Raw genomic sequence first — 72,089 nt, 5'->3', positions numbered from 1 at the left:
CTGGAGGTTCTTGTGATCTGTCAAAATTAAGGTAGGTACAGAGGCTCCCTCCAGCAGGTGACACCACTCCTCCAAAGCAAGGATGACAGCCAATAACTCCTTATTCCCGATGTCATAGTTCCTCTCAGCCGCAGAAAAGTGCAGAGAGAAGTACCCACAAGGGTGCAGCGGTCCGCTGTATGGAACGAACCACCGAAATGTCTCTCTCCCACAGAGGTGAAGCCCATGCCAGGGCCTTGTCGGTCAGGAGCGAAATTACGTATCCCACCTTAGCGCGGTCAGAAGCAAAGGCATAAGGAGAAAGTTCGAAATGAATTTCGCATTGGTTAAGGAAACCACGACAAGTAGTAGGATCTCCTCCATAACGTTGTGGCGGCGGAAGGTTCGTAGGAGCATGAACCATGGAGACTGGAGCCGGGAGGGAGGCTGGCGGAGGTGCTACTGCTGGAGACTGTGCCGGTAATCCGGGATCAGTGCGCTGAAGGAGGATCTGGAATGCCTGGGTAAACTGCTCCAGACGATGATCCATCTCATCCAGCCGAGCCTCACACGGATCTTGAAGTCCCACCGAAGCGGGTCTCATGATGGCCTTCTGATTCTGTCACGTACAAGTAAATAGGAGACACCGTAGTCAGGTAGGACTCCAAGACAGAACAAGTTCAGACAAGCCGAGGTCAGGATTCCGGAGAGCAGGATAGCCGATAAACGTAGCCGAAGTCAGGATTCAGGAGATCAGGATAAACGATAAACAAGCCGAGGTCAGGATACAGGAAAACAACGTAGTCAGGCGAGCCGAGGTCAAACACAGGAATCAGGCAGGTAAACGCTATCTGGGTGCTAGCACAAGGCATAGACGACCATCAGAAGGCAAAGGTGAAACTGCTCTGAGGGGTTTAAATGGAGAACCGCGGAGGAAGTCTGAATCTCCCATCAGCCCCTCATGACATCACTTCCGGTGTCTGTGACTCGCGGCCATCTTGTGGATGGCGTAATCTCCCTTCATAAATTCCTCCAGTATGTGAGTTCGCCACTAGAGGTCGCGCATGCGCAGCAGCAGGACGCCGTGTACCAGGAGGTCTGCCTCTCCTGCGCGGCACTTCAGAGGAAGGCAGCGGAAGCGGCCTTGCGGTGGAGGGAGGTCTCCCTCTCCCACGTGGTGGCTGCTGCGGAGGTGGCCGTGCGGTGGGGGGTCTCCCTCTCCTCCGTGGGGGCTGCTGCGGAGGTGGCCGTGCATTGGAGGGGGGTCTCCCTCTCTTCCGTGGTGGCTGCTGCGGAGGTGGCCGTGCATTGGAGGGGGGTCTCCCTCTCCTTCGTGGCGGCTGCTGTGGAGGTAATCGTGCGTTGGAGGGGGGTCTCCCTCTCCTCCGCGGCGGCTGTTGCGGCAACGTGGGAACCGAGGACAGGTGAGTAACAGGGGTTTCTCATTTAGATAGTATAGCCCTTTCTGGTCGATATGGAATTATTTCAGGTCTATAGGAACTGATTGGACTTTGGTAAATACTTTTTTTCATTGTTACAACAGTAATTAGCCATTTTATTTTGTATATGATGAAAACAAACCGGTCAATTATTGTGGAAGGACAAATGTGGACCCTCATCATGTCAACCATGTCTTTATTGACCTTGCTTTTTGCACAGTCATGCTGGGCATTAGATTGGAAATTGTGTTTCCTTGAATAATCATATTATTCTGAAAATGAGGAATGTTCCAAACAGTCCTAAGGCAAAACTGCAGGTTGGGGTAAAGTTAGAAAGGAGTATAATAAATTTTTGTACTATAACTGTATGTAAAAGTCATCCAATTAGTTTCTCTAAAACTCGCAGGTTTGAAACAACATCTCTACTGGATTCCTTCTGGAGCTGTATAGGAAAACAACATATGACCTAAAGTAAATTTAGCTGTTAGAAAAGAATAGTGGGTTTATCATATATATTTATGTTGCTTCTATTTTATTTCACCCTTGGTATTGAGCAGACTAGGTGTTTTCTAATAAATAAGGAAAGAGTTTGTATGGCTTCAGTTCACCACCATATGTGTTGATGGATGGTGGCAATTATACCATAGGAAGGTAAACCTCCTTATACATAACTCATTTAGTCTGGGGCCAAAGTAGGCAACATATGTCTAGGAGAAGGCAACATGTAGAGTTGGGCCTTGAGCTTTCCATGTCTCTTCAGATGACAAGAATTAACAATTACAGATAATCAAAATCAGACATTTTGTTTATTACATTTGACTTTTATTCAATTCTGGCCTACTGGAGCTCACAATATTTCCTAAATTAGAAATAAGTTATGGAAGGTACTAAAATGACACAAGACACACATTTTCCGTGTTTCAACCACAGTAATAAACACACTTTGTGTTTCACTTAAATAAGCAAAAATATAAGACTCTGGTATATTCTTTTTCTGTAAACTGACCCAGCAAAAACAGCCTTTTGATTTTGAGATCTGTGTGTTGTCTGATTAAAGCTCACATCTGTCCTTAGGTTTACTGTTTGAGGTTTGAATGAGAAAAACAATGTGAATGTTTGTGGTGCTTCTTTCCTCAATAGGCATAATTAATGAGACAATTTCCATCACACTCTACTCATTATCCCAAAAGCAGCATCCTCCGTTTTGCTTTGGACATGGATATGCTTCCAAGATTTCCTTTCCAGGATGTTCTTTTGAGAAACAAATTATGTGCATTTAATGTTTATCAACCCCCAGCTGTTCTGGGTTTGTCCATTAGAATAACGAATGCACTTCTTTAAAATGGCATTTCCTTCAAAATCTATAATTAATACCTTAAAAGTAAGCAGGAGTAAGCACTTGAGTTTCATCACATCACAAACAGTCTTTTAAACTAGTTTAAACTGCGTTAAAATGGAAAGTTAAAAGGTCAGTATGGGTGCAATAAAACTTTTAAGACCTACCTCACATCAAACCACAAGAATAGGCACTTATGGGGCAACATCATCTGTGAACAGCTTGATTTCATCCATGGTCCAGGTAGCTTTTTAAGGAGTGATTCTAGATGATGAGAAATGAAGTGCAAAGTACAATTCTGCTAAGATAGAAGAAGAGTGTAACATTTGTTCATCACTGACATGTACATTTTTATTCACTAAAAAGTCAGTTGTAGGTTAAATGAAGGGCCGAACCTGGCCATGTTATCATGCAAGAAGGCCTATGCTGGCACTTATTATTATTGTTATTAATATTAATATTATGATCATCTTTTTTAGCGCCAACAATTTATGCGGCGCTTAATGCAATACATACAAAGGGTCTGACAAGACGAGAATTGACAGACTAAGACAGACTGATACGTTAGGTGGAGAGAGCCCTGCTCGCAAGCTTACAATCTTGAGGGAATGGGGTGACAAACATAAGGCACAGAGAAAGGGTGAGAGGTAGTGTGGTGGTTGTATCAGTGAAAGGGAAGTTCTAGCAGCTAAGATGGTGCGGCTTCTCTGAAGAAGTGGGTTTTTAGATGTTTCTTGAATGCTGGGAGGGTGAATGCCGAAGGTTCCTTGGGAGTAGATTCCAGAGATATGGGGCAACCCAGTGAAATCTTGTAGACGGGAAAAGGAAGAAGTGATAAGAGAAGAGGAGAGCCTTAGCCCATGGGAAGAACGTAAGGATCGAGTAGGAGAGTATTTGCTAATGCTGTCAGAGATGTATGGAGGAACAGTATTATGGATGGCCTCACATGTCTGTACCAGGATTTTAAATTTAATTCTAAAGGTAATTGGGAGCCAGTGGAGGGGGGAAGCAGAAGAGGAGCGACGTGCAAGGAAGATAAGCCTAGCAGCAGCATTTAGGACAGACTGCAGAGGAGACAGTGGAGTGCCAACCAGAAGAGTGTTGCAGTAGTCAAGACAGGAAATAATAAGTGAATGAACCAGAGTTTTTGTGGATTCTTGGGTGAGGAATTTTATTTGTTTTTTAGGTGCAAATGGCAGGATCTGGCGAGGGACTGAATGTGAGGGATGAAAGAGAGGCTTAAGTCAAGGATGACCCCAAGGCATTTGGGCCTGGTTAGTAGGAGAGATAGTCGTGTTGTTAATGGTGATAGAGAATTCAGGTAGTGGAGTGGAGATGGAGGGAGGGAAGATAATGAGTTCAGTTTTAGAAAGATTAAGTTTTAGGTAGTGTTGTGACATCCATGAAGAAATAGCAGACAAGCAATTGGCAATACGGGACATGAGAGATGGTGAGAGATCAGGAGAAGACAGGTAGATTTATAAAATTGGTGAGAATAACTTGAAATAACTCTGCCATTGGTTGCCCTTTCCAATGGAAGGTGTATCTGGTGAGGTGAAACATTGAATTTCATCTCAATACACCTACAAGTTTATTCATAGTGCCAACTATGTATCATCATGCTGCATATAGTAGCATAATTGCAAAAGACACAGAGGTGTAAAAAACAATACGAAGTGGAAATGTTTATCTATAGATGTCTGTGCCACTGAAGGAACCATAGTCTGGAATAAAAACATTAAGTAACATCATAATAGACTTTTTTCTGAGGATTTGTAAAAATTGTTACATAGTTATACAAGGACCTGAATGTTTTTTTATACGATATATATATATATATATATATATATATATATATATATATATAATATTGTAATATAATTTGTGTTGCCAAGGAAAAACAACTAGAACATTATTAATTTCAGACCATGTGCAGTAAAGCTTTAACCATTACCTGCAGACTATATCCACACTTAGACTGCTCTGGTTTACCAGATCACACAGACTTATTTGAGCCTTTTGTGCAGTGACACCTCCTGGTAAGATGAGAGTATGGTGCCTACGTTTTTCACTTCCAGTTTGCCATAAACAAGACATAACAAGTAGTATGTAACATAAGAATTTGACTTACAGAAACAACAAGTGAGGAGGGCCCGGCTCAAACGAGCTTACAATCTAAAAGATGTAGTATCAGACATTGGCATAAAGTCTTCAAATCAAAGCAGTCCAACTCCGACTGGCTTCCCTTGATTCTCAAGAAGTATGGAGAAAAAAACCCAAAAAACATTGTTTTCTTTGAAGGGGAGTTGGGGTTATGGTGTTGTCTCAACACACAACTTCTTAAGTCAGTTTTAGATTTTTACTAATGACTCCTGATCCTGAGCAAACATTTTTCTTGTTATGTCACAAATGTTTCCTGTCATTTATCACCAATGATATTTGTGTTTGAGATGAAAGTGACAGATTTTTTTTTCCTTTACTGAATTTCTCTCCCTTCCGCTGGGTGGATATAGCTTAATGAGAAGCTTTTTGCCCCTGGGACGAATTCTTCAAACAAACGTGACTCCACAGTAATGGTGCAACCACTCAGACCCCTCACAATGTGAGGGTATAAAGTGTGATAGAGTGAGTATATTTTAGTGTGAGTCTGTATGTGTGTGCTAGTTTATGTAAATGTGTGTTAGAGTGAGTGTGTGTGCTAGCGTGCATGTTACCGGGCAAGAGGCCAGGGAGCCACTCAGCTTTACCTATCCCCCAGACCAGAGGCTGGCAGCTGTTTCCTGAAGGGTAGACTGGCTGCCTTCATGCTGTCTCTTGGCAGTGAAGAGCCAACTATGCCAACTTCTGCTCTTATAATACAGTTTTCTTCCAAAAAATGAGAGAGGTAGTCAGGGCATCCAGCAGCCAGCTGGCTTAACATTTTAAAAAAAAATGGTCAAGCCAGTCAAACATAGCCACATGGAAAACCTTAAACATATATTGACCTCATTTTGATTTTTAAACACCATTTCTAGGCTTGATCTATTGTACTCAACTTTAAAATGTGTTTGCAGCCTTGTTTTAGGTGGAGATGATGCGGGTGTATATACACCATAAAATAAGTAAACTACTGTACCTCTTCATTATCTGCTTTGTCTAAATATCATGGACAGTCAATATGCCAAATATTGCAACAAGTATAGGATCTAACATTTAAAGCATGTCAGTCAACAAATGAGATAATGAAATTCTGTTTGCAATTAAAGAAAATACCCCAAGGACCTACCAGGCATCTGCCCTATGCGGCCTACGATCAGTCCAAACCTGCAATTCATTGGCTCTAGGGAATGGATTGGCTTTAGGCACTGGGCAAAAGGCAACCATGAATCATATACTACACTCACATTTTCATATAATACTACCATATCTACTTAATGAATGAAAAACAAACTGCTACAAATATTTGGCATGTATTATCCCCTATACATTTCCTTTACCCTTTACTCCAAAAAACAATGGCATCCATATTAACATGTTAATAACATACGTTGGTATAGAATTGTAGCTACGTTATAGTAGCACAAGATTTCCATCACTCAGGATGAAGACGGGATTTTCATTTTAACAATGTAATAGAAATCTGGTTGATCACAAATCCTATTAAGTTATGGTTACTGTCATTCATATTACAATTGTGCTTATTTTCATTTCTCGTTCTTTTGTTGTTTAGAATTTTTTTTTCCATTTTAGATATTTTCAGCTACGCACTCACATGGTTCCATAACGGAGCCTGGTTTGTAACCAAGAGCTTAGCTAAAGTGGTCTTGTGTTGTCGCCTTGCATTTACTAACACATGAGAATATTAAACTTTGGAGATGCTGGCACTGGTTTAAAAATGTGATATTTAATGTATAAGAAAAAAAATGTGCGATACAGTGCAAGCTAGCATCATCTGTGGAAGAAGAGACTGTAATCCTCAATGGAGGTGTAGACAGGCCTTATTTTGAGATTAGTGATTACTCTTGTTACTAGAAAATAGAAGCCCCAAGGGTTTCTGGTTCTTTCTAGTTCCAGTCCAAGAGAACCTGACAGCTATGCCTATATTCCCATGAATGCATGTTAATATATTGGATTATTAATAATATTTCTCAAAATGCATGGAACTCAAGTACAGCATTTGTAATTGTCAAAGCTGTATTGATCTGAATGAGGCAACACTTTGAAGCTTTTCTTTTTGACCACCATGGACTTATTTAGATGTGTTTCAATTGTACTAGCCAACTTTCTGTGTTATTGTTATCCACACAAAAAGGCTCCTTGCTTAGATGTGATGAGATCTTTAGATCCAGAAAGACTTTCATCTGAGCAGATAAATTGTAACAAAAAAGTGCGCAGACACAAACAGAAAATAAACAAGGTTAACTCTCAAAACACATAATATGAAGCTTATTGAATGCTGAACAAAGCATCTGTAATGTAGACAATGCAATGAAGCTCTGACATTGCCCACATCATTTTGTAGAATTGAATCCATCTGAGTGCTTTCAAGTGCATTTTTCTGATCTCCTGATTTTGCTTTTCATTCTATGCTGAGACATAAGTGTCCTTATTACTGAGGAAAGCAGACTTTATATATAGATTTCTGGAGAATGGTATTTTCAGCCACTTTCTATCTGCTTTACAACCAATTCTCCAAAAGGCCAAACTCTCTTTTAAAATACCAGCACTGATTAGTGTTATTCCAAATGATAGTGTTACTGTACCATGTTTTAATACACAGGTTCTGTTTTACCAATTGAGTGATATCAATCATGTAACATATATGAGAAAAAATTAGGTGATTTGAAATAAACCCTTTGTTTGTATTTTATTTCTTTAACTACTAATTGCTTGTAATAAGAACATCTGTCAATAAAAGCAAGCAATTCCATACAATCTTTGCTCACAGCGATATATATAGTGATTACTATATCTGCTTACAAAAGCGGTTGGGTGAGTACAATGTATATACCTGTAAGAAAAATGTAAAATTAATCTAAATTAATTTGACCTCAGAAACTAGCAATGCAGCCCATCTTGTCTGCCTCGTTTTCCTTCAGTAAAAACTCAAGCTTTAATCAGTGCTTGGGCTTGTCTTTCAGGATAGCCTTATGCTTATCCCATGCCTTTAAAGTCTAATGCCTTCAGATTTTTTTAACTTAGAAACAAGACGTGATTACTTTAGAAAAATGAAAAAAAAGAGTATGAATAAAGTTGGCAAACAAATAAATAAATTACATCTTTACCAATATGCAACATAAAGACAAAAAATGATGGTGCGTATTCAAGTGCCAGTACACTTGGAATCATGATCAGAATATTCAGGTTCATACACAACAGACTGAAATATTTTGAAAGTGCACCCAGGTCAGTAAAGAAATCTGACTCAATGTCACAACTTACAGAACATCTTGAGTGGAGAGGATGTGAGAATGTACACCGAGAAGGCATTGGATGGGTTAAAGAAGGTCAGGAGAAGATGTTGTAAAGAGCTGTCCAGCTCCTGGTGGTGAGTTCTTAAATTAAACTGTAGAAAATGTGCCCCCTGGTGGTAGAATTGAAAACATAACTTTTATTTGCATTAATGACCAAAATGGATGGTTCTTTTTTGTTGTCATTTCTTGAGTGTGTGCATTAAAATTATATCAGTCTTTTTTAACCATTGTTGATGCGTTGTCATAAGACCTACTGCCAATGATGAATGTCCTTAATTATAATCACCATCTGTGAACGCCAATCCTAAATGTATCCCCAAGTGCTGTGGAAGTCACAGTAAGCCATAGATCCTCCCAAAAATAAACCTCTAAATTCAACAAATCACTCAAGTGGATTGAGAGCACCAACTCATTTTGTGAAGTCTATGTTACTCTTATAAAGTTACTCTTTATGCTGTATTCTTTACCTGCTTCACGCTAAAGGAAATACAATTTAAAAAAAAAGTAGCCTGACGTGCGATTTGTTACTTCATGTGACTTCAACAGGGGTAAAAATAAGATCAACACTTGAAACAACACAAAAAATCAGGCTAGTGAAAATGCAAAAGTAATTTTGTTTTAAACGAAAATGGAAAAATCAAACCTAAAAAGGCTCTTCAAGGATATAAATAAAATATGAAAAATAGGAACTGTAGAATCCTTGATTCAATTGCACAATTCAGTTGAAGTACATACGCAGTAAGTCGTGATTATTCTGAACTAGATGAAGTATAAAAAATGACCAAAACAAAACTATTAAACATTTTTTGGTCTTCATTTCTGCTACGTTCATGTGAGATTTTTGTTTGACACTCCGTACAACACAAGAAGCGTTATCTGCAGAAATATACAGTGCACCAATCCTCTATATCCACTTATGGCTGCTTGAAGCAGTCAATCACTGGTAGGAATGCAATCCCATTAGAAGACATGGACGTGTTATACCCCTTGGAACTCTGGCGCAAGACGGTGCTATAGCCGGCTGGTGGTGAGTATTAGGGTCTACTCGGGGAGAACAATAGTGCACAGTGTACGTAAGAGGCACAACAGCAATAATTTAAAGAGGACACTCAGTTAAAGTGCATATAATGGCTGGAGCATTCCTGTAATTTAGGAACATTAGACTAATACACTTTAAGACTTTTGAGAAAAGCACAGTGGATATAATCACATAATGGCTGCATAATTAAGAGATTTGCTTTGTACATCTGAAACTAATTGGAAAGTTATAGCAAGTGTGGTTTAATTTAAAGAAAGCCTTGTGGATATATACTACTAAAGGAGTGTTAGATGTATTACTAATCACATAGGTCAGCGCTGTTTTTTTATCACCCCTAGGTACATCTCATGAGCTAGAAATGTTATGATGATGTCCATACTTGGCATGTATCATCCCATTACATTGGGATGATTTAAAGTCATACAATATAACAATCTGATTCAATTTCATTTACTTTGGTGGAGGAACCACATTATTATTCACTGGACCAGTCAGAAAGGGGACATGACTGCTGGAGTACACTTGAAGCACTTGTTAGCCCCCCACTTACTTAATAGATCAGCCTTGCAACATTTATGCAGGCTTCAAGGGGTTAAAAGGAAGGTCATGTCGTATCATGTGTATTATGGTATGCTAAGATCGGCTGAGGGGACCTTAATAAAGCTGTGGCCTAATATCCTAGCCTGGCAATTGTGTCTTCATTGTATTTCTCTATACTGTATGCCTAAACAGTCATGCGTTATTAAACAGGCATATGAAAAGTATGTGAAATGTATAATATAATTAAGATTATATATTTGGAAATAAATATCATTTTAATGTCACTTTAAAAACAGAGATAATATAAACATACCGGATCCCTTACAATTAAAAAAAGGGGGTTTTGTTAAAAGGTTCTGCAGATCTTAACACTTTTTACCATCATATATTTCTGTTAGGCCGCCAAAATCCTCTTGTATGTGTCAGGACACAGAATCTGATCTTTTCTGCATTCCTAAACTACACTTCCGTTATATAGTAATAGAACAAACAATAAACCTTTAGACAAGTATGTATTGTATGTGGATAGTTAGTAAAATAAAATAACATGGACAATGTTGTTACCCAGAACTGTTCATTTGATATTGGATCAAACAACACAGGTTTTTTGTAGAAAGACTCTTTACTTTTTGCCATTTGCAGCTTTATCGCTGGTCAATCTACTGTACTGAATTCTGGGTCAATTTCACCAAATTACCAAGGACATAAGAAACAGAAACGTTAAGTGATCCTGCTGAAATATAAGAGTCTGTGGGCCAGAGTCTGGCAAGCTGCAGGTATTTACCAGGCTTATCAGGAAGCTGAATTTCTTTGGAAATAGATACATAATTTACTTGTAAGGTGGTGTCACAAAAGTTTATTTACTATATTTTATTTTACAATATAATGTATCTTATCACTACTCACTGCAGGTTTTGGCAGAATTATTATCAATTCATTCTGATACTATTTAGTATGACGTTTTAACTTTTAATACATGTCTCCTTCATTTCTGAATGACTATTACACGACATGCAGCGGACTCCCTCGTTATTTTCCCTGATTAGTCTTTCATATGAAATATTTTCAGTTTAGTTATATTTACGTAACGTGCAGGAGCCAGTAAGCCCACAGCAACTTATAAAGTGACATGATACTTTTCTAAAGGTCTTTAACCTAATATTTGTTCATGCTCTGTTTTATGTTCTATATTTGTTGACATGGGTCAAATGATGGCTAATCTGGAATTGACTCTGGTGGCCACATTTATTTGCACGTCTCTGCAGTGATCAGTTGGGAGATGGCATCAACGAATTTATGTTTATTTTTCTTATGGGTGATCTCCATACTGAACATCTGTAAGCGCTGATTTTACTATTACCACACTGCCTATTCTATTTCTGTTTTTTATTATATATATAAATTTAGATTTTTTGGCATACAGTTATCTTGTGGTAATATTTGAGGCGATATTGAGTTCTTTTGTGTGTATCACCTGCTTTTCTGTTTACTATTTTGGCTACCTTTGGGGCACAGGTCTGGAGTGTCAGCACTCTTTTCAGTTATATAAAGCATTCTTAAATGTTTTTTTTCTAACTATATAACTGAAATATAATTTAGATGTTTCAAAGGGCTAAAGGAGAGTATTACACATACACATACACATACAATATTTTTGGTAACCCAACAGAAATATATGATCAAGAAAGTATTTCTAAAAAAAAATAACAATTAAGGTAAGGATTCTGTATGTTTATGTCAGCTCATTTCAAAATGATATTGTGACTTCTACCTTATGTGTAAATATATAATCATAAATATATAAAATGATACAGACCAATTCTAAAGTCATTACTCGGTATTGAACCCTAATGGGGTTGCTTGTAGACGTGTATACATTTGCTCTTTAACTATTTCAACTCATAAAGTTTTGAATGATTGTACTAATCCCTTTTCTTTATTTTTTAGCAATGTGTTTCATCACCCATGTCTGTGGAATTGAATTGCGATGATTTTACAGTGGTTATAGTAAAATTAAATCATTTGTGTGATTTAATGTGTAGCATCAAAAAAATCATTACAGGAGAGTCTGCGTACAATAATGAGTGCTGCCCTTGTGTGTTACAGGTTTATTAACCATTTCACTTTTCTACACACAGAATTTCATTTTGATTCAACCCTTTCTCTTCTTTCCTTGGCATTTTTCAGAAATTGACCAAGGAGAAGGTGCAGTGGGCCGCATGACCAGTGATAAAGCTGCAGAAAGACAAAGTACAAGGATCGGGTAAACAGTCTCTCCAAATAAAACCCTATATTAATATAAGATTCTACACTATTTCCACATGCCTATTTACTAGCAATAAAGTTGGTGATTCATCATTTAAATTGAATAAAATTGGCGGTGTGAAATAGACCAGGTGTGGACAACGTCATAACATCTCAAGGTCATTAGTAGAACAAAAATCCTGCGCTGAATTCACTAGTAATACATCTAACATTCATTTAGTAATACATTTTCACAAGGCTTTCTTTGCATTAAATCACACAACTCCCCAGTTAGCTTCAGGTGTAGCAAAAATCTTAATTACGCAGCCTTTATGTTATCACCTCCAGGGGCATAACTAGAAACCACAGGGCCCTGGTGCGATAATTGCCCCGGGGCCCTAAAGTTCACACACACTTACTCATACTCACAACACATACACATCCTTGCTCACACACATAATTACACATCCATGCTCACACACATAATTACACATCCATGCTCTCATACACATAATTACATATCCATGCTCTCACACACAATTACAAATCAATGCTCTCACACAATTACACATCCATGATGTCACGTGACCCTGATACACTCCTGTCTCGATGTGCCGGTTCCAAATAGTTTAGGAAGGGCCTTTTGCGACCAGGCGCTGTCACCTGTCCTGGTGTGTGTTTTGGGTGTCTGTGTACCAGAGCCTGTCCTAGTGTGTATGTTTGGGTGTCGGTGTGGTAGAGCCTGTCCTGATGTGTGTGTTTGGGTGTCGGTGTGGTAGAGCCTGTCCTGATGTGTGTGTTTGGGTGTCGGTGTGGCAGAGCCTGTCCTGGTGTGTGTGTCTTGTGGCAGTGTGGCAGAGCCTGTCCTGGTGTGTGTATTTGGGTGTCCGTGAGGCACAGCCCGTCCTGGTGTGTGTTTCTGTGTTTGTTTGGGTGTCCGTGAGGCAGAGCCCGTCCCGGTACTTTACTTACTGTAGGAATAAATTGAACTATTTTATTTTTACTTATCCAGAGATAAAACGCCCTCCTGTATTTGTAGTCACTTCAGAGGACAAAACATTCTAGGCCAGAAATCAGTGAGGGGAAAACTAAAGGTTTTGTGTTATTTACTCTATTTCAATCTGCATATGTTAATAAAAAGGATTAGTGGCACTGAATTGCTGCTTCAGGTGTAGCGTTTATGATTACTTTTTTTTAGTGCACAGATGTACTCCCAATCCCATCACATAATATTATATCCTATATTATCTGCCGAGCCCGGATGTCATCTTTCTCCAGTATGCATGGATGCAGGAGTTAAGATTCTGTCTATTCTGTCAATTTTATTTTTTTTCCATAAAAAGGCCCACCAAAATCCTCATCAAATCCTGATGCTCTTAATCCGGCCCTGTAGGGCACTAGCTAGTCCTTTTTTATTTGCTTCCTCAAACCGCAGCCTTCAGGTTCTGGTTGCGCTCTCAGGGTACAAATACTGGCTGCTTCCTAACTAGTGCAGCAGTTCACCAGGTTTGCCCCAAGATCCTGGTTATAGTAAATATAGTTATTTTCTGCCTTTGAATTTCCGGAGAAGAGCCAACCTGCTTTACATTTTTGGTGGTACCTGAAAGTTGCAGTTTGAAGAAGCGAATAAAAAAGGGCCAGCTAGTGTCCTATATACTGTAAAGGTCTCTCCTTTTACTTTTCACCATATATAAGCGTAAAAATTCCTTTTGAGCATTCTGGATCCTTAGGAATATGTACAATCTGTGAGGCCAGTGGCGTTGCTACAGGGGGGCAAGAGGGGGCAATTGCCCCCCCTAGGTTATTCCTTGCCCCCCCTGTTGCCCCCCCGCTGAATTTGTAACCACCCAGGACAGTCCTTGACTGCTAACGACGGCATGGTGCCGTCGCTAGCAGTCCCAGTCAGGTGCTAACGACGGCACCATGCCGTCACTAGCACTACCCCGGAGATCTGCCCCTCACACTGAAGGGCATCACCGGGGCCACCAGATCTGCCCGGTGACGTCTCGCGCAATGACGCGATGACGTCACCGCGCAACTTTATTAAGAGGTATGGGGGCATGCGTAATCGCCTCACCTTTCCAACGTTATATAGATTGTAAAAAAAGAATAAAAAATATTAAGTTAAAAAAAATAAAAATGTAAAAAAAATTATTTGGGGGTCTCTAAAGGCAGATAAAAAAATATCAAAATTGCCTAGACTACCCCCAAATTAAATTATTTAAACATAAAGTAGTTTAATTTAAAAAAAAAAAAAAGTTTAAGTATTCTAGCTAAATGATCACTGTAGTAGCCAATGTTACCACAGCGATCATATAGCTATAAAAAGTCACATTCCCTTTTTAAAAATGGCCGATACTAATTTTTAATCCTATGATCCCTTTGATCATGGGGCTAAATTTAGCCAATGGTAGAGGGAGGCAATTTTTGAAATCCTGATGAACTGCAAATATTATTAAAATCAGCCATTTAGCCTGTGCGGTACGTGAGTAACCATATCATCCCCGGAGCGCCTTGCATTTTTACTGCAAAACTTATTTTTGCTGTAAAAGTGTTTTTTTTTTCTCCCTTTACCATAATTTGGGATTGTAAGGGGAAAGAATGGTGTGTGCTTCTGTGAGTGAATGTATTTAAAGTATGGTGTGTGCTTCTGCGAGTGAATGGAGATATGAAAGGCGTGTGAATGGTCAGTAATTAGGGTTGAAGCCTTGACGTGGCATTACTGCTCACGTAGGAAGTTAAATTATGGAACAAAAAGTACCCATTTGCAAAAACGACATCCCTTGGCGCATCAAATGAGGGGCTGCGTGTGTTTCTAGTACAAACCTGGAGTGCGCAAGACACAAATGAACATGTCGTCATGGTTAGAAAAAACATATTTTCAAGCCAAAGCGACATATTCCATCATTTTTTGTGCACTCAACTTTTGTCCTAGAAATACATGTAGCCCCTCATTTGAAGCTCCAAGGGGTGTAGTTTCTTAAAATGGATGAATTGTCTGAATGAGGGAGAGCATGAGTTAATGTGTGGATGAATTGTCTGAATGAGGGAGAGCATGAGTTAATGTGTGGATGAATTGTCTGAATGAGGGAGAGCATGAGTTAATGTGTGGATGAATTGTCTGAATGAGGGAGAGCATGAGTTAATGTGATTGTGTGTATCATAGATGTATAATTGTGGAAGGGCAAAGATGGCACTAGCAGGATGTTTGAGCCTTGGGGAACAAGATGGCACAGGCAGGGTGTATATGGGACAAAGATGGCAAATCTTATGTGTGTTATCTGGGTGCTGGCCAGGTTCTATGTGGGCAGCGTGGTTGGGGTGTGCAACCTGTGATCTATCCCTGTAATTTAGGGGGTTTTAAATATACCTTTAATGCCGTGTTTTTATGTGAATTCCAATTGATCTGTACCTGCAAAGCTTGGTTTGTGTGTTCTTCTATAGATCCATATCTGCTATGCTATGTTTCCATACATTATTTATGTATACCTGCAAATACAGGGTTTGTATGTCTTGTTCAGTTGATTAATACCTGCAATGCTGTTTCCATGTATTGATTTGATCTATACCTGCAACGCTACATTTCATATATTATTATTGTATACCTGCAAATACAGGATTTGTATGTCTGATTCTGTTTATTTGATATATACCTTCGGTGCTGAGATCACAAGTGAATTTCAATTGATCTATACATGCAAAGCTGGGTTTGTGTGTTAATGTGTTGATCTATACCTGCTATCGGCAGCAGGGTCTAATATTTATATATATATTTATATATATATATATATATATATATATATATATATCGGCAGCAGGGGCTAATATTAGGCCCTGAAATCATTTAGTGGAAAAGTTAAGGTATTGTGTTGTTTAAAGGATTTCAAGGATTAGTCGTACTAAATTGTGGCTTCAGGCTTCCCATGTTGAATGATCAAGTATTGTATTGTCCAATAACAAAAGTATCATTCCATAGCACATTACTTTTGGCAATATATATATATATATATATATATATATATGTGTATGTGTGTGTGTGTGTTTTTTCAGTGGTATGATTTAATGGTGGAAATTATTAATGCCCCCCCCAGTTTGACTGTGGTATCTTGTGTGCCCCCCTATATATTGTTTCTAGAGTCGCCACTGTGTTAGGCAGTTGTTGGGGAAGTATATATAAACTTTTTTTTCTCACACTATTTTGTGCTCTGTCACATATTATTTATTGTTATTGTTATTTAACTGTGGAGTTTATCCCTAGTGATTTATCAGCACTTAATCACATTTTTAAACTGCTTGACCTATACTCACCTATTTACTAAATTCTTGTTTAAGTATCCTGAATATTTTGATTGTAGATTTATGCAGATTTTTAACAGTTCTTGTACTGTAGAAGATCCACAGGAACCTATGGCTCTATTTACAGAGACACTCAATTGTCAAATGAAAGGAACAAACTTACTCTCAGTCATCACTTACTGAGGCAGTCTAGTGTCCAATATGGCCCGGTAACAAAGAATACATATTAAACAATTTCAACACCAAAGAATCTGGACTAAATATAGACATATGATTTTGTCACATTACTCAAACCTTGCATAAAATTTCCTACATGTAATTATAATCCACTGGATTTACTGGACACATTTTTACATTCTTTGTCTTCTTTCTCAATGTTTATGTCCAATTCTCTTTTTTTAACTATTTCATTTATCTCTCACCCTCTCCTTGACACCCCCCACATTCTTCTCACATTGACCTAATGATTTTATGGTTACGTTAGATTACTGTGACCTGGACCTTATCAGTCTGTTTTTCCTGACCCATACACTGCCTGCCACACATGCCTGACTTTGAATTCTTGTGTTTAAAGGCAGAGTATAATGTTACTGACGGCCTCGCTAAAAAGAATGCATATAAAAGTTCTTTATGAGTATTTTAATATGCGTTCTTTAAAAAAAAAATAACCTTATGCAAAATATCACTCCATAAGTGATAGCGGGGGCTGGAAGGTTCAACTACACTACATGTTACTGAATACATCCCTTGGAATCTCAATGTGGCGCTAGGAATTTGAGAGATCAGGGCAAATGTATTGTCCAAAATGTACGATGTTGGCCCTTCATACTGTATAATTAAAATCAGAAACGTTTTCATTATGATGTAACTCTGTGTTTAGTAAATAATCACACTCTTGCATGAATGTGTTTGGTTTATTTGCATAATAAAGGGTCCCATGCTGCCTCATCTACAAAGAATGTGTACTAAAGTAAATTGTAAGTAATTGTTTTATATGAACGCTTCAACCTGTAAAAAACATTAAAGTGATCTTCTTTTAGGAGAAACTGCAGCTTCAGGGTTGCAGTGCAAACACCCTGCCATTCTGTTTTTGTGGTACTAAGCGCTGCGTAAATTGTTGGCGCTATATAAATAAAAGATAATAATAGTAATACTGATTCAAGCCGCCAATCACTGGCAGGAAGATGCTCCCATTGCTTTCTGTGCATCTCTCATGGGGTCCCCTCTAGAACTGATGTGGTATATCAAGTGGGTGAAAGCAGCAGGAGAGGGGGTGAACACATTTCCTGCAAGCCAAAAAGCTGAATGATTGGTCGGGAAAGTGGCAAACGCATAAGGAGAATTATACAATAATTTTAAGAAATTTAAAGGGCCCATTCTGCTATCATATGCATTGAAGTACACATGACTGGGCTGTCCCTTCAACAATTGTTACTTATAAAGTTGTTTATTCCTACAAATAACTCTGATTGTGTGTTAAAATTGTAAACTAACCTAAAATTACATTTTGGGCTACTATTCTTAACCTACAAAATACAAAAATAAACTACCTGTTTTTAATTCAGTACTGCATGCATTGGTGTTTAACTGCAGTGTAGTATTTTAAAGTGTCAGCTCTTTTTACCTGCATATTTGCGTTTGTCTACGAAATGGCTATGATATGTCTGCTGCTATGAGACCAGTGCTGCCCTTACAAATTCCAAGGCACTGCATAGGTATGGTTAAAAAAACCCCCACTAACATACAATAAAACCCTCTAACCCAGCTCCAGCCAGCGTTATAAGTCCGGCTATACACACAATGGCCACTAGATGGCAGTAGAAAGCCTAGTCCAGATTTCAGATTTCATTAAACAAAAGAAGGAAGGGGCTGGTTACAGTCCAAGGGGTGGGAAAGAAAGCAGAGCACTGTTTGGGATGGGATGGCAATAATCCTAGCAGCGAAGGGGAGACACGGTAAAAGGTAAGACATGGCTCAAACTTAAAAATGCAGGCACCTGTGTGCTTTTAGCTGTTGGCGATTACTCTTCTGGACTCTGGTTCTGGTAATTGCGTTCTTAAGTCGCTTTATCACAATGCAGTTGTCATTGTAGGTAACCTGCTGTTTGATCTCTGATCTTCCATAGGGACGTTTTTAGTATTTTATTGGCTTTTAAACTTGTTGCACTTTGATTGAGCTTCCACTGAAAGGTAAAACTAATAGACTGTTGACTGCCTTGTAATTAGCCACTGGATATTTTCAATACAGATGCATAGTCCTCATATCTCAAATGTTCTCGGCGGCTGATTTAAAGTTTTCAATGACCTTGGCTCAGTTTTCCCCTATTGACTTTCTGGGTGGAATGATAAGGGTCAATAGCCTGTTTTAACTTAATCAGTCTTTACTCATTGACAAAGTTCCTCTTTAAAGGATCCACTTACTGCTAATGGTAGGTTGAAGAAAGCAAATTGTTCTGTGATGCAGTGGGGATCATTCTTAAATCTGCAAATTAGTATTACAGCAGGTGTCTTGTCAGGTGGAAGATTCATCAAGTTCTATGCCTTTAGTACATATGCAATCTATATGGTTACCATAACCCTTTAAGTATATGAACATAGACATTACTGATGTTTTGTTATATAGATGAGATGTATATGCTATAGAATATTATTAAACAGACTTAACTATTTTTGGTTAGTTCAAGTGTATAAAAAATGCCATGAATTTTGATTTTAACGCTTCTTTTTCTAAGTAATAGCAATGCAGAGAATATTTACAACTAAACAAATTTAAAATAGTAATATGCTTTCAAATACTAGTGATCAACCATGTTTATAAGTTTGGTCTGGCTGAATGAGATAGGAATTGCAGTCCATAGCTGCTGGAGTTTATGAAAATGCTTCAGCTTCTGCAGACCCCATTTCTGTGTCTTTTTAAACACAACACCTAATAAAAATGTTTCCTATTTTGCCAGAGAGGAAACACATGGCAGATTGTGCCTTGTTACACAGCCTTCCTTCCCTTGCCTATTAGTTTTATATCATCATATTGTTAAGAAGGAAACAAACATTAGTCCAGAAACATAGCAGGCAGTACAGTTGGAACAGTCTTCTGCGTTGACAAATGTAGGCTATAATGACCCAAACAGGAGCTGTGTTCCAAAAATGTTTTTCAAGTCTGATGCTAACAATTAGAATGAATAGAATGCTTGTGTTTCTTTAGCGGGGAGGACGGGTTTCTGCTGTAGGCCCTATGAATGAGAAGACAAACAGGTTCGTCAAATCTCTTTGTAACATATGCTAGCATTCACTTGCAACTAGTTGCAGCCTCTGTAGATTTCATACCTGGCAGGTGAGGAATGACCTTAATCTAACCATTGCAGGAGTATGTATTCCTTGTACTATTGTATGGGCTCTACCTTGAAATAATTTCAGACGTGATACTTGCTTTATATACCATTTGTAAGAGATACTTTATTATCATTTGATTTATAAGGCGCCATCATATTTAGTATGGGTGAAGCATACTATAGGTTGGCTGTAGTCCACCGGGGACTCTCATTATGGGAAGTCAATGTGGAACCTTTAAAAATTCACTTAGGCTTACAATGTACCTTGATTATTAAATTCTGCTGTATTGTGACTTTAGGTAACATTTAGCTTTTAAGCCTCTACCAGCTGCACTGTGAATCTTTGTGTTTACATATAAATAAATAACCAAACATATAAATAAATAGAAATAACCAAAACATAGTGATTCATGTGCTTGTTCACTATTCCCTAAAGTAGACAAAAATATAGTAACCTTAAAAGTATAGTTATATACATATACAGTATATGTATTTTTTTTACGGTTCATTTTTTTGTGTGTTTTGGGGATACTCACGGAGCGCATGAATCACTATTTTCTGCTTATTTAGCAACACAAATGCCTCTTCTGTGCATCATAGTTAATAGGGGCATCTCCAGACAACACCCATTTCTACATAAGTGGGGATGGTACAGGGTTTCCCAGTGACATTCTTTGCATTCCTGAACTTTGGGCACCTCCTGAACACCCCCCCCAACTCATGAATCAGTTGGTTCCTAAGTCATGAAGCGGAAGAAGGCTCTGATCTCTTGAAATATGATACTTTATCTAATACAATGTAGACTGTATTGCAGCAATTAAATGCAATTACTGTACCTGAGAATGCTTTTTCAACCCTGTAGTCCTAATGATCAATTGAATGCAATAACTCATGCCCAGAAGGTAGATTTATTGAAGAGCTTAAGAGTGTCACTGTGTTATAAATCAGCTTACAACTACATTATATGGTGTCGTGGATGGAAGGGTATAATATAGGAAGCTGCAGGAACTTACATTTTCTGCATTTAGAACACAGGATAACATACAATATGTTCCCAAGTCCCAGATACCAGGTTGATTTTTAAATATAACAGTGTACCCTTTAAGCACTAGAGATGTGAGCGCTTTATTGAGGAAGATGGGCTTATGCCTAGATACCTTTAAATTATTTAATGTTCTAAACAGAGGTAGAGCTTTCTTATCCTTTTGTCTAAATATGTTATTTCTATTGTTTATTTGTGACATAACATGGAGGTGAAGGATTACCCTGCTTATGTAATTGTTTCACAGTAGAACTGACTTCATGTTGCAAATATCCAGATACAAACCCTTATTTTAAGAAGGAAAATAACTAATTGTTCTAAAACAATGGCTTTGAATAGATAGTGTTTGGAAGCTCCCGTGTGTTACTGCCAGCACTGTAAACATGTGTTACATTAGGTGCCAAACTGGCCTTGGCCAACCGGCTGGACTTGTTTTCAGCAGTAACTTTAATACCGTATATGCTCTATAGCAGTGGTTGTCATCCAAACGTGTATAGTCAAGCAAAGGTGTCCCAGCATTGTATGTATTCCTTTTGTTGACAACCCATTGGCTGGTCCTCTGTAACATGCAAATATATGTACATACAGGCAACATACTCTGGTGGGAATGGTTGCATGTCACGCTGTTTGGTTATGCATATGGGTTTGCTTTTGATGCACACAGAAAAATGTCAACAAACTAAAACCACGGAATCCAGCATGGAACACCAGGTCAAAGTCAGTGTCATTATTCACATGCCATGAATTAACATGGCGGGAGGTCAGCAACATTGAGTCTTGGACTTAAACTTTTTTTTGTGATGTATATTTAATTTAGTTAGATTGTATTCTGCATAAGTGATATTTTTTTTTATTAACATGCACCACTTTCTATCAGAAACCTGTAAAATGTGTTTGTGTATATATATATATATATATATATATATATATTTTATATGTTTTTATGTATTTATTTTTTGTCTTTCATCCTATGCTGATTTTCCTCCTGGTACTTACATAGTTAATTGACGGCTATGGTTTTGGTACGCAGAATTAATAGCAAGTCCTATTTGTGTTGCCAGACAGAAACAGGAAGCAGATTGCCAGTGTTCCTGCCTGCCTTCTGTATCCTGTACATCATATCTATGCAGCTTTAATTTAAGAATGGGATCAAGTCTTGCCAGGAGCTGACGAGTTGCATTTAACAGGAATATTATGGAGAATCAATGTTTGTTTGTTTTTTTACTCTAAAATAATCAGAGAGAGAAAGAGACACACACAAGCATTTTTTTCTGCACACAGATTTTGGTAAATTTCGCATTTATTAAACATTGCGTTACAAATTCATGCTAAGCCTTAAAGAGAGATTATAGTTGATGGCGGGTAGGAGCTTGATTATATTTAGTGATCTTAGTGTTTTCCTGGATGAAAAAAGAAGAAAAAACCCTTTTATCAATATCCTTGTGTTAAAAGCTCATTGAAGAGCCACAAACGCCTGGTAAAACTGAGACTGGTAGCTGTGTAGCCGGAGGCCACGAACAGGATAAGCGTTAAAACCACAGTAAACAGTTCTCAAACAAACCACAGGATACGTTTAATCAATTTGTGGTTGTTCAAGGGACAAATCCGAACACGTCTCTGAACAACAAAAAAAAAGTATATAATGAAGCAGTTAATGGGTGAGATAGAGAGGAGAAAGACTATGCCGGTTAATAAAGAAGGCAGCTTAAAAAAGTACTTGAAGGTGGGTTAATGACGTTAATGAGACATTTAAGGTCATGCGTTCCCATAACATGCTGCATATTCTCAGGCCTGTCCAGCAGTTCCAGATCCTCGGGGCATCTTTATGGATTACGCTGATTTAGAGGAACAGTCATGTCGAAACATTTTAATATAACCCACAATGAAATATTGAAGTCTCCTAGCTTTCCCTGCCTTCTCGAGTGTTTCAATGTAAAACGCTCTGCAGGACGCCTAAGCTCGTATACTTCGTATTTTAGGCTGTCTAGCAGAGCAGCGTGCCAGCGGCAGCAGAGTTCAGTCCAGATCTTGCTACTAGAAAGAATTGCGAGAGTGTGAATGTTTGCTTCTAATGCCCGCAGCATCCCTCCAATGGTGGAAGTTATATTTACGGGCATATTTATCTATTTTAAGGGAATACTTGCCTCAACTATTCTGTAAACCGATACGAATTTAAGAACTTTTGCATTCATATTTTCATAAGATTTGCTTAATTTAGCTGCAGTTAGCTTCACTGGTGTGTGACCAGCCGGGTTTGGCAACATATTCTTATGGAAGAACTGAGCTAATTAAAATTGGAAGTCGAAAGCTCTTACTCAAGAACACTGAAACATGAGCTTTTGGGTCCAACTTTTGCTAGACTTTTCTTAGCAGAGTAGTAGAAAGATGCGACTCCCGATGTACTGGAATGATTGATTTGGAAAAAAACATAACCGCAGAAACCATACAAGACTCAGGACTCTAGTTTCAAGAAAGCTAGAAGAGTTCCCCAAATCTGGCTGAGAATTAAGCCAAACAATAGTGTTAGGGGTCTTGAAGACCTATAGTTGTGGGAAAAACTTTGAGCACCCTTGGCCAAATTGCAGCGAGCAAACTTAAACATGGCATTATGTGTGTTGTAATGCTCCCCTATTTTTTTTCACACAAAATGTGCAGGTGCAAAAGTTCAGGAACCCTATCAGACCATATCTCCCATTTCAATAACTTCTATCATGTTGTGTTCTGCAGCCAACCAAGGTTTCCCTGGCGTAATATGCCCTGCTATGTCTGGCATAGTTTTATGTGCAATTTTAGTAGCAACACACCAAAAAAGTGACGTTTGTCTTTTATCTTATCATGATGATATCATTTTGATGTTGTGTGGGCCATTTCCTTTGGGATAGAATGCAAAACATGTTAAATCACAATGAGAGGAAAGTGCATGATGTTGATCTAGCAGATGGTTTGGCAAGAAACCAGTCATTGTACTGAGAGGTGCAGCTTATTCGCTAGTCATATTGGACAGCGTTCTATATTTAGAATAACATTTCATGTTCTTATTAACCCAGTTAAAAAGTAACGTTTATCGAGCTTAGGAGGTCCCAAGGTTTATTGAACTTTGTTTTTATTTCTCCGCTTTTAATTCAGTAATACTATATTCTGGGGTTAACTCAACTTGACCAAATATAAGATTCTGTTTTAAAAACCTCATGATAATTTGAGTGCTAAGTTTTTATATAAGCTGATCAGGGCCCTAAAGTTCAAATGTGTTCTAGACTGAACATTGCAAAGGAACTCTTCAAGATGAGCTTCTAGGCCAAGAGAGATGGAGAAAAAGATTTGGTGATTTGGAGAAAAGTCAGATCTACTCACCCGACAAAACGCTAAATCATCTGAAACGCATTCAATGTCTGTCCTATCTTCTTAGCTTTATACACAGTAGCTAATATTAAGGGCTCATTCATAAAATCCAAAAAAGCTTCCAGACTAAACACATTTGTAATCTTTCTCACCTCAAAAATGCATCCAAGAAGCCTGTCTTTGCCTTTCGTTAAATTCCCAGTATTGTATTGTTTTTCAGTAATTGCTCCAATGGCCTTGCATGCCAATATCAAGATAGTCCTGTCCACTTCCCTGTTTTTCCACCTCCTTGGTTTCTTGCTGACCCAGACTGCTTCTTCTAGTGTTTGATTTTGTGTGCATACAAATGAGTGACACAATGTCCTACGAAGGAGATGAAACATATTTTGACATGTTTTTTAAACCCATTTCTCTTGTTTATCACACTTCAGTTATTCTACTAAGTTGGTACGGCTCAGTTTTTTGTGTTCAAAAAATAAACTCCTGTAAAGTTCATTTGTGATGAGCTTTAATCCATCCAAACTAATGTTTAGAGTCTATTTTGAGGAACTTTCAACATGGTCCGAGAAAATTGAAAATTTGATCGATGGCCAAAAAAGTACAGGGGGACCTTTTCAGTCCCTTGGGAATCTAGAGTAGCTTTGAAATGTCCAGCAGGCTTGTCTGGCACAGAGTGACTGATGCATAAAATGAAGGCTAACTGGGTAATAACATGTAATTAATCACTTCAACAATCATACTTTTTTTTCTGCAACATGGTTACTTTAGAGCCAAATATTTATACAGAATAGAAACCAATTATGTATACCGCAACTATGGTGTCCTGATTTACAAGATTTATGTTCTTGCTAGCCATTTAAATCCTTTGAAGGAAAACAATGTGTGGATTTGTACAAGCCAAACAAATGTTTGATCTTATTTCTTTCTAAGAGCCCTCATTTGCTCTTCTCCACATTTCTTTGAGGCAAGGGGTTACAAGAATGGCTGTGTAAATGAAATTGCAGAACTATACTGATATTTCTTGGGTTTTCATACCAAATTTGATTTTCACTACCAAATATTCATGATATAATCTGTTCCATACCATATACTATCTAAAAAATTTTTTTTAAAAAATAAATATATATATCTATATATATCTATATCAGATGACCTTTCCAAATAGCCAGATGATTATGTGTACTCCATCTGAAGTATACCCTATTGCTAGCTGACTATTCATGGAAAATGGGTAACATTTAAATTTTTTTTTTTCATTGTAAAGGTTAAACATTTCAATTTCATCTACATGCTCACTTGCCTATATGCTGGTGCTGACATTTTGGTGATGTAAAAACATTTTATGCTAATTACACGCTGCACCAAAGCAAAAGCAGTTACCGTTCATTGTTTTATGGAGTAACAAATCTGATATTCCATAAGAATTAGTTAATTTTGTAAATATCTACCAGGCAGTGTTTCTTTGTTTTGAAGTATTCACAAGAAGACATTTGATTGACAAACAAGTGATCCAATTGTATATAGGACAAGTTTTAATTATCTATGTAGGACAAGATGGTTAGGTCTTTACAAATGAGAATAGGGTGTCAAAACATACGAGGTATATGGGAGATGGTTGATTTCTACCTTCAGTCTGTCTGTCTAGATATAAAATAAATGTATGTTTGTTTACATATTCAGATAGACATACATATTATTCATTAGGGGTTATTTATAAGTGTTGTGGCTGAATGTTATGTAAATTGAGTTAACAGCCTTTTATGCATACAATGTTGCACATGCTGCCACTTGGGATGCTGTGGTTAGTGTGTATGTGTGTGTGTTTTATTATTAATGTTTTTTTTGCCTTTAACACTTCTATATAATCTTCATTATATTTTACATTAACAGTAATGTAAGTGGTTTCAGTTTAAGATCCTCACCCCGGTTAGTATATGATTTTTATTAATAATCCGCTTCCTAGATTCCAGTGTACTGACACACCCATGCATTCCATCACAAATGTACGGCTTGAGGATTGTCCAGATTGTTTTCACACAGGGGTAGATTCTATTTTCATTAAAGTACTCTCACAGGGTTAATTTTCTGTTTATTAAACGTACGTATTAAATGAAAATCTACCTGATCGTGTTAAGTCAACACTTAGCAAGGCTCTTCCAGAAAATATAATCACGAGTTGAACACTACTCGGGAGGAGGCAAATATTTGAAGTTGTTTTTTTCATTCATTGCCAAGTATTAAAACCTTTATCTAATGTTTCTGTGTGACTTAATGCAGTTGACCCAATATACTGTCGTATAATTTGCACAGTTGGGTAAAACGTAAATAATGCATGCTCTTTATTGTAATTAATGGGAACGTTTTCAGGGCGTGAATACAAGGGTTTTAGCAGACCTCCTTTCCCTAAGCCAGCACTGGAGCTGACTGGTGGTAAGTATATCATGTGCATGGAGATATGTTGGGCTAAGAACATCTCCTGCATGGAAAATTAACTTGGGTGAACTTAGCTTCTCTCTGTAGCTGCGTCTACAAGCATTATAAGAAAGCAACAACTTTAGGCTTGTTAACCAACTGGTTGAAACGGAAATGTCAACGGGAATAATGTCTTAGATATAACCTAAGACTTTGTTGTGTTTTCCTCGCCTTCTTTCAGTTGTGAACAGCTCCGGAATAGCCTCTTCCTGTCATCACACGTCTCTGAAAAAACCTGTTGTGTTAGGAATGGAATCAAGAACACTCTATATGGTGTCTTAATCTCCAGAATGTATGTTTGCCAGTTTTACTTCCTTGCCATGGTGCCATCCTCCTTTCTGATTTTAATATTGGTTGAGAGAGACATTTGCTTAATTTAATATTAAAGGCATGGCTTAAGGTGAGGAAGTGGAACTGTTTAAAACCATAAACTGCTTGATATTGCGTAATATAATACTGTGTATATATATAACAATTTTAGGTGATGGATCCCTAGTGGACATGTTTCACTATAATTTCACCTAATTGTGTTTCTGCAGCAGAATTGTGAGATCATTTCGGTTATGAACTAAAATACAATATTGAATTTGAAGCAGCAGTGCTATTTTTGTAATCCACTTAAAAAAAATGCATGTTAAAGGGACACCCAGCAATCATATGCGCTTAAATGCATATGAAAGCTTTGTGATCTCTTTGTGGTGTTACTCATGCAAATGCATGGGTGGATTCAGCACAACCCCCCCCCAAATGCATCTGCCCCTTTGCGCCCCCACCCCCAGCTATTTTCCCTTGCAAGTGATATACTGACCCTGAACAATGCATAGGTTAGTTGGGAGAGTTTTCACCAATTTAACAGTGTGGTGCAGGAGAACCTCACTAGTATATAGTATGTGGGAAGGTACCTTAGCTTTTATTGTTAAAGGATATGCATAATTATTATAACTTCTTTCCCTGAGTTTAAGTTGGTTATTGTTGTTGATTGGTTCAGGCAGCATTTATTCGTTGGGATAAGGAGACGGGAGAAAGCTTTAGAACCGAGATATGCGTAGAAGAGAGATAATGCTGACCTTGCCAAAGGCTGCTGCTGACATTTGCTCCTAAACTATTATACCGGGTGACAAACAAAGAGCAGAAGCTGTAGGTGATTTCAATAAATCACCTTACTTAAGCTTCTGAAAATTTGCGCTTTACTAAATTTACTGATTTATAATTATAAATAATAATCCAAACAAATGCTTAAGTGGTATTCACTGACGCATACATCATTAGGGATAGTACAAAATGGAAGTTAAATGGAATGGATTTCAGTTAGTTAAACATCACCTTATGCGTGGCTTCAGTAGCAGAGTGTATTCTTCATTGTACATCACCCATTATTTGCTATATATATGATTATTTAAATGTTTTTTTTTCATTACATTAATCTGTTGTGTGTTTTCCCTCTTTAACAGCAGAAAAAAACCATAATGGATTCACGTCTTGATGGCCTAAGGTATGTTCAGCGAGAGTGTGATGGTCATCTTCATCTCAGTGAAGGCAGAACAGGAAAGATAAGAAATTCTCAGAATATTCAAGAAGGTTCTTATGGTGTTAGCATCAGAGTTCAAGGAATAGATGGACATCCATATATTGTTTTAAATAATAAAGAAGGACACTTAACACACAACGTTTCTGGTTCCGACCTGGATTCCCAGTCACTAAACAGATCATCATTACTTACTTCCAACAACCACCAAACGTCTGTGAGGAACATTAATGAAGAGTTATCTTTTCCCGAAAACCCATATGAGTCTTCATTTAAATCAACAAAAAAATTGCAGTATTCAGGCTCTGTGAGTAGTAAACCTGAACGCAAGGAAGAAAACTCAAATACAACAAGTTTGTTGAATTTTCAAAGGCACCCTGAACTCTTGAAACCATATAACCCAGGAGAAAGCAGCCAGTCATCTACAATCAATCAAAGCATACACTCTACGGATGAAGTACTTAAGAAAGACCCAAGTAATTTAGTTTCATTCTATAAATGGCAGTCCACTAAACATTCGAGCATAAACTCTACAGATTCACTAAAATTTCCAAGCAGAGGGGTATTTTTAAACTCCTCGACTAAGCAGGAGGACCAAAACAGGAGCCCAACTGACAATACAAATATTATAAGCAGTCCAAGTGAAAACATAACCTCGGAGTCTTTTTCATCCAGTAGTGGATCCCCATACAGCAACAGTTCAGCTGCCCCTGTTGAGCCTAGAAAGACAAAACCAGATGTCCTTCAGTTCAAAAGACAAGATTCTGCAGGACCCATACCTGAGGGGTTCAGATCACGTAGATCATCCTGTTCCTCAACAACTGCAACCTCTTCTCAGTCTTTGCAAAAGTTTTTCCTGGATGAGCAAGAGGATGCTCTCTATGCAGATAACGTGAACCGCCATGAAAACAGAAGATACATTCCTTTTGTACCTGGGACAGGTAGAGATATTGATACTGGCTGCATTCCGGCAGTGGATGAGCTGATAGAAAAATTTGATGCGAGTGTCCCCACGCAAAGAAGAGGCCGATCTGCCAGAAGGAATAGAATAAATCCTGAAGATCGTAAAAGAGCGAGAAGTGTTGACAGTGCGTTTCCTTTTGGTCTGCAAGAGAATTCCGATTACTTGGATGAGTTTAGTAGAAATTTAGGGAAATCGAATGAACATTTATTGCGACCATCTCAGATTTGCTTACAGAAATCACGTACACAAAATTATAAACTTCCTCTTAAGAGGCAGAATACCACAGGAAATCTTGGCACTGTGCAGTCTCCACCAGACTGTGTCCAGAAGAAGACCTATGGGTCTTTACAATATAAGAAAGAAAAAAACAATAGTAATAGTTCTCCACTGGATGAAACGGATAGTTCAGTGCTTTTATCCACATTGCCAAACAGAAGTAAAGGGAGTCTTGACACTAAGTCATCTAGCTCTTCCCTGATGCTACAAAACTGCAAATCAGAAGGAGAAACGAGGAAGGTTTCCCTCAAGATGCAATCTTCAACCCAAAGAGCACAGGTCAGTTATGTTAAGTATATATTTGTTTTAATAGAATCTTGATTACACTATTTTACAATGACTCACACGACTTAATAACAGTTGTGTATTTTTTATTACTTGGTGGTAGTTATCAAGCTTTAAAATGAGATCTTGCATTTCCTTCAGCCATCTAGGATATTTAGCTGTTGTTGATGGATCTAAGCAGCCTCAGTAAGGATAGGGTAAGGTGAAGATGGAAAACTTCAGGACAGAAAAAAATGTTTAGATGCGCAACTTTTGCCGCCTTCCATAAATTATTTTACGTTCAGAGGGATTATAAGCTTTTAAAATTAAATATCTAAAAGGTACTTGCACTGGAAAACAAAAAGTAGATGCTTTAAGTAGTGATGGGTAAGTGTTTTTGAAGAATATAGGAAAAACTCAGTTTGAATGATAAAGTAATACTGTTAGAATAACAAACAAAGTGTTCGCAGTATCTAATAAATGTGCTTTGCTTGTGTATGCCCCATCTAGTTTCTGGGACACGTTTAACTTGGATTTTTGAACAGCGTGAAAAGAGTAGACAAGATGGCTTTTCTCCAACAGTTACAGCTTGGCCATGGTACAGACAATAACCTCATACTATTTCAGTGCCCTTTTCACAATCCGCATTGATAAACTTGGCTGTTGTAGAGGTCCAGCCTTGCTGCAGTGACCCCAATCACTTTAATAAATGTCTTGTCAGTCTCATTAATCCATGAGTTGCATCCCCTCTATATGACCGCTACAGGGCATTTAGCCAGGCAGACAAGCCTTGCATACTGAAGCCCTTTTTAAAATGTCTTTTATTATTTATGTATGCCCTTGTGACAAGAAAATGGTAACTTTATCTATGACGCCATAGGGTCTCTCTTGAAGTACAGGGAAAAGACGCTAGCCGCGGTAGTAATTATGTGCAAATTGGCTTACCTTTAGCGGATAATTTTCCTCTGATTATGTCACTAATTTTCTTCTCACAGTCTCTTTATTCATTATTGTATTGAATCAATGGTTTACAATTGAACAGCTCTGGTCAGTTCAGCATTTGTGATTCTCCCTCTATCCAGTTATTACAAAAGATCCATTGTCAAACAAGGTGAGGTTCAGAAGTTGAAAAGACTTACTTTTTACTATGGAATGTTTGCAGAAGGTTTAAGAAAAGCAGCATATCAAAACAGGATTTATTACTCATGTTCTGATGCATACTGATGGTATGCAGATGTACAATTTAGGGGAAATTGCTTGGTTATTTTATATATCCGTTTAACCAGCTAGACCGAAACCTGCATGTCCGAGTAAACATTTTTCATTCAATCTGATGATTAAATTTTTTTTTTCTCAAAGTCATCATCATTCACCTTACGTATATATATCGAAGCTTCTTGGGAATTTTATTTAGCCATTGGGATATATCATGTGGGAGTTAAAAAAACAAAACGCCCGCATATTTGTGAAAATGTAGCCTCATCTACCGCCCTCGTTTTGTGATTTGTTGCTCCGTTTGGATCTTCATAACTTGTTGTACAATTGGTGCAGTATATAGGTAAAGAAATGTGTGTAATGAATTGCCCAGAAAATATGTTGCTTACTTTGGCAAAGAATCACGAGGAAATAGATATGAATATAACATTCAAGGTCAATACAAGCATAACAAGGACTGGCATTTAATTTACTTTGATGCAAGTCTTTGGAATGTATTCCAAATCCATATTAACTAGCATGAATTTGTGCCTAAATGGTGAACCTTATTGAATGTTCTGTTCTGTCCATCTACATTTATTTTTGCAGCCATGTTGCACAGGTCTTTTACTCTCAAATATTCAAGATTATATCCACTCCATATTATGTTTTTTTTTAATAGAATATGTTGAAGAATTATTTATGCAACTTAAGTTTTATCATCATTCATATATGATCTGCTGTTTGGGGCACTGTGATTACTGATACCCAACCTACATAACTAGAAAAGAGTTACAGAGGGATTTAGGTCCCAAAGAGGGACAGTTGGCATGCATGCTTTACATTTAAATAAGAGGCATTGAATTAGATATTGTATATGTAGGCCACCAAAATGCAGTACTGTACATTTTAAAAGGGCTAGTAGATTCTAAAGCGCTGGTGGTAAGATGGCACTATACATATGATTTGTACCTGGGAGCTCTCCAGGTTTGACTTGGAGTCTCTGGGTGAAGTGCTGCTTAGCCTGGTTTCAGAGTCACTTCCCCATTTGTCTGGAGCTAGCCCTGCCTCTACACAACTAGACCCACCCCCTCAGATGGCTAGCCCTGCCCCCTCCAAAGCCACTCCCCCAGAAGAGGGAGAGCTCCACATTGTCTACCCTGGGAAGTTTCCAGTTATGCAGATAATATATAGAACGTATACATGTATGTGTGGATATGGTTTGCAGGAGCCATCTTGTGTGATTTTAGGATTAACAAGGAGGTATGGGGAGAAGACGGACTCCTGGGAGGAGACTGCTAGGGCTGGGATGATCTGAATGCAAGTGAAGGTTGAAAGAAATGTCTTGGAGAAGTAGAAATGAAAGCAATGAGATTATTCCCATTATGTATGTTGTGGATTTTATTGGGAAAGCTACTTAGAACAGATTAGCTTTCACAAAAAAAATGTAAAGCTGTTTGGTCTAATGATGCATGCATTTATATAGTATAGGAACAGCATAGGGGAAGAAAGGAGCTTAAGGTAACCCATTTGAGAATGGTAGCAGAGAGGAGCTCGTACAAGAAAAGAGCTTTCATTTATAGAGCCCTCAAGTAGAAAATGGCCTTTACCTTTTAGCTGTGTGGACATCATGTTTTAGTTTGGTATAGGAATTGCTAATGGACTGCGGTGGATGAGTAGGCTTTGTGGTTGCTGGTAAATGTGTATGCGGTTTATTTAATAAAGGGAGAGTTTGCAGGAAAGTTGTGTTTCAGTACCTTAACTTCACTGAGGTTGGCCCTTTTATAATGTATAGTGAACTGCTTCTGCAGGATAAGCTTGGTCGATCCTGTATAATGTAGTCATTTAATCAACAAGGTTCTTCCATAGCCTCCTTATAGACTCTCTCGTGTGCAGATCTCACGTGTGTAACATTGCTTGTCTTGGAATTTCCATATCTGCAAGGCAACTCGTAATAACCACCCTGCCCTCTGGATCACTGATACATTTGTACATATGAAGCTGGAGGTCCAGCAAGAAATATGTATGCAGTTCCTGGAGTGTAGCTGAAGCTGAGACCCCTCCTTTACCACATTCTGAGTGATTTCATGCAGTACTGGATGTTCCAGTTACATGATTAATGAATTCCATGAATATCTCAGTTTCACCCTTCCATTGTATGTCTTCAAATCTAGACAAAACAGAAATGACGACCCAGTTGCAGTGTATAAGTCAAGGGAATCCTGATTACGAAAACTAAAATAATTGCTGACAGTCCACTGTGTTATATCTTTAAGTTAACGTTGTTGGGTAATGCCATTTACTTGTACATGCCACATGGTCGAAGACCCCAAATCTACTCTACTGAGTTACACATTTGTAACTAAATGCCACATCCTAGAGCAGCGCCCGCGGCGGGTCCTAGAGCAGCGCCCGCGGCGGGTCCTAGAGCAGCGCCCGCTGCGGGTCCTAGAGCAGCGCCCGCGGCGCTTCTGGTAGCATATTACGCATTCTAGGCTGAATTGTCTCTAAAGGTTGCGTCTGCACAGTGATATGCATAAAGCCCATAGCAGAAAAATATTGTGTGTTTAACTTTATTACATTAAAGCGCTTTGATTCTGCTGGAACAATGTATAGATTATTTTTTTTAATTGAAACTAATCCAATGCTGTAGCACAACCATGAGGGACATACCAACGCACCAAGATTTGCCTGTTTCTCTTTCTGCAGTGCAATAATATGCTTTTTTGTGTTTTTAGGCAACACCAGACCTCTTGAAAGGCCAACGACAACTTGCTCAGCAAACAAATGAGGAAACGGCAAAACAGATTCTTTTTAATTACTTGAAAGAAGGGTTAGTAACGTCTATTAGTAGTTCTATTTCTGTTTGAATAGAAACAAATGAAAATGGTTGGTTTGTCCTGTCTTTTTCATGCTTTTAAAACATTGCCGTGCAAACAATTAATTATGATTATTATTATTAATAAAAGTTGATTGGGGAAGGAAACTTGCTTCTCTAGCAGACTGTTCGGCCAAACGCATCTCCTACAAGTTTAGGAGCTGGGAAAGAGGTGATAAATGCATATGGAGAGATTTTGCAGAATCCCAGATGTATTTGCATTAAAATGCATATGGCGGGAGGAGTGTCCCCTTAACCAAAAAATAACTAAAATAAGATATCTGCGTTAGTTGCCATTACTTGTAAATAATGTAACTGTCCGCTTTATTAAATGTAAGCTTTTGTCACACTTGTCTTCCCCCTTTTTAATCTGGTAATACAAAATTGAAGAAAATAATCCAACAGGGATTTACAATGAAACCTGTTTTTATGTATACTCATGGCTTAAAGGAGAACGGCCACAATCACAGACAAGATTTATTTATTAAAATGTACTTCTAGCTTTTGCCTTCTGATGTGTAATCGCTATTATTACTAGTTTAAAATTCCACCTCGTAGACGATGGGATCCGCGTCTACATGTGGCACGACTAGCGTTATCTAATCAATTTCCTGTCTTGAAGTTTCTTCCTTTCCCCAAACCAAAACCACCAACATAATCTTCTTCAGGATGAGGATGGGGCGTTGACATGGCTGGTTCAATGCTATACACGTAAAGCGGATTTTTAGCTATACAGTGATTATTTGAATGTTAACATTCTACTGAAAAGCAGGATTTGGTAACGTGTCAGATCCATTTTACATAAATGCTAATTTGTGCTTCTCCACTTTACATATAGTTATAAATAGTTAAAAATCAAAGTCCATCAAGTTCACCCTTGCGTGTACCAATTTCTGTTCTGATAAATACAAAAATAGGACTTATTGTACCAGAGAGGTTAAAAAATAAAGTCTTGATTGAACTTATAGCTTGTTAATGAATTCAAAGGTTAGAAATAATACTGTATTCCAGTAGTAGTCGTTGTTATTACTTATAGTTTCACAACATAACTATTTTTCATTCCACACTCTTTAATGTTTTGGATTACTTGTTTTAGGAGTCCGGATAACGATGATGCAACGAAACGAAAAGTCAATCTGGTTTTTGAAAAAATACAGACCTTAAAATCAAGAGCCTCTAGCACAGTGCAGGTAATCGCAGGTTTATAAGACTGTCGCCTTACAACACAACCAAAACTTTAACTTTTTACTGCTTACAGTTTTGATTTTTATGGTGTTTTTTATGTTTTATAATGTATAAGGTAAACTACTTGTTAATTGAAATACTGATTGCATACTCCCAAACCAAGGGAGCGCTTGCACCTTCTTGCCCAAGGGCTGAGTAAGACCAAGTGGGCCCCTCCATAAGTAACATGCACACTTTGAGTGGAACTAGCCCTGTCTGGAAAAATCTAGGCTGGCCTCATGGGCAATTTAACAACCCCCCCCCCCAAACCCCATTACAGTGTATTTATTTACTTGCGTTAGTGTGATGAGTTATGGTTATTGAAAACTCTAATCACTGAGCAAAAGAACTTTTATCCCAATGAGAGAAAACTGCTTTCACAAATTGAAGGTATTCTGGAATATTTAGATTCATTGTGATGCTGATTATCTAAAAAGACCTGAACCAGAGTTTCCATACATCTAGAAAAAAAATGTATCGCGTATCTTTCTAGAAAAAATATGGCAATGTGGTCACGTCAAAGGAATGGTCTAATCAGCTAGTGCTCTATGTTAACAAATGCTGCCTGGTGGGAGGATATTTAAATATATATACCATTTAGATGATTGTGTCTCCTTAATCACGTCGTGACATCACATGGAATTCTAGAGGACTAGCTCTGTTGCTTCAAGAATGTTGAGAAAGGTCAGTTTAAGGCAGGAGGTTAAGCACATTGTGTTCTGGCACAAGTACACTAATGTTACCAACTGTGCATGGAATTATATTAAAGTGAATCAAGTATTTGACTCCATAAATAATCCAAATCTCATGACTGCCTGCTAGAAAAGATTAATAGTAAAATGCAGCGACATGCATGATCCTTGGCTTCTCCCATAAGTAGCGTCCAGCTATTTTAATAACAGCCGGCAATTAATCAAAAGGGGAATAATTATTGGCCGTTTTTTCTAATGTTTGATGAAGTGCGCAGGTGTCTAGGGTTGAATTCACAAAACAGGTAACCTTTAGAACTTTAATTTACTTTATTGGTTACCCACTCTCACATCAAAATAATGGTGGCGGGTATGGGGAATGCTAAGGGGACATAGACTCTCCCATTTAGCCAGCCAGCGGTAGGATTGTCTTGCAGACTGCAGACACTTTGTGAGGCAATTGCTGTTCAACTTACCCTAAAATTGATAAGTGTGTCATGCCACACTGTATAATCTCTATATGGAGATATATATGGCCTCTCCGTCAGAATAACCAGTTTGTAATCAATTTGTAGGCTTCTGATCCTGCTGCAGAAATTAAAACATTATCTGAACAAAAAAATGAACTGGAACAGAAGGTTTCTTCTCTACAGAAACAACTTGATGAGCAAATGAAGGTAATGCATTGTGGTTTTATTATGTATGTTCCAATAGTGGAAGCCTGAAAAAAGTTACTTTATGCAAGTTGACTGGAAGAGAGACATTTTATGGCAACTGTTTAACAGGCCAGCAATGTATTTCTTGCAATATTAAAAGTAAGTTTGGCAGAATTAATACTTTAAGAGTACAAATAACCATACATAGCTGCTGACAAAGCTACCTTGTTTCTTTGTCCCTGTTTTTTGTATGATTCTGACCCCTGTACCGTGGGTAGTTAAACAACCTGGACAAAAATAGCCGTTTTCTGCTTCTTATATGTCTATTGTATGCATATGGCATCATATAGTTAAATTTCTTGCATTTTCTTTTTAACCTGTTCTTCCATCCAATGCAGTGATAAATAATTCATCTATTCAGTTCACTATTTTTGACGGATTTGAACCATACATTCTTTCTCCTTTCACGAAAACAATGTAAATCTAGCGTAATCTTTTTGAAATATACATCCCTTCAAAACTTTTTATGTTGGGTTTCTGATTTTGTGAATACTACTTTGCAGGGCCGGCCCTACAATGGAGCCAACTGGGGCAATTGCCCCAGGCGGCACTTTTGAAGGGGCGGCACTTTGCCTCCCCAAGCGGAGGAGAGAGAGGGGCGCCGAGTGGTTTTCGCTTACCCGCTCGGCACCCCGCTCTCTCTCCTCTGCGGCGAGTCTCCGTGCTCTGCCACGGGGCCGGCTTGTAATGCTGAGCGCCGTAAGTGACGTCAATTTACGGCGCTCAGCATTACAAGCCGGCACCGTGGCAGAGCAGGGAGACTTGCCGCAGGACTGTTTAAAGGTAAGTCCCCCGGGGGGGAGGGGTTAGGGTAGATAATGGCGTCGGGGCATTTTAAACTTCGCCCCAGGCGGCATTAAGTCTTGGGCCGGCCCTGCTACTTTGGCATTGCTCCTGATTCCTATAAGGCATATGCTTATCCTACATAGGTACATTATTGCATTATTGCTCTTGCATTCTCTAGAGTGGATATGTTGGCCAACAATGTACGCCATATGTTTGTTTTTATATATATATATATATATATATATATATATATATATATATATATATATATAAAATGCTTATAAACTATATGTTTACAATACATTTAGAAACAGGAAAACAACAAAGAAGAAAGTTCAAAAACCAAAGCAAATATGCAAGACATTCAAGAGCAACTTGAAAAAAGCATGGAAGAAAATCTTGCTCTCAGAGGGAGACTGGGAGAGAGTGAGAGAGAATTAAGAAAGCATCTTGAAGAGTAAGTTTTAAATTTATTCGGTCAAATGTTTGCAGCCATAATGGATTCCTGATGACCTTCTGTTTTCATTGGATTTTCCCGAAAGTAAATGCTCAAATTACTTGTCTATAAAATGATTGGTAAATGAGCTCAGGCATAAGGGTTGAATCCCCCCCAGGTAGTCTTTTGCACAATAGAAGCCCCAAAACATTTGTTCATCCTGTGCATAAATTACAAAAATTAACATTGCCACTCTTTTTTATATTAAGGATTGGGTATCTAGGGTTATCAAAATATCAGTGTGTGAATTATATTTTCAAATGAAAAATATCATCATAAACTTGATTCATAAGCTAATAATGCAAATGCTGTGTTAGAAACAAATGGTATATGAAGGCATTTCACATACAATTGCTCAATTGCGCAATAGGTTATCCTGCAAATTCCAAGAAAGTGTTTATACACCCAACATAAGAAAATACGTATTCAAAACAAGACTATTGTTGATCAAATCTAAATGGAATGGGCAACACCACAAAAATGTAAAAGGGCCTCTCGGCTATCGCATGTAATAAAGTGCATATAATGGCTGAAGTGTCCTTTTTAATGTAGAATATCTATAGGGGAGAAAGAAAGCATTGGAGAGAGTGTGCATGTGCAGTATACCTGGCTGTGTTGCTGGCTTTTTTTTTTTTTTTAACTACATGAAAGGCATCGGCGAAACTAACATTGAAAACCGTAATTGGGCATTACTTAAAATATTTTGATATTATGCTGCTTTTTATTCTTCATCTGGCTAGTTGCTTCCAAAGCTAAATGTTGTTGCGTTTTCTTGACTCAAATGGCTGCTAGAACCAATTAGCCCCCGCCAAAGAGAAGGGGTAATTTAAATTGACATATACAAACATCTAGTTTGCTTTTACTGGCAAAGTAATAAGGTGGGTTATTGCAGCTTGATTTATTTAGATTACTGATCTGTAAAATGCAAGTGTTGACAGGCCTGCCTGAGCAGAAGAGACCAATATAAACACAAACCCGACGGTAGACTTTTTTCTTCATTAGTTCCTTATTTTCAAAGGAATTTGTGATATGCCTGTGTTTTTGCTGCTGATGCAATATGTACCTGCTTGTGTCAGGGACCAAAAGCCCAGTGTTTGTTTACCTCTTGCCTGTTCCTTTTTTATCCTGATAGATTGTTTGAGCTGAAAATGGAGCAAGAACAGTACCAGACAGAGATAAGGGATCTGCAAGAACAGCTGTCTGAAATGCATGATGAATTGGATAACGCTAAGAGCTGTGTGGTTGATGGAGAAAGAGAAGCATTAATAGAGGTAAATGGAGAAAGAGAAGCATTAATAGAGGTAAAATAAAATGCAGATACCTCCTCCAGCCAGTGATGAGAAACGCTTGGACGGCTTGTGTTATTATAAATAGTTTTAAATACAGTGCGTGGTAGGAGAAAATTCCATGCCAGTTATTTTTGGTTAATGAAACCTTTAATATACAGATGTCTAGCTGAAGGCTCTCATGTGGCTCACAAGAATATTATCTCTATTTGGCAGCCTGAAAACCCAGTAGTCCCTGTTCCACTATGCCACATTTTATTCTCACCATTCTGTATCACTAATCTGGGCAGTATTTTGCATCAGAAGTGGTTTAATTGCCTGAGTTTTATTTTATGTGCTTCAACAAGTAAATGAAACTGAAAACGTGTTTTTCCTTCTGCGTGTTTAGATATTTTAACCCTCACTGACTGCATTCAAAACGTCACTTAACACGTATACCATATTTAATCTCCTTTCTGCCTTCTAATAAGGAACCGGTAGATTCAGTGATTCCCCCAAATGCTGAGTCTATGCCTGACTTGCCTGGGGAGTATAGCTTCCTTAACACCTACCTGTAGCTTTAGAAGCTATAAAACCACCCTGAAAACACTGGGGGAAAGTATGGCATAAATGCTGCCCAGAAATGGATGTTGGCATGACGTTTCATGAAAGTTAGAACGCTGTATGTAGCCACAACCATATATACAACGCATCATCTATGTGGTATGTCTGAAGCTATTAGGAACACGATGAAATGAGGAGCCTAGATTTAAGCATTTCCACTATTGCAATGATACATCCCCCCTGACTCCGAAGTCTCATGCCAATAGATTGAGTGAATTATCATGTGATTGCATGTGTGCTCAGTATGTGTATTTTAATCTAATGCTTAGGAGCTGATGCAGTTAAAGCAAGGCGTTCAAGAGCTACTAATGGAAAAAGAAGAACAAGAGGACCTATTAAAAAAACGAGAACGCGAACTTACAGCTTTAAAGGGAGCACTGAAAGAAGAGGTGTCCACCCATGACCAAGAAATTGATCGACTCAAAGAGCAATATGATAAAGACCTAAAGAAGGTGCAGTACCGTCTGGAAGATGCACTTAAAGTGAGTAATGTTTCCTTTATGTATATATATTTCTTAGAATGCTGTATATTACATTAATAAATGAAATGTATCTGTGACTGGTTGTGCATACTTACAATTGGTCTCCACTCACAGTCTTAGGGCCCTTACTGAGAATAATCACGCAGATTCTGAGAACAGGCAGTTTCCCCATAGCGTACATATTACGAGAGTTTCTAGTATTTATATGTAAACTATTTTTACATTTGGTTGGATTTTAATACTTGTGTATTGCTATTTTTCTGTCGCATATGTTTTATTTGTAAAATCTAGGATTTGGGATAAGTGATAGATTTTAAAATGTCTAATTTTGTATACATTGCTATGTGCAGCTAAAAAAGGATATTTTGAAGTACCTAACAAAACAAAAATACACATTACTATATTTTTCTTGTTAAATCCGTTAGCCAACGCTATCGTTGAAAAGTTTGGAGTCACTTAGCTGTTTTCTTGGAAGACAAGGAAATGTCTAACTGTGTAACATAATTGCAAAATGGTTTTCTAATGATCAATTAGCCTTTTAAACTTGGATAAGCGAACACAGGAGTGATGGTTGCTGATAAAGGACCTCTGTAGGGCTATGAATATATTCCATTAAAAATCAGTTTTCCTGCTACCATAGCCATTTAAATCATTAAATGTCTACACTGTATTTCTGATCCATTTGGTGTTTTTTTTAAATAGACAAAATCCGTCATTGTCAATGTCATTGTGAAATGTACTAAGTGATTGAAAGGATCCAGAAAATTGGCATGAAATCAGTATTTTACTTTTTAAAGCAATGGCATGTTTGCCAAGCATGCATGATTTCTTAGATGATATTATAACATGTAAAATGTATATAACATTTTTGAGTTTTCACTCAGTTGTAAGTTGTATATAAGATATACACACGTAGATGCACATGGCAATTAACTCCAGCTATTGTTGAACTATTATGCCCACTTCTCTAAGGGATTATATGCGCTGTAGGTCTGGAACTGTTATGTTATAGGCATCATGTTGGCTACCCCTCATCTACACCCATTAGCTTGTTCGTTCATATGGCAACAGCTAAACAAATCTGTAGGGAAAACTCAGCCCAAGGCATTTTACCTTTTGTATTTGCACATACCAAAAATGGCACTGAAAAGAATTTAGCTAGCAGAATAGCTACAGGGTTCTCTTGGGGGGGGTTATTTGGTTGTGGAGGGTGGGCCTGTTGCCCTGATACTGTAAAGCAGCAAAAATTACGCAGATGCTGATCGTTCTTAGGAGATCTTTTGCTGTTGAGTACAAAATAGAGAAACTCTATGTTGAGGGTATATAGGGGACGAGTCACAAGTAGCAGATCAACTTCTGGAAGTTCTGGATCGTTGCGTTATCAGGCCACAGACACTTCTTGCATGAGCCGTGTTTAGAGAAACTATGTGTCAAGATGCCACTCCTGTTATTAAGTATATACCAGCATAGGGAAAAACCTGGCAGAAGCACCCAGGCAACCGCCTAGGTCAGCTAAATGGAAGGATGACCCTGCTGCTGTAGTTTCATCCTGGGTTAAAGTACAGTAGAGGGGTCAAATATAACAGTTTTGCATCTTTAAATTGGATTGTATTGACTGCCTTTGCAAACTGTGGAATCCGTATCCTCTAGGACATGCAAATATTACTTTTCTTTCTATTTTTTTTTCTTTTTTTTTAATACAGGTTTAACTGCCTTTGCTGGTATTTGCGTGGGTGTGGCTTTATATATTGGTTATCTCTTATCTTATGTACCTAAAACATTCTAAATATGTGGCTGATGGTTCTACAAAAACACTGACCAGAACTATGCGAGTCTCAAGCGGCTGGTCCCTGCTGTATTGGGTTAGCTGTAAACACCCAGAGAGGTTAAATATTAACACCGTGATTACTAGAAATATTTATCCTTCTCTAAGCGGCAGCATAACATAAATGCAGGTGCATCGTTTTGAACAAAAGGGTCATATTTGTACTAATTGTGGAACAGTCATGGTGGTAGCACAATGTACCTGTCTATTCTGACACCACATGTGGAATAATAATTTAGTATTACAAATATGGCCCATAAAGTGCATTAGATCTGGTAGGGGGATTCCTATTACATGCGGTTAATCATTTACCCGCTTTGTGTGTTCTAGTAGTTCAAACAAATTCTCAACTTAGATCTGAAGTCCTCCACACAAACAGACCAAATGTGTCCCCCAAACCTTTGTACCAAACCTTTAAAAGGCATGTTGTATTTTTTCGTTATATTTAACACACAATATACTCTAGGTACTAAAGTTAACATCCCATCCTTAATATTCAAAAGGTTTGATGGTGCCGGTGAAGCATCTGCCCTTAATTTTATAAGAGGCTTTGGGAATTTAAAGTAAAGATGCGTATGTCAATCGTATTTGGGCCCATGGAGATTTGACCATTATTCTATGGATCGGAAGTAGTAGCTGTAGGTAGTTTTGACCATCAGTTCTTGCGTACATAAAGTGAACTCTTGTCGTATCTGTATGTGTAAATTAATAATAATAATCACGTTAATTGACTTTTACTTGTAAAGAAAGAGGAATGTCTAAACATTTTACTTCCGTAATGTTATATAAGGTGATGATTACTTTAGGAAGCCAGATCATCCCCTTTTTTTATTCTTTGCTTTTTTGTATCTATAAATAACATTTGTTAAACTTAGCCAGTGCCCTTGAAAAAATGTCAGTAAACGGAAGGTTGCGTGCATTGAGCTTCAGCAACCTTTACTCTGAAGACACATATTTAAATAGAATTAAAGTGTAACCATATAAAAGCATAGTATGCACATGTATTCTAATTGACTGACACAAAAAATTGTAAAATGCTTTGCCACAATCCTAGAGGACATTTGTCATGAGAAACGGCACTGTTCTAATGCCATCGCTAAATGTGGAGTTTTTGTACTGCATTGACACAATTCTACATGTACACATTTAAAATAGGGACAGACCAAAACCAACTCCGCTTTTACTTAACCCCTTAATGACAAAGCCCGTACATGTCCGGGCTCAAAATGCATTGTTTTCAATGGGTTTAGGGACCACCCATTGTCCTTAAGGAGTTAAAAACCTTTTGAAGAGACAATTTTACACACATGTATGTGTGTAATATATTTATATATACTACATGGACAAAACTATTGGGACACACCTCTTAATTATTGAACTCGTTTCAATCAGATCAATTACCACAGGTGTGTAAAATCAAGCACTTAGCCATGCCGTCTGCATTTACAAACATTTGTGAAAGAAAATGGGTCGCTTTACAATAAGTCAGTTTGTAAAAATGTCATCCCTGTTAGATATTCCACCGTCAACTGTAAATGGTATTATTGGAAAGCGAAAGCGTTCAGCCACGAAGCAGAAGACCACTTAAAGTTTCAAAGCAGGATCAACGATTGCTGAGGCGCATGGTGCATAAAGGTGGCCAACGATCTGCTGATTCCATAGTTGAAGGTTTCTAAACTTCCACTGGCATTAATACCCACACAAAAACTGTGCTCTGGGGTTGGCAGATGCCAGGAGAACGTTACCTGCCTGACTGCATTGCGCCAGCTGTAAAGTTTGGTGGAGGAGGGATAATGGAATGGGGCTGGTTTTTCAGGGGTTGGGCCCCTTACTTCAAGTGAAGGGAAATCTTAACACTTTACCATACCAAGACATTGTAAACAATGCTCTGCTTCCAACTTTGTGGGAACAGTTTGGGGAAGGACCTTTTCTGTCCCCGCATGACTGTGCCCCAGTGGCATAAAGCAAGTACCAGAAAGGTGGGAAAGAACTTGGCTGGTCCGCACAGAGCCCTGACCTCAAACCCAACCAGCACTTCTGGGATGAACTAGAACGGACATTGCGAGCCAAGCTAATAGAGGTGCTCAGAAATGCAGTGTGGGCGATCTAACCGTCTGTTCTCCCTACTGTCATAAGAGCTAACATTGCTAGCTACGTGTCACCGTGTAACAGCACCTCTGCACTGGGGGGGGGGACACAGTTGTTTGTGCAAGTCCGACTTGTTATGCAATACACTACTTATTTCTTAATTTTTTTTTTTAAATGTAAAAAGTCCCTGAAATGTGTACTCTTCCCTGTATAAATGTTAAATAAAACCCCCTTCGCTACCAGTAAAAAGATATTGGGTTGTATACCGCCCTCATGTGGCATTCTTTGTAGTAATACAGCCCTAACTGTTTTTTTTTGTTTGTTTAGGCCTGAGCTGGCATTTTAGTTTTTTTTTACTCAGTTTCATGTTTTGGAGATATTCAATTTAAAGTTGTGATGTAATATGGCAGCATTATCTAGTTATTCCCTGAATAATTAATCCTTGCTTCATACCCCCACCCAACATTTACAAAGCCTGTCTGAAGCAATCAATCAGAAATTTAATAGGGTTTAAGATTAATGTGGATTAATAATCATGCAGATCCTGGGAATGTAGGCTGAGAAGCCTTTCCATGTGCTATACCCGTAAGATGAGTTTGAAATGCACATATTGGCTATCTAACGCATAAACACTATTAATATCCTTATCTAGTGAGCTGAACTGGAAAATAAAAGGTTTGGGAAAAGTGATCCAATTTAATGAAAAAGTCTAATAGTTTATTGAAAACCAAAATTGTGTTTTTTGACACGTTCAGTTATATTGAGTTAGTTCTATCTAGTGGGCATGGCAGTATATAGAATGTTTTATTCAATTGAAGGCTTAACAGTTTAATCCTTTAAATTGGTCACTCGAGGTTTTGTAGTGTTGACCTTCCTAATTACCAGGAAAAAGAATGTGCTTTTATTTCTAAGAAAGAGAACCACTTGTATGATCTGGTGCTGACTGCATTTTGTGGATTAGAGGAGCGAGTCCTACTTTTTGGTTTAACGTTTCACCCATGTCCTTGTACTATTTCTTTTCTGCAGTAGAATTAGCTTTCAGATTATTAAGAGAGGGAACGTTTTTTGCGTGCTTTGCCTGCATATTAAAGGGTAACCTTTTAATGTTTCTCCTGCAAGAAGGGTTGAGCTAGACGCAATGAAGAATCGCTTACCCCCCCCCATTATCCTCAACCAATTATGACTGAAAACTGAAAATGACACAAGTACACCTCCAGCTAAGTTCTTTACATGAGAGTCACTTCTACTATGAGACTATTTCCTTCCTTTCAAACCGGAAAGATATTAATGATTACGTGTGTTGTAATTACAAAGCTATTTGCTATTTTTTCCAGTACACGCCTCAGTTTTGCGTGATGCTGACCATTAACTATGTTACTCTGAGGTATGTAAGATGTATAAACGCTAATAAGGAAATTATTTAATAACGCTTATACATCTTCTGTAATACAAGCAAACACAAGGTGGTGGTCAGTAACATGTAAAAAAAAAACAAAAAAACATGTGTTATACAAAAAAAATGGCTGGTATGGCAACCCTTACAAAGGCCTTGTTAGTGGCCTTGTATGTCCATTTAAAGTTCCATTGAGTTAGGGACTAGTGATGGAATTTGCTGAACAATGGTTTTGTCAGATTCAATAATGTTTTTCGCATAAGTTCGTCTTTCTGCTTTCTGAAGAATGACAATGATTCAGTTCATTCTGTGATTTGACCAATGACCTCTGATTAATGTTTTTGCATTCTATAAAAACAAAACTTGGCTGACAACACATTTTCAACAAACATTCATAAAACTGAAACAATAAATACAATTCTTGTTTCTTCTACACAAATGAACGTTTTGTAGTAGTATTATATGTAGGTTCACATTTTTACACCAGAAACGAACAATATTAGTATTTTATTAGGGTCATTGCAAATATTTTAAAATATGTAAATATTTATATTTAACTTGACCTCTGCAATTATGTGTGAGGCACATTCGCATAGTGAGTTCACTCTATGAACATCTTTTTCGGAAGAAGATTAAGTTCTTTTTGATTTTCTTTTCAGACATACTATACATTATATGTCTTATGCAAGCAATGCAATCTTTAGATTACTGGTAGTTTAATGTACATAGTTTTAAAATCTAGCATATTTTAATTTTTTATATTTTAGTTTTCAATACCATAAACATAAATAGGGGGAAATCCTTATTTGATTAAGTTCTTTCAGTTTGTGGGCCCATCTGCTAGTTGTTTCAGTAATGGAGACTTTAGATTCTTACCCACCACATTCACTGGGTACCATATATTTTGTCAAAGGACTATTTCTGGGTGCCAACTCAACAAACCTTGATTACTTGACAGTTAAAAATTTTGTGGGATAGTTGTGCTGACTGTAAATTGGTTGTCAAAATGCCTTTTGTCAAATGTGGGAGGAAAGTGCCTTTCTGCTATGTAACAGGAGATTGGACAATAGTACTCAACTAACAGACTAGTTTGCGTCTAGTTTATTGGCGCCACAGGTTTACATTGTTTGCATACTTACAACTGCGTTAGGCATGTATGGCTACATATTTGTTCTCTTCTAACAAAACTCTTTGGTAAATTCCTTTGTACGCAGAACAATATTTAAAACAATATTTAACGCCGATAGTTATCCTACAACATTCTACTTAGGATCCAAATGTCAACTTGTTCTTGAAAAATAAGGCAACTTGTTCCTCTTCCTCTCCTTCGCTTGATTTGTGCAGTGTTTCTAGTAAATTGTGTTAAATTTAAACAACAAAAAAAGTTATTCTGATGCAAAGGTTTAAGTGATATTGGAACCATAGGATTGAGTTCATTGATTTGTTTTAGAAGTAGTCTTATCACCATTGGAATGGTGCAGTCAGGAGGAATATTCCATTGGTTAATATGTACGGAATTTTGTTATATCATTTAGTGGTTAATATTTAGACCGCTTTTCTAATATGGCATCAAGATTATTATTATAGCAATTGATGACTCTCCTCTTTTTTCCATGCATTCCAAACTTAATAGATGTTCATCATCTTGGTGGACTGTCACCTAACCCTTTAAGATCCAATCTGTGATTCATTTATGCCCAAAGGGAAATTTGGCCCTGTCTTTTGATAGCTAATAAATTAGGCTACCTATATCTAGAATTCCTGAAAGATCTGCGCTGAGATCATGCATTTCATCCATTCTCCACTCTGTTGGCTTTACATATGCTAGGTAAATGCAATGTAAGATATTTAAGTTATATAGTAGTATTTATTGCTGCATTACTTTGTAATTCTCAGTTGTTAATCCTGAAGTCAAAATATTGGTGGTTTAATTGTTAAATGCTAGGGAAGGTGAACACGGTTTATTCACACCAGTGCATTTAAGAGATATATGCCAATATATACTGCTCACACTCAAAAGCTCATTAAACATGACCTCGGCTGCTTCCATGATAACCTTGCATTGGCCGCCTCTTGTACTTTCTCTGATACCTGACTTGCACACTTTTGGAACAGGTCAAACATCAAGGCATCACTTTGCAAAATTTCTGTAATACAAAACAGACCAAGAGCTTCTATTTTATATAAAAGAACAGATATTACTAACATACTTCCTAACATAATTTAAAGAGATAACACAGTAGTAATAACAGGCTAGACGCTCATGACTGGTTTAAAGCCTTCTGTTGAGACAAATTGTATAGGGACAACTACAGGTCAGGTCATAGAAAATTGGCATTTATTTTCATTGTCTGTAAATAGTGAAACTAGTTTTACCAGTAAAATAGTTATAATCGTATCGGTAGCATGTTCTTGACTTTTTAGTATCTAATTATATCACAAACACAATTAAATTAATAAAAAAAAAACTTCAGTGTACATAAATTACTTTAGACAGTGTTGTGGCATCTATCATGCCACGCACTGTTGCAGACCCTCAGAACAAGAACAGGCAATGATTTTTCTAATACAAACTTTCAGTTGTCTTCTCTTATACATTATAATTTGTATTGTTCCTACAGAATACAAATGATTTAACTATTCAGAACAATGAAGCTAATCAACTGAAAACCGCATGTGAAAACCAAGTGAAGGGATTGTTACAGGAGAATGAAGAGCTGAGAAGGAAAATACATCAGCTTGAGGCCAAGATATCAGAGCTTCATCAGGAAATTAATGACTTAAGTGAAGAGGGTGACAAATTTAAAGAGAAGATGAAGAAAGCAGAGGTAAACTGTTTATTTTTCTAGGTGCTCTACTTCTCAAATGCACTCAGCGTTGCTTTATATGATTCCCACTGATCTCCTGCCCTTGCAAGCAGGCCATCCAATTTAGACTGGCCTTCTTTAAAGAATTTGGACTAGATGGGGGAGGGTACAGTTACCCCCTCCACCGCTATATTATGATGAGTCATAAAGAGAGGGAGAGTGTGATGGAGTAAGGCTTTCAGAAGGACATAACCTGCTTTTACTAAAATAAAATAAAAAAAATTAAGTTTTGGACATTTGGAACTTAGGCTGATGGTCGTGGGCAGAAGAAATTATGGACACTCCTCCTACTTGTTTACTTTTTCTACTGGATAGAGCCTGGTCCCAATGTCCAGCGGAGCATATGATATGATATAATACTAATCACATTAGGCCACATTTCAGTTGTCCATGTTGACGTTTAATAAACGGAGAGGGATTAGAGAACCAGACAGTGTAGCTCAAATAAAGTATTTTAAAAACGGTGTTTCATTTTGTTAAGTTATATTATCAATGATTATTTTTAGAAAGAAAAGCAGCATTTGGCAGAAGCCCTAGAAAAAGCCAATGAACGGGTGAAGGAGACATTACAGGCTTCCAGAAAACTAGAAAATCAACTTGAAGATATGAAGGTAAGCATTTTTTAGTGGTGAGTTTTAACATTTGTAAGTTACCTATGTGTCTCCATCACAATATTACACCTGACGTGGTGCATCTAAGCAGGGTTTCAGTTTCTCTCTAAAACAGAATATTTAGTATTCTTTTTCATCATAGACCTTAATACCATTATGTGAGTTAACAATATGTCTATATGTTACAGAGAAACCTCAATAGGGTCACTCATGAACATCACCAGTTAACGGAAAGATTAAAAGATGAGTCAAGCCAGAAGGAGCAATTAAGAAATTTGAAGAATGAAATGGAAAATGAACGATGGCAGCTGGACAAGACCATTGAAAAACTACAAAAGGAGGTACGTTTGAGGCAGTGTAAGGCAAACATAAGGATTCTTCTTCATACCATCATGTGTTTATACAACAGCAACATTTTCCAGTGCTATGCAGTTGGATAGTTCAGGAATTACAATGTTGTGTCTGCTTAAGTTTAATAATACTTAATTTGAGCTGTCATTGTATACAGTTCTATTGAACAACCTATAGAAAATAAAAAAATCAGTATTAAATACATCAAGGACAAATCTTCCTTTTCAAACCTATAGGTCACCATTTTAAGCAATCATGGTCATATTTTGAGTGACCTTCCCTGTTGAAATACTACAGTTAGCTGATTCTTTATGGTAATGTTACAGAAATCCTGTATCACATGTCCTTTGCTCCACAGACTTGTATTAGTCAGAGAGTCCTGTGTGGTGATTAAGACTCATCCATTCTATTTTGTACAAGGCAGAATGATAAGGAGTCAGGGTGTTTGTCTAGGAGATTGGGCTGAGATAACACGGCTACAACACACACATAATGCATACAAAGCTGTCTAAAATCATTCAATTAAGAAAAATTTGAAAAATGCCAACAGATACAATTATTTTTATAAAACAAAAAGCTTTTTAATGTGATACTAGAAGTAGAATGAATGGTGGGAGTTCCCAATGAGGTTTAACATTTTACAAATTAATGCATTCTAATCTATTTGAGCAATTTGGGGCATACATTCATTATTAGTGGGGACTGTCTATTAATGACCACGTTTACTCTTTTTTTAAGAGCACGGGACTTTTTGGACTGTTTTGGAATGTGCTTAGCAGTGTTTCACATAAAACAAAGTTAAGGTTGTTAATCATTATTTTGAAGTTCAGTGTGGTGCAAGGCAGCTTCACTTTGACATTTACCCGTTAGCCATTAGCAATGTTGAAAGCTATTAGAATCACACAACTGTTTAGAGATTCCCAGGAATTTTTCAAGGTCGTTACGGTTTTAATTCATTAAGCCTCGTTAAGGTATTCTGTTATAAAAGACGAGACCAAGGACTGAGCCCTAATGGGCAGACTAGATTAGCCAAATGGTTCTTATATGCTGTTTGTCTTATGTTGTATGTTTCTATTTTTCAAGCTGGCAAGTACAGAGTTAGTGGATAGTTCCATATGGATTGTCGTGTAAATGTTCTGCAAGTGTTTTTTTTTGGGGGGGGTATAACACTAGAAATACATACACACAAATCTTGGTATCTCTTTATTTTGGTTTGGGTAATTTGCCATTAGTACAGTGGATTCTGTCAAACTATCAAAATAATAAAATAAAACTATACATAGTGCCACCCTCTGGCTGCTAGAAAACAGATGCTTAGAAAAGACTATATGTTTCTGTGGCGTAACAAACGAGAGGCTAAAAACTGAGCTTACTTTTTCTTTCAATAGATTTCAGAACATGTTGAGTTTTCACGTATGTCCACAGTGGATCTTCAGAAGCAATTTGATGAATACAAAGAAAAGCATCGTAGGGAAATATCTGAAATGCAAAGACAGTTAAACGACAAAACCATTGAAGTTGAAAAGTCTTCTCAAATCGTTAAAAAACTACAAAATGAGGTAACTTACATTTTAAAAAAAGTTATGTTCCATATGAAAAAATGACAATCATGTAATACATGCAACAAACAATATTTAAATTGCCATTGATGCCATCATAGTGAGAGGTGAAAAAGTGGAAGTCTCTGTGAAGTGGCAGTATGCAATATTGTTTTGATCGTAAATAGAAAACATGTCATACACCAACACGGCTGTTGGAAATCTGGGTAAAAACTTAACCCTTACATACTGCTATTATTAGAAGTTATTTTCCTTTTTTCTGTAATATATGTGGTTTTTTAATACTCTTTAATGGGTCAGTTTTGCTTTTTTCCTATGATCTGTCGTATGTGATAGCCTCTTGGATAATCACTAGAATTTATTTATGGTGCGATAACACAAACTGACATGCCATTTTGTTACATACATTTTAACAAAAGAGTTTTGAAGTTTCCCTAAACCTTTTTTCTTTTCTTAGAATCGACATTTGGAAGAAAATTTGCAAGACCACCAAAGAGCCCACGATGAGGCGTTGACCAAGAACCATCTTCTCCAACAGACAATTAAAGATCTTCAATATGAGTTGGATGCCAAAACTCACATTAAAGATGATCGCATAAGGCAGATTAAAACGATGGAGGTATTATTTTATTCTATAGTTAAACTGTTTTATTTATGTATAACATTTGTGTATGCATATGCTTTTCTCAGAATAGGTTACTAATGTGGATCTCGACTGTAAAAACCTTACAACAATGTTTTACGCGGGTAGTTTAAATCGGTCAAGTCTTTGTATTTCCTATATAATACCATGCAACTTAAATGTGCCCCATTTCATGTTGAAGTTTTCAAGATTTAAACCACTCTGTTCAAATTAATCTGCTGAATGACAAATGTGACCTTTCACTAGTCATCATTGTATCAACACTTTCTAGTAGCGAGGGTCATATTCATCTTTGCATCTGTTTGGTGGAGTTCCACATACAAACCCACTTTGTTTCTTCCAGGACAAGATGTCACAGTTAGAAATGGAGCTTGATGAAGAAAAGAATAATTCAGACCTACTGCTAGAGAGGATAACCAGGTGCAGAGAGCAGGTATGATCTCCTTACAAGCACACAATGGACTTTTAGAAAGAGAAAAAATCAATGAACAAGTAAATATTTTTTCAATATTAATAATACCCGTTTATTAAAGGGGCTTAACCACTATCACACAGAACACGGACATGTGACATTTGATATAAGATGGGGCCGTTTGGTCCATCTATTCCGCCTGTATCTATTGTATGACCTCAAGCCTTACTTACAGGACAGTTGTGTACCTATCCCATGCATGTGTACATCACTTTGCGGTAATACCCTCAACTATCCTAGAAGTACCTTAACATTGATTGGTGATATATATTAGATATGCAACTTACTCAGCTGACATCCTATACTTCAGTCTCTCAGCATCAAAGAGTTGTCCAATCATACAGACGATGTTGATAGCAGTCTTTCCAAAGTATGGGATAGAAAGTTAAAGTAGCCACCAATTGGTGCAGACATCAGCTGATTGCTCATTGTGTGTGTAACTGCTTTAGAAAAAGGCAAATATAAGTCTGACATATTAATCATCATACGCATGCTTCATTGATGAAGCATGGACGTGTATATTCTTTTTTGGCATATCGTATATGAAAATGGTTAATAACTAGCTGGATCTTTCCTCCAAAATCTGTTTTCGAGATGTGGTTATCTGTATGTATGGCGTATGCCTTTATTCCCTAGTGAAGTGCCACTCTTAAATATTTCTTTTAGTTTATATATAGAATGATCAGATTGGCAGGGAACAATGTGGCTTTGATTTTAAGCATCTGCTGGTGCTCAGGTCTTGTATCTCCAGTAAGTAGCCTGTGGACAATGAGAAGTGATGAATCCAGAGCATTAGTTTTAGGTATTATTACACCTGTATGTCAAAGTTTGTCAGCAAATTTCACAGAGGTTGTTAGCCGCGTTTTTTCACCATGTAATAAGAGCAGCACTGACCTGTGTCTTGCTGCTTACGTGGAGAGACAGCATTTCACCGGCATCATTGGTGCCTCAAGTAAATTAAGCCTGCACAATAATGCTATGAAACTCTAAAAATGACAATGCAATTTACAAACCAAGACATGTACAAACTCTATGAAGACAAGAAGTATCATCATCACCTATCTGCATTGTGTATAATACCCTTTCTCCTTAAGGCCTATTCCTCAGTAATGTGGTTACAGGTGAACCTCGTGAGTTTCTTCTGAGTTTTATTACACGCTAGGAATTTTCTGAGAGCTGCTAGTGGCCGGCATGTTAAGTTTCTTCTGTAACCTTCAGGTCACATGCTGCTGCCTTAAGCCATTTACAGTCTTTGTAAATTTGACATCGACAAATATGTGAATGACCCAGGTCTGCTTTAGGTATGAAGGCTTGAGGTCGTACAATAGATACATTTGCTAAATTGGTGCTAGTTTGCAATCACAGGACATGCACACACACACACACACAGGGGCGTAACTAGAAGCCTCAGGGCCCGGGTGCGAGAATCTGTTATGGGCCCCCCCCACCCCCCAAAAAACATGATTTTTACACAACAATTTTTTTTCCAACAAATTACATATTGAATCATATTTGTCAAATTTTTCAACTTTTTACAATAACAGAATACCACATTACAATCCCAGGAACCAAAAGTGTTAAAAGGCCAAAATAAGTAGCAGGGAATGGACAGAATATTAACTCCTCACCATCCATGTATGCTAGATAAAGATTACATCAGAGCTCGGCAGATGTATGAGATAGAATCTTTTGTGATGGGATTGGAAGTACATCGATACACTAAAAAAGTCATGTCACATCTGAAGCCACAATTTAGTGCCACTAATCATTTTTAATAAAATATGCAGATTGAATATTTTGTCCACTGAAGTGACTACAAATTCAGAAAGGGCGTTTTATCTCTGGGTAAAAAAAATTGCCTAACATTAGGGTGCAGTCTTTCCTCCTTCTGACCCTGACCATGGTACTCTCCCCCTTAATCATCCCCAGAGTCCCCTTGTCCCTCATTCACTAAACCATACCTCTTACTCCCTGTAGTTCGTGTATAGATCAACTGAATAAGACATAAAAACCCTGTATTTACAGGTATACATAAATAAGGCTTAAAAACAAATATAGATCACCCTATCACGTGATATGTGTTCAAATTAAAAAGTGAAAATTAAAAATAATAAACAAGACTCCCCTAGCAATGCACTGCAGCAACCTGACAAAACACTCCTCAGGATGTTCAAGACCAGACGTAATCAAAGAAAAAGGGACGCATATACATAGGGCATAATCAAAGAAAAAGGAGCGCATGTACATAGGGCATAATCAAAGAAAAAGGGGCGCATGTACATAGGGTGTAATCAAAGAAAAAGGGGCGCATGTACATAGGGCCCCTTTTGTACATGCGCCTCTTTTTCTTTGAATACATAAATAATGTATGGAAGCATAGCATAGCGGATATAGATCAACAGAATAACACACAAACCCAGCATTGCAGATATAGATCAAATAGAATTCACATAAAAACTCTGCATTAAAGGTATATTTAAAACCCGCTAAATTATAGGCATAGATCACAGGTCGCACACCCCAAAGCCAGCCCTGGCGTCCATACTGCCCACATAGAACCTGACCAGCACCCAGATAACACACGTAGGGTTTGCCATCTTTGTCCCCAAACAGCCCATCCTGTGCCTGGCTGGATGGGGACAAAGGTGACACTGGGGAGCTGAACTCGTGTGTCTATATATAAGTGTTTATATATGTGTCTAGACAAATATATATATATAAAAAGAAGTCTAGTAATCTCCATTTTTTAAAATAATTAAAAAAAAACTATGCAGTTTGTCCCCCTCCACAGACACACAGATAGATTTCTTTTTATATTTATAATTTAATTAATAATTGAATAATAATTTAATGACATATACACACATACAATTTTTGATTTTTTTTAAATACATTATTTTACTGACCTACCTACTTCTACTTTGGGGCCCTGATAGATGCAGACTGCTGTATTATTTTTAAACAGAATGTCAGTGAGTGACAACATCTGGTGCTCCAGCTCCAGCAGTCTGTGTGAGGGGGCGGAGCTTTCACCCCTCATGCTGCTCTCATTACGGTGCTCCTGCAGTCTGAGCATGAGGGGGCGGAGCTTTCACCCCTCACACTGCTCTAATCACTAGGTGGCCGTTGCCAGCTCCGTGGCACGGCTTGCCTTATTAAAAAAAAAAAAAAAAAAAACGTAAAAAGGTTTCGGGCGGCCCCTTGGCTTGGGCCCCCCTTCCACCGGGTCCCGATTTCGGGCGGCCCCTTGGCTTGGGCCCCCCTGCCGCCGGGGCCCGATTTCGTGCGGCCCCTTGGCTTGGGCCCCCCTGCCGCCGGGGCCCGGTCGCAGTCGCGACCCCTGCGACCCCGGTAGGTACGCCACTGCACACACATATATATATATATATAGTTTGTAATTGTGTGTGTGGCTTGTACAATGTGTATTTTTGTCCCCTATATTTTTTATTTCAGCTTAACAAGTCCACTTGAAACACCTTGTGGTGTTTGTTATAATTAAACTCTGTTCCATCTCATTTTCACCATAATGAATTTATACGCAAACCTCCCCGATCTATTAGCATTTGACAAATAGTATGCTGTAGGAGTCATTAGTGAAGGTGACACACTCTACCCAAGACCTTTACACATAGGGATATCTTGATATCATTTTACTAATTATCTACATTAAATTACAGCGTGCATAACTAAATTAGAACTAATTTAGTGTCTTGATGAAAACACAACACAGCTGGTGTGGATACCATAGATGGCAGAAAAAAATATTTTACTTGCATCCAAACTGTTCAATTTCATGCTTGAATTACAAAGCTAGTTATCCTGTGAGTGCTCTAAGCATTATGACCTTTTATTGGGACTATGGGACATTACCAACTATGTATTTTTTTTGTCACTTACATAGTGCGATATACACATATACCTTGTAAACAACTATAGGTGGAAACCAGGATGAAAGTCTTTGGGCTTGGATTTTCAGCATTTTCGTACCCTGGAATCACAGCCTGTAGTGTGCATTATAAAATAGATATCTCAATTGGTTATTACTGGCTTGATCTGTCTTTGCTCATCATGGACGGATGTGTCCATCAGATCCAAATGAATGTTTGTTTGCTAAGAAATGTCAGCAAATGAGTATGCAGGGACTTGTCACTCATGTCTGCGTCCATGGAAAATCCACTATGTATGTTGGCTTTTCAATTGTATAACAAGCAAAGTTCCAGATCAATAAACAGATATAGGAAACCTACTTAGAAACGTTTACTATCTGGTCTGTAGGCATTTAACAGGTAGGCCATTAGTAATAGGTATGCATATAAAATATATAGTTTGTTAAACATATGATTGGATAATAAAGTCATAGGTGAATGTGGTTATATTTCCTGAATCTGAATGGAAAATATTTAATTCTCTCAAGTAGCCCCCCCAAAAAACCTATAATACAGATTGTGGTACCCAAGGGCAATAATGCAAATATATAATATAATTAGTCTACGTAGTTGACTAGACCGAATACAGATATGTGCTGCACAATTTCTGGATCTGTCACGTATCCTTAATCGTTAATGTGATCAACTATGTAGTTGATTAAATATAAGAGAATAAAAAAATTTCTTCACAAGGTTCACTTATTTTGTGATCTTAAACTTCCCCCTCCCTTTCTGCCTTTTTCTTTTGGTAAATATCCCCATCTTCAATGTACATTAGGAAGGAGCTTCTCCTGAATTGGCCCTTCTCAGCACATTACCTATTAGTTATAATTTACAGAGACCTGGGGGAAAAAGAAAGTTATGTTTTTTTCTTTCCGCTCAGTATTCTGCTAATTTTCTATGCAGGTTTCAGTAGAAAAGTTTTTCATATGAATACAGATGGTGATCACTTGAAATGCTATTGTGGCACTTGGCAAATGTATTTTAGAAGCATTAAACCCTTTGGATTTCTGACATAGGTCACTGCGTTCTTAGCAGATGTATTCAGCTGCTGTTAAATATATAAATGGGGAATTCCTGCATATGGCACATTTATATTGTCAGGCTATGAAAGAGTATGAAAAATAAACTTTGCATGGGTGTTCCTCAGATCCTGTTGTATCCCGGTATGCATTACCTGCAGTAAATCCATTGTGTTGCACTCGGGACACTAAGTGATTATTTATGTTAACCTGAGCGCCTTCTATATTAATCCAGAGTATTACGGCAAATAAAGAGTCGGTATGTTATTGTGATTGTGGGTGTTTACATGAAACACAGAAATAAATCCGGCCTTTTTTTTGTAACAAATATTACATGTGTTCCTTACAACCATAGGAGAGTAATATACATGTATGGGGATGAATCCTACCATTGGCAGTGATCACAAACTACTACTACTACTGTCGGGGACACTTAAAGCCTCTCCTTGTATGTTTTCGCATAGGCTAGCCCTATTGATGGAATGTATAGTACTGTTAAGTAGTGTTGTGGAGTATAAAAGAGCCTGTGTTTCACCAGGGGGGGAGGACCGTTCCTGAAAACAAACGTTTAATTCCCTTATGTAGATGTGAAGTATGATGTGTCCTTTGGGCGTTATGACACAGTGCAATGCAGCGCTTCAGGGACTATCCAGAACTAAACTAAAGGTAAAGCCTTCAAAGCGGTGAGGTAAGGTAGAAACCAGAACCTCCTGGCTGTGGATTTCTTACCAGAAACCGTGGGAGAAAGACCGTTTCTATAGTTACCGTGTAAATATCGGTGTATAGCGTTACTTTGGCTTTGCTGCCTTTTTTTCCCCCTACACAAAATTCCCAGTAGAATTTTCTCAACACCTGTTCCTCTGTGCACCCGGCGAACTAAACCAAAAAGTAAAAGTAATACCCCCTTCTAGTAAATGAAAAGTTGAGTTGAGACTTATTTCCTAAATCAAGGCTCCCGGCGTTATTTGGATTCAGATGTCTGAAGAAATTGGATGTGAAACAGATTTCCTATGTTCTAGTGGCTTATAATAAAACGGTATTTATGGAGACTGTGAGATTATTTAAATGGTTTAACACAAATGCAGCGAATTGACGGGTCCAAGCTTTGGGATATGAATAATTGAGAAGAAATTAAAGTGTTGCCATTAACAAGGGGGCGATAACCAGCTGTTTCTAATATGGCATGGTATAAACACAAGTTCTCTTTATTAAATCCGTGTAGGTTCTCAGAGGGATATTGTGGCTCATTTACTACAGTTTGTTTTCAGTATTCACCAAAACCCAGCTGTGATAACTCCTGCTGAAGGCTGCCGTGTTTGGGCTTCATCTCTGGGAATATGGAATAAAAAAAATAAATAAAAAAAAAGAAACAGCTCAATTGTCAAAGAGAGACCAGAGAGACGTTCTACAGAGATCGTCCCATTAGTGCCAGCGATCATGTCTTTGCCGAAACATGATTGTTTAAGCAGACGAAAGAGTAGTTCTATAGAGAATATTCTAAACAATGTATTTTTTTTTCTGGAAATGTTTGTTTTTTCCTGAAATACATTTTATCATACATCAATGCTGATTACACACACATATGTATATAATGATGTAGAAACACAGATTTAACATTATCAACATCTTTTTGAAACTGTTTTACAAGATTTCCCCTATGAAAGATCCAATATATTGTAAATGTGCAATGGCAGGACCCATAGGCTGTTGGTTCTGCTACCTCAACATCACTTGCGCTCTCAAACAAAGTGAGAAGCTTCGTTCTATTACTGGCCTTGCATGCTCATATGTCTACTGTAAGCTCGGCACTGAGTAGCTCTCAGGTGATATTCTCACACTACTTTTATCACTGCAAAAATCATATCAACAGCAGCAAAGTATATTTATTGCACCCAAGGGTGATTTTGTACAGTTAAAATTATATTATTAGCCCTAAACATTGTGCAAAATGCACCAAAGTGATTAACATGACCTCAACGCTCTACAATGTCAGACTAAAGAGACTGGCAACATACGTGATCCAGAATGCATTAGTAAGGCAATTTGTATCCATTAACTATAAAGAATTTCTAGATGAACTCTCAATTTAGCTTAAGTAAAAGAGCCATAGGAAAATGTTATGCACATTTTCGTTGTTTAAGGTTAAAATGACTTAATTGCTGGTGAAACCATAAAGAAAAAATACAACTCCCCTCTAATGAGATTATTTGGTGCATTGTGAAAATTGCTTCTGTAATAGAACTGCAAATTCTAGATGGGAAAAAAAATAGTAGTACAAATAAATTCTGAAAAACATCTATAAATAAAATTAGAAGGGATTTCTTCTGAACTTCGAAACTTTCACTTAATGTCTATAAAGACCAAAGGATTACTGGTTAGTCCATTTTTATTAAGGGACCATATAGTGTAGTGTCAAATTTCTGTGTCTTTTGTAGTGTAGTGTCAAATTTCTGTGGCATAATCCATCAATCAACATCTATTAGGACGCAGCTGAAAGGGATCCCCATCTATTCCCTCACCTTGAAGAACAGTTTTCACTTTATTACTAGACAAATTTAAAGCCTAGTTGACGTTTATACACATTCATTAAATACCTGAAAAGGGCCAGCTCCTTTCATGCGAAGTGTTTTGAGGCTGTAATCAGTATAGTCAATTGATTAGGTAAACACGCTGAAGCATCGGTAGAATGATGTTGCATAGTTTAACACAGTAGAGTGGTGACTTTTGTTTTTGTTTATGTGAAAAATTGATCTTGGTTGGCATTAATGACTTCATGTTTCACACATTGGTATTGGGCTATATGTGATGGCTACAACTTACAAAATTGTATTGGGTCAACCAAAAACCTACTATAGGTTCTTCCATCCCATCTTTTCATATGGGCCATCATACTGATATAGAGATACTTCGTAAACCTTGGATACCATTATTCTACTTGTGATTTGGAGATCTGTGTTTCCTGGTGGTTTTGTTGGGCCACCGCATATTAAAACTTTACATTTTCTGTGACAGGCTGATGCTCATCAGATAGAATCCTGTAGCTGTCTTACAACTTGTATATTTCTGTCAAGATTGTGTATGTATATATACAGTATATAACAATGTTTTTGCTTGTATGGTCTCTATCCATTATATAAGTAAAATATGTTAAATAGTATGTAATGATGACCAAATAAAAACGCTCAACATTTTTGGAAGTGGTAAAGGTGAGATTATATGTGTATATATATTTATTTATGTATGTATGTATGTATGTATGTATTAGATGATTCATAAATATCTCATCTAAGTATTGTCTGGATGGAAACCGCACGTATTTTAAAGGTTGATGTCTTAAGTTTACCCCAGAGAGAACAGCATTATATAAAATTAATTGTAAAAGTACTTTTACATTTTAGATTGACCAAATGAGAGGAGAATTACTTCAAGAAAGAGGCGCAAAGCAAGACCTGGAGTGTGATAAAATGTCGTTGGAAAGACAGGTAATAACATCTTTTCTATACACACTAATAAAGAGAGAGAGGGCATGTGAGCTAAGGAGTGGATATAGATAGTGGACACATTCTCTGCAATTTAGGGAACAAAGAATGTCACAGACGGTCACTTTCTCAACTAAGTTTCTCAAAAACAATTGAATATAAAATAACATTGAATTCATAGTCCCACAGCGGAATATCCTAGTGTACCATGCTACAGAATTCATGCAGATCTGACTAACAGTGTTATGCAGGCATGATTGCATGGCCCTTTTAAAACATGGGTTAAGGCCATGGGTTGGGACCCTTGCTCCGGACCCTGAAATGGTTGTGCAAAATGTAATTGGAATGAAGTCCTGCAACAAATCTTTTCTCTCTAAAGATTAAATAGGAAATTACTATTAAGACCAAAGAATATATTTGTAGAAAATGTAAAACAGCAGAAAGCCATTGTGCAAATAAAGTTTCTGTTTAAATGTTTACCTTTTGTTTTATTATTGCATATGCCTTTTATATTTTGTATAAATTTGGTTATTGTTTTAAATCAATTGCTCTTTTTGTAGAACAAAGATCTGAAGAGCAGAATAGCTCATCTTGAAAATTCACATAGATCAAATAAAGAAGGGCTTGTCTCTCAGATGGAAGCAAGAATAGCAGAGTTGGAAGAACGCCTGGAAAATGAAGAAAGGTACAAGGATTTAAATGAGGGTAGGGGGCATAGCGTGCCCCCCTGCTAGCAGCAGTGTACCTCATGTCAGCCTGAGGAGGGGGTTAACTTCAAATAACCAAGCCAGTTGCATAATGAAAGGATATTTTTTCTCTTAATTAACCCATGATTTGAATTCATACAGAACACACTGTTCTAGTTAGCCGTGCAGGATGAGTCTTGAGACACTGTTGTGAAAAGAATAGGGTGTATTTGTAAAGCAGCTTTATAACTACCTGATTCCATAGCTTACTAGCCACAAGAATAAAGTGCATACTTGATAGCGTAGCAGATGTAGGTATCTACTGGGTCACTTGCACCATGGATATCCCGCTGCTTTTATCCTTCTAAACTCTTTAGTTAGCTTAACATCATGCGTTGCTGTATCCCAACATCTCTGGAACTGTCTGCAAGCTATGCCAGATCAGAAGATTTTCCTGCATAAAGAATACTTGTAAAACATGGTGGTAATGCCAAAAAACATTACTGATAAATCAAATAGGATTTTCTGTAAGGTCATTTAATCACTCCTATAAGGTGCAGCCTTATATGTTACCCCAAATCTATCTGTCGATGGCAACCATCTTCTACCTTTTAAACATACACAAATAGGATATTTTACCTTTCCCCCATGTATGAACTGTATGCCCCCTTCCACCTGTTCAGTTTCAGCAGAGTGAGCAAAGAAATGTAGTTATAACTATAATTCAGCTCAGATTAGGGCTTTAAAAAAGTCAGTACCATTTCAAAGATCAAATAGTATATTCACCTTCTGTGCAGATTTTGTACAGTAAATATTGACAGACAAAAAAACCCTCAAAGCATTAGTAAGACTGTGTGTTTGATCTGTATTCTGAGCAAATGTACAATCCATTTAGAACCCAGAAAAGAGCTGGCAGTGTTCCTGCTCAATACTCAGACAAAGTACTTTTTCATTTATTATCAGGGATCGGGCAAATCTCCAACTCAGCAACCGCAGGCTGGAGAGAAAAGTGAAGGAGTTAATGATGCAGGTTGATGATGAACATCTCACTTTAACAGATCAAAAAGATCAGGTAACCTATATGTAACATTTTCTGAAATTGTAATGGACATAGGAACTTAATAAATGTGAACATTTTAGAGAACGTGTGAGCAGTAGATTGCAAAACACTTGCTCAATGACACACAACATATAAAAAAATAAATCTCCAACTATGCATTGGAGCAATATCAGATAACTCGGTAACAGCTACAGTAAATTTTCTACCCTAGATATATAAATGAAACCATTACTGTTACCGATGTCACAGTAACTCTAGATCAATAGAAGCATCTTGTAAAAGCCTAACTTTTATGGTCTTATGTTGGAGTTAAGTAATGGAGGTTATTTTGTTTATATATAAATATATACATTTAATTTTGTCCTTAATGAAATTCCTCAAGATTGTTTTATGGTTGATTTTACATTTTGGAACAAAGTGAAAGTAATATAAAACCATGTAGTTCACGAATACCAATGTGTTCCCCGTTTAAATATATATATATATATATATATATATATATATATATATATATATATATATATATATATATATATATATATATATATATATATATATATATATATATATATATATATATTGCAGCATTGTAATCGGTCACCCTTGTTGTGTTGGTCTCTCGACTACATCTTATGTAATAGCGCCACCTAGATTTAATCATTTCAATTGTGTGCTGTAGGATTTAAGAGCCACGGATTTATAGAAACCTGCTTTTACTGGGTTTGTTTACAGAGCAAACAAAAAAAATCTCTTTCTGATAAATTATTATAGCAAATCAGTCAAATACTATTCCTGAGGACTCTTTTCAAAAAGAAAAAATACCCGCTTTATAAAAATTCCTTACTTATTACATCATTTTGGTAACTGGCCTCATCACACTGCGGCCTGAGACCCCGCTGACAACATCCAAGAATACTATGCAGCAGTATCAGAAAGTGAATAATAAATGCATGGGAGTTCACTAAAGAAGCTGTAGGGAGAGTCAACCATAAAGGGCCATCTCTGGATAATTTATCTTCAAGAAGGGCTGAACTTGCCCTGCATAATGCATAATTCAGTTACTGTGGTGACTTGTTGACTTACATATGCTTTATATAGGGCAATCAAAGTGCTCTTGTAAGAGAAGCTCACTGGGGTTGGAACTTCTCAGTGTACATTGAAGTTAGTAAGATAACATTGTGAACCTCCTGCAAATACTCTCTCTAATGAATAAACCTCATCGGTTTACATGACGTTTTAAGGCCTTGGTAACTTACACAGTTCACTCCTTTAAATCTCTAGTTAAGTCTGCGCTTGAAATCAATGAAGAGGCAAGTTGAAGAAGCAGAAGAGGAAATAGACAGATTGGAAAGTTCCAAAAAGAAGCTTCAACGAGATTTGGAAGAGCAAATTGACACTAATGACCAACTGCAAACTCAATTGAATGCTGCAAGGAAGGAGCTGAGGTAAATGTTTTCAAAACAGATTAACATTGCCTCCTGCTTCACAATACTACTGGGAGGGATGTTTTTAATAGCGGAGAACTGTACTTTTTGTTTTAGGGAATACTGCCAAACAGGTGGCTTTCTGAGTAAATTGGTTATTAAACTCATTGGAAACCTTTTTTTTATTTTTTTTTTTTGTGTGCAATCAAGAAGAGAAAACGTTCTTGGAATAATGGAAACAATTGCGCTGTTCCCGGCCAATTAACTAGTGTTTTGATGAGTTTTCTAGTTTCATTTGGAAGAAACATTTTAAGGCTTTCAAAAGCACCGGTCTATATTTTTTGTAATTATTCTACCAAAAACAAGTGATTCTTACGTCTTTTTACACCAACATTTATGTATTAACAATGTTATGTTTAACATTTATGTTGTAGCAGACGCAAGAGCTCCCCAAGCAAAATGTTGAACGACCTTGACGATGATGACGACGATGTTAGCACTGATGGAGATAGCCTTTACGACGCCCCCTCTGTATATAAATTTACTAGAGATGATGTCTAAACCGCGTAACCTCATGTTTTTGTATAAAAAGTGAAAAATGTGGGAATTTTATCTTTTACGGAGCTGAAAGCCAAATGGCTATACGCCAACAAGAGCAAGCAATATGACAACTGCTCTGCGAATAACTGGAAATAAAGTTTCTGCAGTATGGCGATTTTAAGAATGTTTGTAAATAGTATAATTTCAATATACATTAAATTTTGCTTTTCAAATTATTTGATATAGCTGTTACAAAACAGACATTTAGCAGTATTTTTGTAACAGATGGAACATATCTCTTCGGCCATTAATGTACTACAACTGCAGTCATGGGAATTGTATTTCGTTAATTTGACTTGGCAAGTTAATAGACCTTTATTCTAAGCAATCAACTGTTATTGAATAATGTAATAGATCAGTGATTCTCAACCCAGTTCTTACAAGCAAATAGTGGCCCTGGACATATGCCCAATTTTCCAATAAAACCATGCCTGCTGCTAGTCCTTTTAGTGCTGGGTTGAGAGCAGCTGAAGTAATACTGTAATGCATGCGCGTGTATATATATATATTCTCACTTTGCAATATTCTCATATCATTATCATGACTTGCTGTTATTATTAAATGATTTGTTTTTCTATTACCTCAATTACAATGACTTTTAACTGTATTATAACATATTTTTAAATTTGTCGCTTGTCTTTATTTCCCAATGTCATTACTACCTTGATGTCTAGCACGTATTCCCTTTTTTGAGTAAATTTCATTAAATGTACTTTTTGAAAGGAAAATATATTTGTCCCTTCCTGATTTCTTCTATTTTTGCTTATAGTTCAATGTTTTAAATGTTTCAGATAATCCAACTTATTTTTTGAAGGTAAAGAGTTAATCAAAACCCTGTATTACCAACTACATGCCTGTGTGTCTAGTGAAATTGAACCCAATTATCAAATACATTTGGCTAATTGGTGGATTTATTAACTAAGAGGGCAATTAGTTTTTCACATAGGGCCATGAAGGGTTGGATAGATTTTTTTTTCTTTTTTTATACATTAAATCATCATTTTTAAAAACTGCATGTTGTGTTTACTTGGGTTATCTTTGTCTAATATTAAACTTTGATCTGAAACATTTAAGTGTGACGTATGCATAATACAAGAAACCAGAAAGGGGCAAATACTTCTTTTTTTATAGCATTGTACATGTTTTCTTATTAATTTAGTAGTTGTTGTAAGGGGAATGCCAATAGGTTTGGTCCTTTCTAATGCGTAGGTAAGTTGGTAAGATGAAATGTTTCATCTTGGCTGTCTTTTGGAAAGCTGGATTCATTCTTCATATTAAATAGTTCAGGGAGGTGATGTTATTGCAAGTGTATTCTAGAGTGTGTGTTATGGCCAGGGGCGGGCTGGGCAGGGGGGCAATTGCCCCCCAGGCCGCCCTGAATCTATATTAAACGGCCGCGCGGCCGCCCATTTAAGCGGCTGATTCGGCCACACCAGGGCCGTCTTTAACGCCCGCAGCATCCGCGGTAGGCCGGCCGAACTGGCCAGCACACCAAAAAGCAGCCGATGTGGCTGTGACTCTTAAAGCGGCCAGCGTGTCTTACGGCCGCTTTAAGAGTCACAGCCACATCGGCTGCAAAAGTTAATCATTAAGCGGCTATAAGACACGCTGGCCGCTTTAAAATCATTAAGCGGCCAGCGTGCCTGCACAGTGCCGCCCAGTGTCCTGTGTGACTCCGCCCCCTTGAGCGGCACGTCACATCGTCAATGTGATGGGCCGCTCGAGGGGGCGGAGTCACACGGAACAGCTCCTCGTGACAGCTAGAAGACCACAGCAGCAGTGAAGAATGCGGCAAAAATGTAAGTATTAAAAAAATTTAAAAAAATAGTTGGGGTAATAGGCAGAAGGGGAGCCATATTCAAAGAGGGGGGCTGCATTGGGACAACAATTAAATGCAAAATGGGGGTGGCTATACACAAAGGTTGGGGGTGGGGGGCTGGGTTTAAATTACATGGATCAGTCATTAACAATTCAAAGGGGGGCATCAATACACAAGGGAGGGGGCTGGCTGGGGGCATCACATAAATAAATACACAAGGGTGTTGGGCATAATGTACAAAGGGGGCTGGCTGTGGGCACAAAGCCACATGGGGCAATACAGAAGGGGCATAATGTACAAAGGGGTCTGGCTGGGGGCACAAATCCACATGGGGCAATACACAAGGGTGTGGGGGGAAATACATTAAAACCAAAGGGGGGGGGCTGGCTGGGCATCAATACACAAGGGGGAAAACCAAACAAACAACAAACCATTGTGGAAAGCATTTTGGATGTGGGTGTCAGTGTCGCAGAGGCTGTCCTGGGGTGTGTGTGTGTGTGTGTGTTTGGATATCGGTGTGGCAGAGCCTGTCCTGGTGTCTGTGTGTTTGGCTGTCTGTGTGGCAGAGCCTGTCCTTGTGTGTGTGTGTGTGTGTGTGTGTTTGGGTGTCGGTGTGGCAGAGCCTGTCATGGTGTGTGTGTGTTTGGGTGTCAGTGTGGCAGAGCTTGTACTGGTGTCAGGGCAGGCTGGGGACAAAATTGGCTCACCCTGGGCTGTTTGGGGACAAAGTTGGCTCACTCTAGACTGTAATTTGTTAATGTTATCTTGGTGCTGGTCGGGTTCTAAAGAGTGCTATTGTGCACCTTCACCAGCATTGTATGAGTGAGAAGGGGAGTCTGACTTACATCACCACAAGCTGGTCTCCTAGAGCGTCCCTTAGGCTTACTGCCTGCAGCTGTTTGTTTTTCTTTTGTTCAGTTTCTATGGCCAGCACTAACACATATTAAGGTAATATTAAGATGCTTGTCATGAGCAGCCATCAGAAGACTTGGTCCTCTCCTCCCATCACCCTGCCCCATTTTCCATCACATTGTCCTGCCCATTGCTCAGCTTGTGTTCCACACATCATGATCCTCTAATCAGCACATCTTATTAGAGTAAGGGTGTGTCTGTATATGTAAGTGTGCAGTTAGAGTGAGATTGTGTGTTAACTTTGGGGGAGTCTAAGAAATAGTGCACCCAGGTGCCATTAACCCTAGGCTGGTTTAGTGGCACCAGGGTGTGCAGTATTCCTTTAGTGCCTCCTCTGCACAGCTAACACAAAGGAAAGGGTTTTTTACATTAAGGGCAATAAGGATGTGGCATTCTCTGCCTGCAGAGGTAGTTTGTAGAGTAGTTGAAGTACAGACATTTAAACATCAACTGGATGAATACTTGCAGAAGCATAATATTCAGGGATATCATTTTTAAATTATGGGGAAACAGCTTCTTGATCCAAGGAGAGATCTAACTTCCATTCTGGGGTCAAGAAGGATTCCCCCCCCCCCTAGTTTGTTGCAAAATTGGTCAGAAACAGGGTTTTTTTTTGCCTTCTTTTGGATCAACAACAAAAAGCCTCACAAGATCACTATTGAATAAGTGAACACTATAACAAGGTACAGTGAAAAACATTTTTAGATCACCAGGTCATTAAGAGACTGGTCCTAGCTGACCTTTAAGAAATTGCTTTGTTAGATAATGTTCAATATTTGCAGTAATGTGTTGCCTTTTCCTAGTTTAATGTTTGGTAGTTATTCACTGTTAGAAACAATAGCTTTAAATTATACTGTTTATAAAATGAGCATAACCTTTATTTTCATTTTAAAAAGTGGTGCATCACCTTTAATAAGCAAGTTTAAGTTTGTGAAGGCTTTATGTGATGATATATTTTATCTGATACATATGTGTTCTGAGTACTGCACCAGTTCTGTTTTGTGTATAGCACTTGCCTTCCTTACATTCAGAACAGTTCCAAGAACAGCACAAAAAGATGCGAGGGAGAAGCAAGGTCAATGCCACAAAATATTGATCTAGTCAAAATGATTTATAATTATAATGTATCTCTTCTATTTTGCAAACCAGTGCAAAATCAATATAGCAACACAGCGCATACATATATCTTATCTTAAAATATGGCAGGACATCTCAAGGTGACTATAATCATTAATTACATTTTATTTGGCAGAACTTCCTATTCATTTTTTCGGAGCTTTTTTAATATATAGCTTCAGAACACTGAAAAAGTATACATGTTACTGCTTAGGTTACATGTTACTTGTTTTAGTTGCATATATCTGTCTGTCTGTCTGTCTCTCTATCCATCTATCTAGATTTGTTTTTTAGAATTCCATCATGAAAACACAGTTTTGTCCAAATAGGCAGATGAATATTATGATATTTATGCCAGATGAACACTCCCATCAGAGTGGCTATGTACTTTAGAATTTTCCGTTATATGTATGCCATGTTGGGCATATCAACTAGTTTAGAATATAAATATATCGCTGCTCATTCTTCCACCTAATCTATATATTCTCTTATCCTTCTACTCTTAGAATTTTCATCTAATTTGCGTTAGCTCACTGTTTTTTTTTTCTTCTAATGGCCCTGATCTTTTCCTAAAAATATGCTGGTGTGTGTATCTTACTGCTAAGCTAAACATAGAATGTTGGCTAGTGATATATTTTTGGGTCAATGTCCAAGACAGCACCTCCTTTCCTGTTTTGCTGAGGGGTCCTTCATCCATAGCACCTGGGTATAATGTCATAGGGTAGCATGGAAAGGTTACTGGACAAACATCTACTTTATAAATGAGTCTGAGAGCTATGCAGCACTAGAGAGGTCCTAGTAAAGTGACTCAGGGACTACCACCTGCCCTGAATCTGCCTCCTTTTCCCTAAACTAGATGATGAGGTCAACTGTGACATACACCATTGCTCCATAGAAAACATTTTTTGCAGATATTACAGTTATTAATTGGTCTGGTGTCCTCTGTATACCCTTATGATCCCAACTTTGATGTTTTCCTTTATTCTAGATAGCGTTATTATTTCATTTTATATCAGTTAACTTTTTTAATAATTGTTCCTAAACCCTGCACCATATACAAATTCATAGTTGAATTATCAATTCTCTTTAATTGATGCAATGCTAAGACTTTCATATACGTTGATATTTCACTATATATTTAGATTTAATGGTTAAAATATTTAACAGAGATGGGGTTTTGTATGTGTAAAAAGTAGATTAGTCCTCCAGATACCCAAAAGGAAATTGTTCTATGGCCAGTCCAGGTAAGGATGCTAGGGTAATATCACAGTAGTAGTGGTATAGTATATAATACTATATTACAATGCATAGTACTGAATAGTACTTACATTTCCATTTTGAAAATCTAGGCTTATCTTTGCAATATTTTGAATCTTTATTAAGCTTTTCCTGAGACCAACTGAGGTCCCATTACACATGCTACGTAACTTTGCAGTAGTAGCTCTGTGCAAGCTGCACTGAATACAGGGCTCAATGCAAAGCAAAAGGTAAAGGTATGGTAACTTGTGAGACTGAGTGTGTGTGTTAGTGTATGGTGTTACAGAGTATGTGTAAGTGTTTGGTGTTGGTATGAATTCATGTGTCAGCACATATGGTGTTAGAGTGTATGTATGTTAGTGTATGTTATTATAGTGTGTTAGCATGAGTGTTGGTGTTAAAAGTGTCAGGGGTGAGTCTGGGGTTAGTGCTGCCAGGGATTGGGGAAGAGAGAGGGTGGATGTGAGGCCAGGTATTACTGTACCATATAGGGGAAGTAAGGACATCACTATGTAGAGGGGCCATATTTTACTGCTCACCAGCTGCACAGGACACTGCATAGACAAGGACACCTGCTGTAGGTACTCGTGCAGACTGATCATGATACTAGTGAGACTGCTTTGATACAAGGAGGGGGGCACAAGCACAAAAGTAAGCAGCTGGGTCAAGGTATATTAAAAAGGTAGGTAAAAATGTTTGCACACTGCGGAAAAAGCAACACCTCTCACAGTTACTATTGCTTTTTAGCCGCCGATCTTTTTGGAACGTAGCAATGCCCCTTGCTAGAGTGTCAGTGCTATTAATCTTATCTACCTAATACTTTTCCAAACGTAAATGTAGAAGAAGTATAATAAAAGAAGGTTTTGACAGTCTCCAGTTCCAGTTGTGTCTTAGTGGAATGATTTATTAAAGCTGCTTTTTTTCTGCATAAATAGGCACCAAATGAAACATCTATACTTAATTGGCCTAAACACAAACCGCTATGAACTATACATTTCCAACTGCAAATTTCAAATGCTGGGAGAGGTGGTTTTATGGCCAATACATCTGGGAAATATTTTTTATATATAAATAATGTTTTCGCTCATAAAAAAGATTATTTTCTGCTTTGCACTTGAAAAGCTTCAGTAAACACTGTGTCCTACTGAACCAATGTAGATGATAGATGAAGGCATTACAGAAGCAAATACCGGTAAGTCATTTTCATTCCAAGCAGGTAGCACTGCAGGTATACTGTGAAGCCAGGCACCATAATTCTCCAATAATCTGACAATAATCCATTCTGATTATTTCTAACAAAGATATATATCGCCTTAACCACTGACATAATGGTAAAATCGTTATGAACTATTTTATAACTAACATTGACAATTGTCTTGTGTTGCCTAAAAAGACATTAAATTCATAGTCCTTACAGAAATTAATTGGGCACCGTTTAATTTTTAAGCATTACAAAATAAAACAATATTATATTAAGAAATACAAAAAAGGGAGGCCTAGCAATGGAGAGGTTTATGCAGAAGACACAAGATGGCAGTACAGAACAACTGAATTTGATACAGGCATCAAGAAATCATATTTGCTGTTGGTTTAATTTTCGATTGCTCTGATCGGGCACAGATCGGGCACAGCCTTTGGGGACTGAGCATCAGACACATGGGCAGATATTTTCCACTTCCCTTTCCCTGTGCATATGCACACATATAATCTACATTGCTTGATGTCCTCATAATCGGACAGACCCCTAACTGAGACCTCTGCATTTGTCCCCGGAATAGTCCCCTCAACCCTACATTTCTTTTTTTGGTCATTAGTTTTTATTAAACAAATAAAAAGTTACGTAGCATATGATGTCAATGTTAGGTAGAAAGACTTGTATATCACTGCCAATTGTATATTTCTAAAGACAAACTAGACCATTTAATTGACACATATATAATTTAAAATAAAGCTGGGTGAGCACATCTGGTTTAGCATGGAGTGCAAGTAAGGCTTAAACTGACTCAAACTTCACCATTTCTTAATGTTAATTGAGTATATTGTTCATTTCATTGTTATCTTTGACTTTGTTTTCTTTTTCCATAGGCTGGGCCCTATACAACTATACTGGTTTTACTCCTTGAAGGCACCTCTAAGTGCCTGCAGTTACTACTAATCTTGTGTTTAATGCATTGTTACACAACATTGTTACACAACTTTTTCATAGCATACAGTATATGTCACATATCACACTGACTTAGTCTGTAATAATTCCTCTATCCTGTCTATTCCCAGAGCATATTAGCCTTCCTTCCTTGCTACATCATGCATGATCTGTTCTTCCTGAGACTTGTGTTTAGTATCATCTCAGTATAGATTTCTTTACTGCCTGTTTTCATGTTTCATATACAGGACAGACTATAAATGTCAATGAGTCACACCAAACACAGCACAACCGTGTGATAAGCAAGAATACACACCCATGCTATCATTTCTATCAAAGTAACTAATCGCTGAAACTGCCACAGCCTCTGGAAAACAAACCATAAATTCACCATTCACCAGCGAGGGTTTATTAAAAATACATGGAGACATAGTTTGTAGGATATATATTAATATATCGGTTTGGCTTAGTCTGTCACTTCTAGTCTTGTCATTTTCCTTGAATATAGGTACTGTAAGAAGAACTGCGTAAATTGTTGCCGCTATATAAATAAAAGATAATAATAATAGTTATTATATATTATATCATATTATTTTACAGCATGTCCAGGTATGGCTTTGACATTTTCAATCCAACTCTACAAAAGTATGTATTCTTTACAGTTGTTGAACTAATGTGTGACATAAATGAGATCTCTCCGGTTCTTATGTTACACAATAGAGGACTCTATACAAAATCTAATATTTTAGTGACATGCTCATGCGGTATAAAAACTGCATAAAACATTACTTTAAAAAATAAAAATGCAGATTAATTGGTAGGAGACAGGGGCGGTAGATTATACAATTTGAGAAGATAAATAGATTGTGATTCCCAGGGGTTGTATCTTCTGCTTTAACAGTATGAGCCAGCGATCTCATGGTCATTCGACAGCACGTGACATGTT

The 72,089-nt window shown here is 37.6% G+C and overlaps 1 protein-coding gene across 1 annotated transcript; it reads left to right on the top strand.

Moving 5' to 3' along the window:
* The first annotated feature begins 18,227 nt into the window (after positions 1–18,227).
* Positions 18,228–64,020, top strand: CGNL1 (cingulin like 1). Its single transcript, XM_053464190.1, has 19 exons — positions 18,228–18,288; positions 27,959–29,551; positions 33,469–33,563; positions 34,705–34,798; positions 36,097–36,198; positions 37,332–37,480; positions 38,652–38,790; positions 39,678–39,890; positions 47,818–48,024; positions 48,570–48,674; positions 48,863–49,015; positions 50,414–50,584; positions 51,042–51,203; positions 51,571–51,660; positions 60,046–60,129; positions 60,687–60,811; positions 61,776–61,884; positions 63,154–63,317; positions 63,731–64,020. The coding sequence occupies exons 2-19, from the start codon at positions 27,974–27,976 to the stop codon at positions 63,855–63,857; spliced, it is 3,867 nt and encodes a 1,288-aa protein (XP_053320165.1). The 5' UTR covers positions 18,228–18,288; positions 27,959–27,973; the 3' UTR covers positions 63,858–64,020.
* Positions 64,021–72,089: the final 8,069 nt, after the last annotated feature.

Source organism: Spea bombifrons, chromosome 4, assembly GCF_027358695.1.
Source record: "Spea bombifrons isolate aSpeBom1 chromosome 4, aSpeBom1.2.pri, whole genome shotgun sequence".
Taxonomy (NCBI): domain Eukaryota; kingdom Metazoa; phylum Chordata; class Amphibia; order Anura; family Pelobatidae; genus Spea; species Spea bombifrons.
The sequence above is the reverse complement of the archived record's forward strand: the minus strand, read 5'-3'. Positions and strand labels throughout refer to the sequence as shown.

Coding starts and splice junctions, on each gene's coding strand:
- CGNL1 (XM_053464190.1), top strand. CDS start 27,974: ATGGATTCACGTCTTGATGGCCTAAGGTATGTTCAGCGAGAGTGTGAT. Junction 51,204..51,570: donor GGCAGATTAAAACGATGGAG/GTATTATTTTAT, acceptor TGTTTCTTCCAG/GACAAGATGTCACAGTTAGA. Junction 51,661..60,045: donor TAACCAGGTGCAGAGAGCAG/GTATGATCTCCT, acceptor TTTACATTTTAG/ATTGACCAAATGAGAGGAGA.